The sequence below is a fragment of the Aquarana catesbeiana genome, linkage group LG03 (genome assembly GCF_042186555.1).
Source record: "Aquarana catesbeiana isolate 2022-GZ linkage group LG03, ASM4218655v1, whole genome shotgun sequence".
In the NCBI taxonomy this organism is placed as follows: Eukaryota; Metazoa; Chordata; class Amphibia; order Anura; family Ranidae; genus Aquarana; species Aquarana catesbeiana.
The window spans coordinates 606,270,885-606,342,973 of NC_133326.1; the positions used below are offsets into that span (position 1 = coordinate 606,270,885).

General features: G+C 44.4%; 1 protein-coding gene across 1 annotated transcript; it reads right to left on the minus strand.

The window, feature by feature from the left end:
* Window positions 1–10,144: 10,144 nt before the first annotated feature.
* UBE2D4 (ubiquitin conjugating enzyme E2 D4) lies at window positions 10,145–43,036 on the minus strand. Its single transcript, XM_073622197.1, has 7 exons — window positions 42,886–43,036; window positions 33,752–33,815; window positions 31,040–31,071; window positions 19,902–19,979; window positions 19,651–19,756; window positions 16,684–16,777; window positions 10,145–11,290 (listed from the first exon to the last, which is right to left on the minus strand). Exons 1-7 carry the CDS (start codon window positions 42,907–42,909, stop codon window positions 11,245–11,247), a joined length of 444 nt encoding a protein of 147 aa, XP_073478298.1. The 5' UTR covers window positions 42,910–43,036; the 3' UTR covers window positions 10,145–11,244.
* Between the last annotated feature and the right edge of the window lie 29,053 nt (window positions 43,037–72,089).

Sequence of the window (72,089 nt, forward strand, 5' to 3'; positions counted from 1 at the left end):
CAAGGCAAAACACGCTCTTTTTACCACACTCCAGGGTAAATAGTGTATACGAGGTTCACAACGATGGTTTTCAGTGGATCCACATAAAAGAAAATAAATGCTCCACTAGTGTAATTCAGCAACAACAATTTATTAAAATCACTGCAATCCTCACACATAGCACTCACATTAGTGTAAAAATAAAAGGCCCAGAACGTGTAGTCAACAGCAAGCCTCAACTTTATGGATATAACAATAAACAATGGTCACGGCGGACCCGAGGTGTGTAGCTGCTGGGTATACTCTCACCCCTCCCTCGGGATTCCTCCGTCCCTCCATGCACTCGTAATCCTATCCTCCTGTGTGGCTACCAGCATGTACGTCACAACTCACAGCCACGCTCCTACATGTTTCGTCATGGATAGACTTCTTCATGAGATTGCATGAAGAAGTCTATCCATGACGAAACACCCCGAGGGAGGGGTGAGAGTATACCCAGCAGCTACACACCTCGGGTCCGCCGTGACCATTGTTTGTTATATCCACAAAGTTGAGGCTTGCTGTTGACTACACGTTCTGGGCCTTTTATTTTTACACTAATGTGAGTGCTATGTGTGAGGATTGCAGTGATTTTAATAAATTGTTGTTGCTGAATTACACTATTGGAGCATTTATTTTCTTTTATGTGGATCCATTGAAAACCATCGTTGTGAACCTCGTATACACTATTTACCCTGGAGTGTGGTAAAAAGAGCGTGTTTTGCCTTGCATGAGAATGCTGGCATTTTATTTCGGTGAGTGTATGTCTGGAGAGTGTGATTCACTAGCACGGTGGTGAGGTGAAAGAAGCACGAAGTTACTCATCATTTGACATATATCACTGAGGAATCATCTGTGTGGGACATTTGATTTTCATTTTATCGTCACCATTTTCTATCACTTGCAGCTTGTTTGGAGGCTGCTTTCATTTATGGACTGTATATGGAGTCTCTAACTTTTGCAGCATGAATTGAAATACTTGCACGTGTTCATTTTTCTAGTTGCTGTCACATTTATATGTGTGTATTAATTTATATGGTCACATTATACATTTGTATGTTTATTTTATGTTTACAGGTTTATATATATATTTTTGTGGTTCACTGCTAATTCAGTGTGCTACACTTAGGTGATTGATCCACTAAAAGTAGGCATCACCACTATTGTATTTAGGTGATTGAATCACGAATAGAGGGTATTACCACTATTGTACACTGTAAAGTATACTGTTTCACTCAGGTAACTTATTGATTATTAAGAGGTTGTCACCATCATTGTACACTGCAAGGTATACATGTTTTGTTTGAGCGCCTTCCATTTGGCCTAGGTGTCGGTTTACCATCTTTTTGGTCTTTAACCGATATTTTGGATTAAATATACTATTGATCTCTACAGTAGCAATATATCTGACCAGTAGGCCCCATCACATGAGCAATTCTGCTGCTGACAACACACAGCCAGCAGTATAATCACAGAGAGGCTTACCCCAATAGAATCACTCCAAAATACTGCCGAATCTCACTGGCCTGGCTAATGAGGGAGCAACATCCTGCTGGTCCATATAGGGAGGGAGTGACTTAATAGCAAAAGCCGAGTGATCTGTTAGCGATTGTATTACTGGTAATTTATAGCCAGCAACAGGCTTGCTCATGTGACATGGGCCTTAGCAAATCCAACAGCCCGTTTCCACAAAGTGCATCTCTGGCCAAATGAGAAAGGGTTAGTGGTCTGTCATGTCTTTAAAGCTTGGTTCCCACTGGCGGATTCACCAAAAGTTGCGCAGATACAAAAAGAGAAAGCCATATTTTACAATTGTCACCAGACAGGAAGTGTAGAGAAATCTCCCCGATGGGATAAAAACCGTAAAAACCTGGCAGAGGTTAATACCCATTCCCTATGTTATCAAAAACATTTTGAAAAATTGGCTAGATGCACAATAGAAAGGATGTAGATATTGTGTTGTGATACATAAAAACTTGTTTTCTACAAGTCAGAGAAAGGCAAGCAACCATTGCTAACCTCTCCTTTCAAAGTGTTTGCCAGGCTGTCATGCAGGTCCTTTGGCTTAAAGTGGTTGTAAACTTTAACATAAACCCAGTGAAGTGACTGGCTAGGTGATGCACAGAGATGAAAAATCCTCCTACTTAAATTGTACCTGTATCTGCAGTCTTCTCTTTTCTACATGCTGAATTTTAAAGCTTGCCTGAGTTCAGAAAAAAGGGGGCAGAGAGCTGAAATTACACTTTGCAGAGCTCAGAGGGGACAGCTCAGAGCCGACTGCTGTGTGAAGGGGGGGCGTCTCCTTTTCCCACACAGGAACAGAGCTGAGGCTGTCAATCAGCTGGAGGTGCCTCCCCCGTCACCATTTTTCTCTTGGTGTCAGGAAAACCTGTCATAAAAGTTACTTATGTTGATAGCAGAGGAATGAAGCAGCAGACAAAATTGGGACTTGGTGATCTTAAAGCGGGGGTCCACCTATCGTTTTTTTTTTTTAGTTCATTCACAAACTTTTCTGCTCAGCATTACATACTCAAATATTGTGTGTAATATGTCCGCCTGTGTCAGATTTCGTCGGAAAGAATAACTTATATTATTCACTGCAGGCGGTTTCCATCTTCATTGTGGGCATTTGAAGCCCACAAGCATTTATTTCCTGGATGTGGTGAATGCTGTGCTCCCAGCATTCACCGCTTGTTCCTGGGAAGCCTGAGACTAGCTCCCAGGAGTCTGGGAGAGGCTAGAAACACACCTACTCCCACGGGAGGAGAACCAGGAAGTGCAAAGAAGAATAGAAAAATAAAAGGTAATTACGGCGATTTAAATTTTTTTAAACGGCATGTCAGCATCTAGGCAAGGAAGAGAATACATACAGATATTGTTCAAAATTTGGTTGGAACCCCGCTTTAATTGAGACAAGCACACATAATAGAGGGATATGCTTTGTTCATATTTCAGGTCTGAGGTTTACAACCACTTTAAAATTCTCTAATCGACTGAACAAGTAAAGAGAAGGGATTTCTCACTTATCTCCGATTTCCGTTAGCATAATTCTTATCTGACTAAAAGGATAGACTGACTAGGCATGGCAATTAGCACATTTTAGGAAGCCAGAAATCGCAACGCCTGTATTCCTCCATAACAGGTGTACTTTAAGTGATTTTGAAAGGCTGATTTCAGCCAAAGCAGCTCAGATGTAAGGTAGTTGCATCAGGATTCCCCAAAAGTTACCAATTTCTCCTGCTAAATTACACAAAACCATATCAAAGGCGACATTCTCTCATTGCAGAGATTGAGACTACCATTAATAAAGGCCAATGCCATCCACTTTCCATACAAAAAAGCCCTAATAAAAGTGTCAAGAGGTCAGGTTAGGACCTAATTACATAAATGGTCCATGAACAAAGAAACCTTATGCCCAAAAAGTCAGACAACCACAAACAGTTCTAAGTACACCCATCGCGACAATAATATGAAGGCCGTCAGAGATGTCAGAATTATTTTGATGTATGCTTAGTTCCAGGGGAACAATGCTGGAGGGCAACCAAATGCAAGTGCTAGTGAAAAATCACTTTTGGTGAAAATTTAGATTTAATAAAAAAACAAACTAAAATAAACAGTCCTAAATACTAAGCTAGCTCAAGAGTTAATATTCCATATTTAACAATTAGCAGCAGGCAGCGATCCCCATCAACATGCAGCTGCCTGTCCAGGGGTGCCACATTCAGCAGATATCTTCTGCAGGCTAGCTGTAAACTAAGGACATCAGTGAGGTCAACTGCAGTCCCAGCCAGCTAGGACAGTTGGTTTTTCATGAAGGTATCCCAAGTGTTGCATGTCACAGTTTGGGCATTCACACAGCGACTGCAGCCCCCTCATGGAGACCACATTTGCAGCATGGGCCCAAAGATAGACATCTTGTACTAGCAATAACCTCCAAATTTACATATGCTGCTGGATAGAACACTTGCCATTCTTGTAGAAGAAATGCGCCCCCCCCCCCAAAAAAAAAAAAAAAAAAAAAGAAAAAGATTTAAATTAGCAGGAAAACGAGTCTTTATAGAGTCCACTTAATACTGCCCTAAGAAAGGGTATGGGTAAATTCTAAATTTCCAATAAAGTACTGCCTAGACCAGCCTCTCAGCCATTTTACCCCAGAGGAACACTTAAAGTGGTATTAAACCCAAAAGCAAAATATATTCTACTGTATTGTAACTTACCAATTCTTTGATGTGGTAGCTGCATTTATTTTCTATTTTCAGGCTTTTTAAAAAGTATTTTCACTTGGTGATCTGGCCAGTTAATCTGCTACTTTTCACCTTCCCTTAACAAACCAAGCTTTTCAGAAAAAATGGCAGTTAGAGGGTTGAGACAAACCATTTAAAGGACTAGTGTACTTACATTGATGATCGCCTAGGAACTCAGAGCAGAACTGGGAGTGGGTACCTGTCAAAAATCGGGTAACAGCAACCCCCCACCGAGTGCATTTTTGAAAGAAGGAGGGGGTAGGAGGCCTTAGTCTAGGTTTCCACTATTGCGACCTAAAAGTCGCACGATTTTGATGTGACTTGAAGCAATGCCTGTGTATTTTTCAAGTTGTATAAAAGTCAGACCAAAGTAGTGCAGGGGCTACTTTGAAGTCACACAGATATGAACGGTACTTATTGAGAATCACAGGGTACCACTTGTCATGCGACTTTGCAGTGCCAAGTCGCATGAAAAATGGCACTAGTGGAAACCTAGCATTCAAGTGGAACTTCCCTTTTGGGTAGAGTTCCGCTTTAAGAGAGGAAGTGTGTTACTGACAGGTAAAAAAGGAATAAGACAACAAAATAAAAATAAAAATGCAGCCACCACACAGGGATTGGTAAGCTACAAATGCTTGCTTTGGGGTTTAATGCAGCTTTAAAACACATTTTTAGATCTTGAGGAACCCCAGCTAAAACCAATCATTGATGGTCAGTAGGAAAAATGCCCCACTAAAACCAATCATTGATGGTCAGTAGGGAAAAGCCCCACTAAAACCAATCATTGATGGTCAGTAGGAAAAATGCCCCACTAAAACCAATCATTGATGGTCAGTAGGAAAAATGCCCCACTAAAACCAATCATTGATGGTCAGTAAGAAAAATGCCCCACTAAAACTAATCATTGATGGTCAGTAGAAAAAATGCCCCACTTACAGTGGTGGTACAATCAACCACAGTTCAATGAACCCCCTAGAAACCTCTGGAGGAACCAGTTCTACAGAACCCTGGTTGAAAATGGCTGGCCTAGACACTGCATTTTCCAGTCACTAAGCACAAAGATACCATTCGTTAAAGGAGACAAAGTAAACAACATTCTGAAGGCAAAGTTTGGATGACCCAAAGAAGAACTGGCCCCCAGCAGCAGAGGTTTCATCTGAAGCTTTGCCTCTGTATAAAAGGGAACCAAAGCAAACTTACTTGGCCTCTTGCCATTTGCCCACCCCTGTACTACCGATCACTCTTTACTACATGAAGCTACACAGACTAATTTGGAGGATGAGAAACATTTAATGCAGATTCCGTAAAACAGAAAACTATGCGTGTTTAAATATAAACAGAATGATGAATAAATAAGTTACGAAAAGCGATCCTCAAATTCTAGGCAAGTTTTGGTTTTGCCGACTGTAATCCAAACACATTCTTAATAAATGCTATGCCATGGTGGTGAGTGACATCAACATCTGGGGTACATATAGACCAAGCAAATGCAATCAGCAAATTAACAATATCATGCTTGCAAACTGCAGAGGCAGCCTTTGTATGGTGAACAGATAATCCCAGGAATGCAGCCAAGGACATCTTTAGGAACTTGTGACATCACTGAGGCACTTCAGCATTATATAGATCAGGCCTGATGAAAGGGTCTCTCCAGCCAAAACAGATCATTCAGGTTTAGAAAATGCTGGAGAACTAAACCAACAGAAAGGATCTTTATGACTGTAGCGTTTAGATCACTATACACAAATTCCCAAAGCAGCAAACCTGCTGAGGGAGACCATTCGATTCTTAGTATAGTTTACATAGTGGAGGATGCCCAAAGAGGGTTATGGGAACATCCCGGATTTCAACGTTGGATAGCAACAAAGCCAGAATATATGGCAGAGAAATCTCCCCATGAGATAAGACTGGCTCCACCAAATTCTGATATAGAACATTTGAGTGGTATGACCCTTTAATGGAAACCTGTAATAAATATAGGGGGAGTCACTGCTCACTTCTGAAAATAATCGTTGTCTGGCATGCTTACATTGTGGCTTCAATAATCGGAGTCACTGACAGGTACATAGATCAGGTGTTCTGACCTCGCCTGCTACAGGATTGCCTTGGAACAGACTCAAGGTATTAAAGCCAGACAGACAACCAACATTTTTACAGGGATCAGTAGGGTTGCACCAATACCATTTTTTTTTTTTACCTACGAGTACCGATCGTTTCGGTCAAGTACTCGCACAATAAAGAGTACATCAGTACAAGAATGTGGTGCGATTCCTGTCCAAATCGCATGCAGTTATCAGCACCGCTCCTATGTGAACCCAGGCTGAAGTCACTAGGACAAGCCTGGGTTCACAGGAGCGGTGTGGAGAAACCAAATGCGATTCGGACAGAAATCACACCACATTCCTGTTGAAATTACATGCAATTTTTTGCGGTGCAATTTCAACCTATTTATTTTGTTTGGGCTCAAATTGCACCGCAAAAGGTATTGGTTTCAGGTATTGGAGAATTTGTATGTGCACGAATACTCATGCAAATGCTCAGTATCAGCACCGATATGGTTAATTGTGCTACCTTAATTTACAGTGATAGCAGCCCCTTATAGGTTTTCTTTAAAGATGGTCCTCCTAGATCAATTTAAAGCGAAACTTCAGCTTTGAGGCAATTCTGATAAGGCAGAGCCTATAACAGTGAGGGCAAACCTTGGCACCCCAGATGTTTTGGAACTACATTTCCCATGATGCTCATGCACTCTGCAGAGCAGTTGAGCATCATGGGAAATGTAGTTCCAAAACATCTGGGGTGCCAAGGTTCGCCATCACTGGCCTATAACATTGTTCCCTTTAAGAGACCCTGTCACCACCCCATATGCATTAAAACCAGCAATAGACTGTTCGAATCTGGCTGGTTCAGCAGGGACCTGCCAAGAGTTGAACCATGTATGGGCAGGCTGATCAACCGGTCAACTTGGGTACAACAAGCCTGTTGGATTTTGCATGTGATTATTGCCAGCAGCTATAGCCGCTAGCAATAATCACTGTGTTCTCACGACTGGGATGGCTCCCCACGCTGGGAGAACACAATAATTCCATGGAGGGATTCCCCCCCCACCATCAACACTGACTGTATTGATGGGGGAATGAAGCAATTTTCTTTCCCGCAAACCCGTGAAAGAAAATCACTCCATCTATTCACACACATAGATTGGACTTGATGGACTTGTGTCTTTTTTCAACCTCATCTACTATGCAACTATGTAAAAGTTATGGCTGTGTTCCTTAATCTATTTAACTGATGGTACAAAAGCAGCTCTGATCTTCTCCTTGAACACAGACTTTCAGAAGCTCTGCGTGCCAGTCTGGTTTTTGCAGCTACCCCTTCCAGGGCCCTGACAACAGCTGGTAAAACTTTGCTTGACCCACATAGGCAGTCTTTACCAATTAAGTGAGGCTATCCTGGTCACTTCCAGAAGAAGGGGTGACTTTAGGTTGTGGGAGCTGTGGCATCAGGCTGGAACATGGTGCCTTCAAAACTTCCAGGAGAAGAAATTTAGTTTCTCTATTTGGGGGACATAACCAGTCCAATTGAAGAAAAAGAAAGGCAGCCATAACTATAGAAATGTGAGTAGGTTTACATAATATCTTGAATGTAATATGCATGGGATAGGCACATGGCTTCTTTAAAACAAAGAAAATGTGAAATTTACAGGTTCTACACAATGAGCACTTCATGAACCTGTACAAGATGGCTAATTCATAAATTTTACAAAGTTGCTGCTTTGTATCATTTGTCCAGTAATTACATTAGGTGCAAAAACACTTTCAATGTGCCTTCTCCATCCCAGTGTTGCCTACTTTCAGTTGGTGGAAGACTTAAAAGTGAGATCCCCAAAAACGTATTTCTCATCAGCAGGCAGTGGAGATAAGAACTAGAACCAGTAGCCCTCGAGTGTACATGATTATAGGGCATTTCCAGGATGTTGAAGGAGTCCCCCAGCAAGGGTTCAACACTAGTTAACCTTAAAAACTGATTTACTATTAATACTACCGGAAGCCACCATCTCCTAAAGAACAGGCTGCATCCTCTTGATTATTGGTTCACTCAACAAAACATCCACTTCCACAGAAGGTAAGAGACATGCTCTCATAATAGATATCGTTTAATGAACACTGTCCGCTTTTAAATTACGCCGATACAGACCTTATAGTCGGTTACTGTCTGCTGGCAATAATTCAGTGCAGCACATTCACCAACATTGTATACAGGTACTCGGCAGCATTACACAGTGCATGTCTAAAGCAGATATAAAGCAAACCTCATACAAAGTAAAAGGAGTAGGTCGAGATTATCTGACTGTACAGTGCATCAGGTTTTCTTCTACAGGGACTTGGCAAAATAATGGAAACACCATCTGAAAAAAAAAAAAGGAAGTTTGCTACAACCAAGTCACAACTACAAAAATAGCTGCAATTGGAATTCACATTAAAACTGACTCGTTACCAGTAGGTGTCCATTATAAAAAAGAGGTGTGGCAGTTAGCTATTTGATTTTTCACAGCAATATATAGAAAAGGCCAAATTTGCAGTGCCCAAAATACATGAGCAACCAAAAAAAAAAGTGTCAAGAGGAACCGCCACATAAATGACATTATATACAAAACATGTGAAAAACTGCATTGGCAAAAAAGGACCAAGGGTGACAAATGAATGCTCATAGAAAAGAATAGATCGTCAACCAATGGGATAACTGCCAAGTGCTACAAAACTACATCCTCCATTGAATAAGCAGCTATTTCTCTACACAAGCCCTGCACATGAAGAGTCAGTTGCGACATGAATCCTTTTTAAATTTCAGGTAAATCCATTATTTTGCCAGTTGTTGCGTATATTGATACAATTTGTTTATGCATGTAGGACTGACGGCAGAAACTGCTTCTCCTGCCCAGTGTTTTGCTCTTGGGTACGTTACATTGCAGAGCCAACTCCACCTTTCTGTGAAGTGGAAGGGATTCTCTTGTCCCAGAATTCAGAGCATGAGGTAGGCTGGGAGCAAGGTAAATTCACAGTGCTGAAAAACATTCCCCTGCCTGTCGCACAATGAATGCCCCAAATGGGACCTTGTGTTCTTGAAGGGAGTGCCAGTCCAAAGCCAAAATATCCATTGCAGGTGGCAGTTGGTGGCTTAAATCATCCACTCCTTTCTTATATTAAAGCCTCCAGTGGCAAGACCTTCACACTGGAGTTCTCAGCACCAACAACCATTATTAGGCCAAAGTTGGGTCTCATTGTTCCTATAAAACTCTCCATAATTAAACAGAGATCTCCCCCATGTTATGACCATGTCAGATGGGAGGAGCTGAGAACTCGTGTACAGACAACACACTGACAGGGAACTCAATATTTAAAGTATGGTGGATAATTCAAATCACCAGTGCTTTGTCCCAAAATATCAGCTTCAGGTAGATTTACCAGTAGTCACTTACACAAGTGGAAGCAGTCATTTTGTATGAACCAATGATCAAATAGAACGTAGATTATTCAGTGACATCAGTTAAAGTGATCCCGCTGCAATGAAATTACAAACTAATGTCACTATCAATTTGTCAACAGGCTTCCCTGCCTTAGCGATGTCACAAGCTCCCTGTGACAGAGTTTCCCCAGTCAGCTGCAGATCACCTTCAGCAATTTTGTGTCTTGCCACAGATGCAAGTGATCCCTTGACAAGTTTCCATGGTGATCACCTTGCCTCCTTATTTTGCAAAGGGCTTGTTCAGATACTTACTGGATGTTTCCTATTTACCAGAATGCTGAATCACAATAACAGGAGTGAAGTTTGCATTGCACCCGTTTCAAGAGTCAACTTTAGCTGGAAGCAACACAAATCTGTAGCAGTATGGGGTAACCTTTATTTTGGTGAATAGTGGTCCAGTTTGCAGAAGGTTTGCCTCCACAACTATGGCCTGTGGGCTTCTGCTCCAACAGAAAGAGAGAGGGGAGTGCAATGGTTGACGCTAGATCTGGGGCTTAAGGTGGAGTGAGGAGCTGTTTGGCATCCGAGAATTGTGTAGCTAAATTTATCCTCTAAAGCACACAATGATATGAGTTAGTTTGATGGTAAAATGAACACAGATGGGTGTTAATGACACATTCTTATACAAGTAAACAGAAGGGAGGGGGGTCTACCCAGTTCTAGGAGATGCTAGGAAGATACAAAGTACCACCCATCATTGATGATACACACCCCCAAGGTACCATTAACTGTTATTGATGTGATAAGCACGCAGCTGTCACATGCATTAAAAATAGATTGGGTTCCAGCTTCCCCCATTCATCAAACATTCTGGGAGTACAGCCGTTGCAAAAAACAGTACCGCAACCCTGTGCGTAAAGAATTGCACACTGTTCCATAGATATCTCTACTCGTCTTCTCCATGCAGGTAACAGATAAAGGATGAGAGTGTCTATTTCAGGACGAGTCAAAGGCCTGAAGACAAAAGCAGCTCCTGATCTCCCTCCTCGTTCCACAAAGGCTTCTCTTGTTCCAGCAACAGCAGCTGTCGGCCATGCTTTTCTGGTCTGGGCAATAGGGAGGATCCCATGATCTATGTCCTGAGTTATTTTAAGAAGGGGGTAAGGTGATATGAGCATCTTGAAAGCAGATCCCAGGGCAGGGAAGTCTCAGTGCAAGGGGAGAGGGGCTCATCCCATGGGATTTCGGAGTACGAATAGAACAAGCTGAAGGGCTTTATAACAGCAGCAGATTTCAGAGCAAGAATGGGCAAATCTCTTCCTCAGCCAGGCTGCAGGGAATTGGATGTGAATGGGAAAGGGGAAGGGGATATCCTTGGAGTCGCTTGGTTATTTTTTGGTTGGTCGGTGTTGTATAAAAACATTGCGGGCATGTTGGCACAAGAAGATAAACAAGAGAAGTGGGAGGGTCTCTTCCCTCTCCAGTCTGTCAGTCTGGCTGTGCTAGTTAGAGTGTGTTACATTGCATATTTCTGTGTCCATTCTCGTGCTAGTCTGTTATACCTAGAAAGGAAGAAGAGACAAGTTTTATGTGAGAAGATCATAAGAAATCAGAAATACATCAAAAACATCATCACAGAAGGCCAAGTCTAATACAAACCACATACATTACAAATAGATTGTACAGAGATTTGTACAGTCTCCTTTAGAACCCCTTCAGGCAGAACTCTGTGCTAAAATTTTAAATTCAAATATTTTCCTCTATAGCCACAAAAGAATAGAAATTCACTTTGTGTGAATCAAATGCCTTTCCAAACCCAGATATCACCCTTACCCATCAGGCTCCACCCACTACAGGCTGCCTACAGAAAACTACAGGAGGGGGGAGGAGACAAGACCAGTCACTCTGCACAAGGAGAGAGAGCAGCTGTGAGCGGTCTTTATTACAGGAAGCTCCTGTCATACTGAATTACTGCACAGATCTGGAGGAATACACAAAACAAGAAAGCACATATAGGACTGTTGTATTTAGACAATTTTTGCCCATCGCTGTGCACTGCGGTAATGATCAGCGCAGTACCACTCTTTTAGAGAGACACCCCAACGTACAACTACAAAGCTGGACAATGCAGCAGCACAAAGCACAAGTCCATCTTAAATGTGTGTTAAGGCTGCCTTAATGCAGTGCATCTTAACACACCGTGTTAACGAATGTATGGTTTGATGGGCCTTAAAGTGTTATTAAAGGCTCATTAAAAAAAAAAAAAAAAAAAAAAAAAAAAAGCCCCCGATCACTCCTCATTGGCTTACTGGCTGTGATTGACAGTAGTGGAAGCCAATGGCTCCCACTGCTGTCTCAGCCAATGAGGAATATTGGGAGAAGCACAGCTATTGTGCACATCACTAGATCGAGAGGTAAGGTAAGTATTAGGGTGGCTGGGGGGCCTCGGTACACAGGTTTTTACCCTCATGCATGAATGCATAGACTGCATGAAGGTAAAAAACCTTGAGCCTTTAAAAGCACTTTAAGAAATCCTGTAATCCACGGTGTTACAGGATTATATCAGTTCAGTGTGTGTCTGTAAAATGAATGCGACAAATACCTCATTTACAGCACTGCTGGGCGCTCACGTGACCCACCTGTGCTCTCCTTCACCACTCCGAACACTGCAGAGGGAAGGGCCGAGATCCCCCACTGATGTCAGCTGAGAGGAGGAGACCAGCAGAAGGTAATGCGAGTGGCCCAGCGGCACTGTAAATAAGGTATTTATCGCAAGAATTTTACACAAAGACACACGGCACATGATATAATCCTGTAACACAGAGGATTACAGGATTTCTGTGGTTGTAAAGGCAGAAGGTTTTTCATCTTAATGCATTCTATGTATTAAGATAAAAAGCTGTGTACAGCAGCCCCCCCCAATACTTACCTGAGGTCCCTCTCTGTACAGCGATGTCCACGAGTGTCTCAGCCATCCGAGATTCTCTTTCCTGATTGGATAAGACACAGCAGCGGCGTCATTGGCTCCCGCTGCTGTCAAAGTCAGCTAGCCAATCAGGGGAGAGAGGGGGCGAGGCTGGGTCGGGGCTCCGAGTCTGAATGGACACAGGGAGGTGTGACTTCGCTCGGGTGCCCCCACAGCAAGCTGCCTGCTGAGGGGGCACTAAACAGGAGGGAGGGGCCAGGAGTACAGAAGAGGGACCCGAGAAGAGAAGGGCTGCTCTGTGCAAATCCACTGCAACAGAGCAGGCAAGTATAACATGTTTATTATTTTATCAGGCCCACTGACTTGTAGCGCAGCGATCTCCCGTTCTGAGCCCTGGTATAGCCGCCTCACGGTTCAGGGGCTTAGAAATCTCCAGAGCTTAATGTCCTAAACTTACCCCAAAGCATTCAATATAACCAACCAGCTCAGGCTCTCACATTACATAGCTTTTAGTAAATTATGCAATCTAAATGTAATATGTGGGGCCAGCTTCATTTTAAACAGTCATTATAAAGACAGTCCTATAAAAATGAAAATATCCAATATTTATATAGTACATGTTACGTTATCACATCTAAATGAGCTTGCTTGGATATTATACAGATCTAAACATTGTGCAAAGCACACAATGGGCTCAATTGATGAAGCGACAGATTGTTCACAGCCAGATCATCATTATTTTATCCAACAAAGGGTGGACAGCACACTGCTGAAAAGAATGATTTTGATGGCAAAAAAAAAAAAAAAAAAGTGTTTGTTATTGTTCAGTGAATGGAGCCCGATAAGCATATACATAGACAGAATACTGGTAACCGGAGCTCTAGGTAAAATGCTACATATACAGTAAAGATATATGTGGATCTTGTTACTGACCATAGGCCTTCAGCCACTCTTGATTCTGTTCAGCCAGATCTGACATTTACAAACATCTGGCACACTGTACAGTCTGGCCCGTTTAATGGTTTAGCTTTCTAGCTTCTAATGCAACCCTCTCTGCCTCCAACCTACACACTGAACAATGAACCATCACCACACTTCCAGATCTGTGTCCAGTAAGCAGGCAGACGACACTGAAATCTGGATGAGCAGAAGAAGTGACAAGAAAAACTGTAAAGATGAAATCACAATATAGTGGTGGCATCAACCGGTTTTTCAGTGTGGCAGGGGTGTAAAAAGCTCATATTTAGCTGAATGTTACAAATCCTTTGTTGGGTAAAATAGCTCATAAATGTACAACTGAGTTCAGGCATTTGCCTTGAATTAAAACTTTAAAGAGGAAGTAAACTTCCCTCTAATGTTTGTCTATAATAAGGCTTACCTAGAGGTACTGTAAATATCTCCTAAACCTGCACCATTTAAGAGATATTTACTGTATACTGCGCCGATGTCGTCATCGGTGAATGCGCACTGAAGGAGCGGCCTCTTGCGCCATTTCTTCAGAAGCCTGTGCCGTGACCGAGGGCTCCCGCGCGCATGCGCCGGAGTGACGTCACATGGCTCCAACCAATCACAGCGCCGGAGCCCGCAGACCCAGAAGGAAGATGGATGTGGCCTCGAGCGGGAACGATGAGGGCTTCATTAGCAGGGAAGTTTCACATAATGTGCTAGTGTGCGATGCATACTAGCACATAATGCCTTTACTTTGCAGGCAAGGAAAAAGCAAAAAAGGACTTTACTTCCTCTTTAATGCAGAAATGGTAGGTGGGTTTTGAATGGTTCTCTAAGATAGGTGCCATACATATTAACAAAATGTTTTACACATTCTAGGCCAGCCTTACATTTTTTTTACCTTACTGCAGGTAAAAAACATCTTCTGCATGCAGCTTCTCCCCCAGCCCCCCTAATTACATACCTGAGCCATATCTCAATCCAGCAAAGTGCATGAGAGCCAAGGCTCTCTCAGGTCTCTTGACCCATATTGGCTCATATACAGCAGCAGGAGTCATTGGCTCCCACTGCTTTCAATCAGAGCCAGTAAATAGAGACTGGGGGGGACCCCATGGAAAGTGACTTGCTATTGGAGGGGCACTCAGCAGGGAGGTGGAGCCAGAAGAGCTGGAAGGGGACCCGAGAAGAGGAGGATCTGGGCTGCTTTGTGCAAAACCATACAGAGCAGGTAAGCACAACTTTTTTTTAATAAACAAGGAAGGAACCTTTAAGGATTGGTACTAAGCTACTTGGACAATACAAACTCTTAACTTTCACAGTCACACATTTAGATATGTAAAATTGTTCCTTTTTAAAAGAAAAGATCAAGGTGGCACTGCCTGTAAGTGCCACACAGCAAAGTCAGTTGTAATATCAGATGCCGGGACGCGAATACTAACAGGTGCAATGGTAAAACCTGACCCCAAAAGGTCCACATTTGTGCAGTCTTATGATTTTTGTAGGAACAATCAGATGCTTAAGCGGTGAACAGGCATGTGTTTACATCAAAAAGGTTTCGCATTCCTATTTAAGTCCGTGGACATGCAAAATGCACTTGATCCAGGACACAATGTTAGGAGGAGGTCAAATGCAGCCATCAATGAATTCTGAATAATCTCGGAAGCATCTCAGCTGATGGTAAACGAATGTCATCAACACAAGCCCACTGACACAGGCCCAAAGTGCATCTATAGAAGTAGTGGATTTTATTTTGCAGAGTAGGAAATGGAAAAAAAAAAAAAAAAAGAGAAAAGAAAATAGTTTTTTTTTTCCTTTGTCTGAATCCCATTGAAGTGATCTCTTTATTTTCTGTGTCAAAAATGCAACAGGAAGTCTCTTTAACCACATTAATACTGGGCACTTTCGCCCCCTTCCTTCCCAGGCCAATTTTCAGCTTTCAGCGCTCTCGCATTTTCAATGACAATTGCGCATTTAAAACTCTATGGTGTATCCAAATGAAATTTTTATCATTTTGTTTGCACAAATAGAGCTTTCTTTTGGTGGTATTTATTCAAGACTGCATTTATTTTTTGCGATAATAGGGAAAAAAAAAAAAAAAAAAAAAAAAAAAGGAGATTTGGAAAACAATATTTTCTTTATTCTATTTTAAAATAAATCCAATAAAATCGAATTTTGTCAAATTTAAGCCAAAATGTATTCTGCTACATGTCTCTGGTAAAAAAAAATCCCGTTAAGTGTATAATTGGTTCGTGTGATCACGGACAGATGTACGCAAATGATCATGTACAGATGTGCGCAGGTGATCACGGTCATGTGTGCACAGATAATCATTGGGACATGTGATTTTGCGGGGACATGCGTTTTACACTATGTTACTATGCTGTTGATCAGTGTGTAAAAAGCTGTAAAAAACAGCTCATACACACTGATCACCAGCCGGCTGCAGCGATCCGCTCTCAACGAACAACTACTGTGCGAGGAGAGGAGAGCCGATCGCCTAGCAACCGGCTCTGTTTACATCACATGACAGCTGTGATTGGACATGGCCGTCATGTGATCAGGAGGGCCAATCACAGAGCCCTCCTGCCGATCTGAGATGCTCCATGTCCGGGCGACACGAGCGCATCGGGATCGCGCTGCTGTGCGGGCCCGCACATGATCCCCCTCCTTCTGAGGGACGTTCCTGAACGTCCACTCAGAAGGAGAGCGTGCCCACCCGGCCGTACATATGCAGTGGCCGGGTGGGAAGTGGTAAGAAGAAATCCAACCATCACAGGGAAAAAGGTGAATCACCCCTGAGAGTACACAAACAGCAACCTAATAGAGGTTCTAACCAATCTCTACACCATGAAAAAATAAAGAATAAAAGTTTTTTTTATAGATTCAGTTGACAAGACGCCCTTCACATCAATCCAATATTTAAAGTATGGCAGAATATTTACACATTTCTGACAATCTGTTGAAAACCTTTCATTTTCATATACTCAAAATCATTCATATGCAATAGTTTGACTTATTGGTAGGTGTAATCATGTTTTCTGCCAATGGATATGAAGAGAAATCCAGTTAAATTCTACGTACTTCTCCCGGTCTGCTTTATACGTGTGGGCGATCTCTGGCACCAGAGGGTCATCAGGATTGGGGTCACAGAGAAGTGAGCAGATAGAGAGCAGAACTGAGGGAGGAAAAATACAAGTCAGCACTTATCGGAACACAAGATTTTAAGCTTTGCAATTATAACTTCTAGGGGGGAAAAAAAAAAACACCACCACACAAACAGGAACTGGAGCTTAAATATATTCAGTGCACATTGCTGCCCTCATGTGCATATATGACAAATTATACATAAAAAAAAGGGGTTTTGGAGATGGTTTACAAAGAAACTCGTCCTGACAAAAAATATAGGGCTTCCGCTGCAAACCTTCTCATGAAAACATCTGGTTGCCTGGCTGATCCAATTTAACAACTTCTGGACTGCCGCGCGCCGATATACGTCCTTACTTTGAAGAGGAATATCATTGTTATGTCAACAGCTAGCTGCCATAACCCCGGTATACTCTTCTTCAGCCGGCAGTCCGGTTTCCGATAATAACGGTCTCTGCGGCGGATTCGTCGTAAGATCACTTATCAGCGTCAAAACGTCACTTCCGCCCATAGCTCTTAAAAGGGCTATTTTAAATGACAATTTTTTTTTTTATATTGCATTTTAATGTAAATATGAGATCTGAGGTCTTTTTGACCCCAGATCTCATATTTAAGGAGGTCCTGTCGTGCTTTTTTTCTATTACTAGGGATGTTTACATTCCTTGTAATAGGAATAAAAGTGACACGATTTGTTTTTTAAAAGAACAGTGTAAAAAAAATAAACTAAAAAGGTAAAATAAATAAGCAAAAAAACACTCTTTTAAATGAGCCCTGTCCCGCCGAGCTCGCATGCAGAAGCCCCCACATATGACAATGGTGTTCAAACCACACATCAGGTATTGCCGCGATTGGTAGAGCGAGAGCAATAATTCTAGCCCTAGACCTCCTCTAACTCAAAACATGCAACCTGTAGAATTTTTTTAAACGTCACATATGGAGATTAAGGGTAAAAGTTTAAAGCACGACATGTTAGGCATCTATTTACTCGGCGCAACATCTTTTATATGTTACCAAAAAAAATTGGGTTATATATTTTTTTGCATTAAAATTCAGTGTATTTTTCTAACAAAATGGTGTTTGAAAAGTCCCTGCGCAATTACTGTGTGACAAATTGCAACGGCCGCCATAAAAAAAAAATTATATATATATATATATATATATATATATATATATATATATATATATATATATATATATATATATATATATATAAAAACAATGATTTTTAAATATAGGGGAGAAATGTCAGAATTGGCCAGGAAGTGGTTAAATGAGATTGGCTATATGCATTTTCTATGCAGAACAAAGGAATCTGACAAGAACACCATAGAGTTTTAAATGCAAACCACTTTTTCCAGACCTGAGCATTGGGGGAGTGAACTCACTAAAAATACTGTATTACTGACCTTACCCCAATACTAGACTGGCATTACATGTCTCATTAACAATTTTACTGTAATGTTTTAAGAGCCAGGATTCCCTTTTCTCCAGATTAAATGTTAATTGCATATACCTTTTCCCCATTAATAATAAAAAAAAAAGGTTAAGCAATATTAAGGAGGAAATTGCAATTCAACCACCATAGGAGCAATTGTAATGACAATATCTTTTCAGAAAAGACTGCAGTGTTACAGAACGAGGGGGAGCGAGTGGGATAGCAGGGCAGCCTGAAAGAGTAAACCCCAAACCAGAAATATAATATTCGGCTTACTAGTCCTTGACTGTGGTGGATGCATTCATTTTTTTTCAGCCTAAAAACATTTTTATCAACTACAGAAAATAGCTGAAATTCAGAGTCCTTGTCACTTCCTGAGAGTTTAAAGTAGAAATTCACCAAAAACCCAAGTAACGCTAATATTACTTGCATCTAACCCTGTAAAGAAGAAATCGCTGTAGTTACCTTTTCTGAAGCCGATCCAGTGGAGGATGCTGTGTGGAGGAGAGAACAGACAACGGCTGGGAAGTGACATCTCCCATAGCGTTACTATGAGGCTTCCGTTGTCGGCTGCCACTTCTGCACACTGACAGATTAGAGCGGGACCAGACCGGAGCGGCTGCAGAAAAAGTATGAATAGCGATATCTTCTTTACAGGGCTAAATATATTTGTTTCAGTTCCAAGAGTTGCTCCATTCTCCCATCAACAGTGTTGATAGGGAAAGTCACTCCTGCAGCGCTATTGTGTTCTACCAGCAGGGAGCCTTCCCTACCATCAGAGCACAATGATCACGCTAGCAGCTATAGTCGCCGGCAGTGATTGCATGCAGAAAATCTGCCAGGTTGGCTGTACTGAAGTCGACTGATGAATTGATTTCAGCACAACCAGCCTGCCCATACATGGATAGAATCTCGTCCGTTCGCTGCTGAACTGGCCAAGATTTGATCCATCCATGGTCAGCTTTAGAGATTTTAATCCAATATTAACAATGTGTACTAGTTACAGTATTTTGGTCCAGACAGGTACATGCCTTTGTCATATCTTTTACACCCAAGGAGCATTCAAGTGTATTTAAACCCATAAACAAAAAATGTAATGTATTGACGCTTACCAGTCCTTAGAGGTGGCTGCATTTGTTTTCTTGTTCCAGGCTTTACCCCCCCCCCCCCCCCCCTTTGGTCTCACCTGACAATCCTGTGAATAACACACTTTCTATCACTGTGTGTCTACGCTCACTTCAACATTGCATCTTTAAAGGAAGCCATGGTTGCCTCCCAGACTGCACCTCTCATCTTCTCCATTACATTGGGGGATGGGGAGACTAGTAGTTAACAGAATATAGCATGCTTTGACCTGTAATTGTTGAAAAAGCCTGAAGAAGTTAAAAACTAATGTAGCCACCACATCTAAAGAATGGTAAGCTCCATAAAATGACATTTTTATTCTCCTTTCACACATGCTTACTGACCCTTGGAAACCGTCAGGGCTGGGGACCACTGGCTTCGCAGGATGTCCAAACAAATGCTGCCATTACTGTTTATGTTGGGGTGATAGATTTTGGTTGTAAATGCCACCTGTAAAGAAAGATATAGTAAAAGTCAAAGTCTCTGCTACTGAGAAACCACTATGATCAGTCCAAAGTGTTACGTGAACCACAATTGCTGGGCAGCAGGTTCAGGCCATCTCTTCCCTAGACAGCAAGCCTAACCTTCTCCTTACCTTGGGGGGTTTGAAGGGATAATCTGTGGGAAAGTGAATGGTGAGGAAGAAAACTCCACCTTGGAAAGGGCTGTCATTCTGAAAAATGGAGAAGCATGTCAGCAAATGGGCGAGGAGAGCGCCACACGAAAAAAAAAAAAAAAAAAAAAAAGGCCACAGATAGGAAACAAGAGAAAAAGGGAAGAAGAAGAAATGGCTACAAGTCTGGCACATGACCTAACCATTTCCTACTCTGGCTACTGTAATAATACAAGTCAGTCACATCTCCAGTCATGACTGTATTATTCTGCAGTGGTTCTTAACCCGTGGGTTTTACTAGAGATCTTTTTCCACACAATTCCTGAGAAGTATACAGGTATGGGATCCTCTATCAATTAACAGAAAGATAATCTGATCACTAAGTCCTACAGTCACAATGTGGGCCCTGCTGAACAGATTTAATTCTAAAAACTGGAATGACAAGAGTCAGGCCTCGGTCACATTGAATGCAGCTTTGAATCTTCATCTGAAGTCTTACATTTTCAAAGCCACATTTCAGTGCGACTTTGAAGACATTTGTGTGGCTTCACATGTCTATACAAAAATTGCACCCGAAATTGCCAAAAGTGGTGCAGGAACCAATCAAATCGATGCGGCACCACAAAGTTGGCGTTGCACAGATGTGAACAGTGCCATTGCTGGCAATAGGGTGTGAACCATCATGTGATTTGACCTGTCAAATCGCATGACAAGTCACTCCAATGTGAACCAGGGCTCAACCAACTTAATTTAGGTTTCAAGCGGTTGTATACCCTTTTTGTATTTTTACCTACAGGTAAGCCTATAATAAGGCTTACCTGTGAGTAAAATGAATATCTCCTAAACCTGAACGGTTTAGGAGATATTCAGTTTGCATGCAGCCGCTGACGTCAGCAGCGCATACGCTGTGAAGGTCCGGCTGATGTTGCCGGAAAGAAGTCTTCCGGAGTGATGACATTGCGGCTCCGGCCACTCACAGCGCCAGAGCCGCGAACCCGGAAGACACGCCGAGGGGAAAGGTCAGCTCCCTCTTGCTAAGACTTTATAGTGGATTTCCGTTCTCCTACTATCTAGTGACGTGTAGTGAGCTAAACTCAAAATTTTTTCTACCATATTCCTATTGCACTGTGTCCCCAGTTCCTGCTCCCACCTTTTAACATACGGAGGCCCTACCCCCTCCTGCTCTGCTTCCAAAATTCTATATATTTGGGCAATAACACCCCCTGTGTGTTCTTTCGTGCAGAGTTGCTCCAATGGCCTGAGCTCCTCCATACCTCTAAGAGGCTTCGGTAGGTTTCCGATGAAATGGGAAAGCTGGAGATACCTCCATCTGTCAATCACCCAGAGTTCTGACTCTCTGCTCAATTCCGTGAAAGTGCGTATTTTACCCTTATCAGTGAAATCTTTCAATTGAACGGAATCCTCCTTTAGCCAGTTCCCCCCCACCTCCCTCCTCCCTGGTTCAAAAAATAAATTATTTTTCATGTGTATCAACGGTGAATTATATGTCCATTTGTGCTGTGTATGTATTTTGTCCCAATATTTAAAAGTGTTTTGCGTTAGTATAGATGTGTTAGTGCTGAGTGCTCTAAACTTTGGAGGATTCCATAGTGACTGTGCTAGGTTATTATTACTTAAAGAGAACTCGATATCCACCCACCGTTTATCCGTCCCTTTCTTACTCCATTCCGTGATCCGTGAGAGCACTACTGCAATATAGTACCTGTTTATATCGGGAACTGCTATTCCCCCTTTTTTTTTCCCTCTACTCAGTGTTGAGAAAGCAATACGTGGTTTTTTGTCACCCCAGACAGCTTCGCTGATTAATTTCCTTAAAACCTTCAGATAGTATCTTGGCATAGGGATCGGCAGCAGTTGAAATTTGTACAAGATTTTCGGAGTGATCATCATTTTGACCATATTTGCTCGTCCGAACCATGAGAGAGGCCTAGACCGCAGTCTTCTAACCTCTTGCCTAATATCGTCTAGCAGTGGTATAAAATTTTTTTGGAATAACCCTTTAATGGTATTGACCAGCATAACTCCCAGGTACCCAATCTCTCTCTTCCAGGGAAAGGGAAATACTGTAGCTAGGTGGACTTCTTCCTGCTTGGGTAGACTGATGTTTAAAATTTCGGACTTGGCGGGGTTTATTTTGAAATTGGAGACTTCTCCATATGTTCTGAGGATACGGAGCACGTTAGGAAGTGTTATCCTAGGATTTGAGACATAAAATAGGACGTCGTCGGCGAACGCCGACAACTTGTGCTCCTCCGTTCCCACCCTTACTCCGCTGCAGTCCGTACTGTTCCGAATGGAGGCCAGGAGCGGTTCCAGGGACAGGACGAACAGGAGGGGGGAGAGCGGGCAGCCCTGCCTAGTACCATTTACCATCTCAAAAGGTTTGGAAATGGCACCGTTCACCCTTACTACTGCTGTTGGACTTCTATATAGGACCCTGATCCAGGAAATAAACCTGGGCCCGAACCCCATGGCTTCTAGGGTGTTCATCAAGAACCCCCAGTCTACCCTGTCGAATGCCTTTTCGGCGTCTATCGACAGGAATAGAGCTGGGGGTCCCCTAAGTCTACAGAATTCCGAGAGCAGGACTGCCCGAACCCCGTTGTCCCTGCACTGTCTTCCCGGGATGAAACCGGACTGGTCCGGGTGCACCAGCTCCGCCATGTAACTCTTTAGCCTATTAGCCATGACCTTGGCGTATAGTTTGACATCCGCGTTTAACAGGGAGATGGGCCGGTAGCTGGAACACAGCCCGGCATCCTTCCCTTCTTTCAGTATCAGAGTTATCGTAGCAGACAGTGCCTCGCCTTCCATCTCATACTTAGTGCCCAATTCGTTCCAGTATTGGCACAGCCTAGGGGCTAGTATATGTTTCATTTTCTCTAGGTAGATGGTAGGGAAACCATCGGGGCCTGGGCTCTTACCCTTCGGGGAATCTCTTAGGGCTGATATGATTTCCTCTTCTTTGATAGGTTTGTCCAGGAGATCCCTGTCCTCTATAGGCAACACCTTTAAACCTGCTTCTTTTAGGAAAGCCTTACTCCTAGCTGCCCGGGCCCTGACTTCCTCCTTCCCTCGCCCTAGTGAGTAGAGGTCAGCGTAAAATTTTCTAAACTCCTCTGCCATACCTCTGCTGGTCGCTATCTCTTTCCCTCCTGAGCTTTTTATTTTATCTATAAAATTCCGCCTCCTTTTTTTTCTTATTAATCTGGCTAAGTGTTTATTTAATTTGTTTGCCCAGAGGTATTTATCCCTTGCTATTAAATTGAAGGTTCTACTGGCATCCTGCTCCATCCTGTCCCTCAGCTCCTCTCTCCTGGCGACCAATAAACGGTAACAGTCCTGGTCCTGCCCCTTTTTATGTGCTTGTTCCAGATTGAATATTGCCTCGACCAATTTTTCCATTTCTTCCTTCCTTTTTTTTTTCCGACCTGCACCTATGGCTATAAGAGTCCCTCGGATGTAGGCCTTGTGTGCCTCCCATAAAATGGGAGGAGATACTTCTCCGGTATCATTTGTCTTAAAGAAAAAATCCACCTCATTCTGGATCTGCTCTATCACTGCGGGGTCCCTGAACAAGTCCTCATTCAGCTTCCACGAGAAAGGATTTGCCACCACTTCTGGTAGTTTTAGCCTCATCGTAACTGGGGAGTGGTCTGAGAGGGACATTATCTCAATTTTGGTTTCCACGACCCTCTCCAATAAATTGTGGTCTACAAAAATGTAGTCTAGTCTGGAGTACGTCCCGTGCACAGGGGAGAAGAAGGTGTAATCCCTTTCTTTGGCGTGCTGCACTCTCCACACATCCATTAACTGGTTGTGGAATAGTTTTCGTCTTATTGCCCTTAGTGACACCTTCCTTATCTCCTGAGCACGGGACGTACTATCCAGGGCAGGGTCTAGACAAAAATTTAAATCTCCTGCTAAGACCATTTCCCCTTCCCCAAATGTCAGCAACTTCTCCAGTACTTGTCCCAGAAAGTTGGTTGGACTTTTATTAGGGCAGTAGACATTGGCCAACGTAAACGGTCTAGGTCCAATTGAACCCTTTAGGAAAATATAACGACCATCGGGGTCTATCTGTCTATCCCTCACCGAAAAATTAGACGCCTTGGAGAGCCCTATAGCGACTCCCCTAGACCCCTTGGTAGGGGAATCCCCGTATACCCATTGAGGGATCCTAGAGGAGAACAGCCTGACCCCTGTCTCATGGGTCAGGTGGGTCTCCTGCAGGAAGACTATGTCCCCGCGCATGAGACTCAGCTCCCCCATTATTTTGTGTCTTTTCCTTGGTGAGTTTAACCCTTTTACATTGTAGGATATAAATTTAATCTCGGACATAGTCAATAGAGCAACCGTTAACCTCTGTCCTCTGCTCCTCTCGCACCCGTCTTGCTGACTCCTCCACCCACTTCTGATCCCACCCTCTACCTAAACCCCTCCCCCCCCCGACACCACCGCCCTCCCCCACCCCCCAATTTCCTCCTCCCCCCTCCCCCCCCCTCGGTCCCGCCCGCCTCTCCTTCCCTCCCGTCCCCCCCCACCACCCCATGGCGCTCATTTCGCCGAAAGCCCGCCCGTATGGAAATTTTTCCCATTCCACACTGCATGACTTCTCCTCCAGGGGTTGGCTCCAGACACCGGCCTCCGTCACCCCCCCCTCCGAGAGGGAAAGGGCGAGGGAGGTAGGAGCACCAAGCGCCCCCCCCCCACAGATGTATCCCAGCTCCCACCGCCCCCCCTCCCGCCAGGACCATGCGTATGTTCTTCTATCCTCTTTAGCCTCCCATCCCCTCTCTCTCTCGCTTCTCCTCCTACGTTCTGTCTATTCACGGCTGTCCGGCAGCTTGCCCGTCCCAAGACTCCCTCCACCTCTCGGTGTCGGCCACTGTCCCAAAGTACGTTAGTCTCGTGACCCTGAGAAATAAACATCCCTTTAATAGTGGCGAGGAGAGGCGGAGAAGGAGGAAGGAGAGAGGGGGGGGGGGCGGGAACAGTGACACAAAAAAAAAAAAAAAAAAAAAAAAAAGAAGGGGTCCCCTCCCCGCTCCCCCCCCGCCCGCCTCCCCCCCTCCTCCCACGCCTCCACCCCATTGCCTCTTCTATCTCTGTAACAGGTCAGGGATGGGAATGCCCAGACTGCCACAGAAGTCCTGCATTTCTTCCATGAATCTCATTCTGTATGATCTTCCGTCCTTGGTTACGATCAGGGATGTTGGGAACCCCCAGCTGTATTTTAGGTTTGCCTTCCTAAGTTGGTCGAGTATTGGTCTCATCCGTCTTCTCCTCTCCAGTGTACCTGCTGAGAGGTCCGTAAAGATCTGCAGCTCTCTGTTTTCGAAATTTATTGGGGGGGCCCCCTTTAATTTTTTCCAGATTATTTCTTTGTCCTCGTATTGATGAAATTTTACAATGACGTCCCTGGGGGAATCTTGCTTTATATGGGGGGGCTTCCTTACTCTGTGGACCCTATCGATTCTTAATATTTCGTCTTCTCGCCTGCCCAGCAAAGGATTGAATATCTTCCTCATCTTCTCTTCCAAGTTTTCGTTGCGTTGTTCCGGGATGGATCTAATACGGAGATTTTGTCGTCGGCTCTGGTTCTCCTGTTCTTCCAGTCTGTACGTCAGCAGGCGATTTTCGTTTTGTACAATCCTAATTTGTTCTTTTAAATCTGAAATGTCCTTGGCTTGGAGCACTGAGGCCTCTTCGGCTTCCTCCAGCCTGCGGAGGAGGTGGCCCATATCGGAGCGGACATTTGAGATTTCTGCTTTAATCACACTTTCTAGTTTATTTTCCAGTTTTGTGAACATTTCACTCATGTCTAATTTACTCGGGGCTAGGGCCATCATTCGCTGCTCTTCGGTCATGTAGCTTGCGGGTACCCCCTCCGGGGCCGACTCTTCATGGGTCTTGTCCCCCTGTCCCCCCTTTTGTTTCTGTTGCTCCTTCTTCTTTGTACCCGTATGTTTCGCCTCCATTCCTGGGCTCTTTAAACTAGCTTCTTTTAAATATTTTTGTATGGAGCTAGTATTTAAGCTTTCTCTTGAACTATGGGGTTCTGTTGTTCTGGATGAACGGCCTCGCATTCTTCCGGTCTCGATCCTGATTTGCCTCTGCTGGTGATTGAGTTCTAACAGATGTCACCGTCGTCCCGCTTGTCGCTTCACTCTTTTGGGATCTCCCTCCCTCTGTGGGCCATATGGAGGAGGATCCGCCGTACCGCTGGGATCTATAAACTGTATTAAGTATCTACAGTGTCTGTGCCGTTTCTTTCTCCTTCCGGGCCACACAATACCTTTACCCCTATCGAGGAGAGGAAATGAGAAAACCAAGAGGGGGACCGGTGGGGGGGAAGAGTTGGACACTCTCAAGGCGTCTCAGCACCTCAGCTCAAATGTCCTCTCTAATTTATATGGCTGGGGGGTGGGATCAGGGGCTCCCAGTAATCTAGTCCTTTTAAATTTGGGCTGATAGTAAAGGAAACAGACGCCCCAGTTAATCCAGTTATACTGGTCTCCCAGACTCACTTCAGGTTTTCTCAATTAGACCCGTACAGTTCATACAGTTCATACCCGCTTGTGTCCACTGTCATTCAGTTATGTCAGGGAAGCTTCTCCTACCTTGCTTCTTCTTGAGCAGCCTAGCGACACCCTGAGTTCTTGGATCTGTAGATCTTGCTCTCAGATGCCCACGAGTTTAGTGGTCAGCTGCAACTCCGTCCTGTAACCCTCCTGTGGGAGGCTCATGGTTCGCTGGGGCTATCAGCTGCTCGTCACGTAGAGCTGGGGAAGGGGGATGGCATACCCGTCAGCCCTGCTTGTTTCCCGTGGCGGATATGTACTACCGCCGTTGCTTCGGTAATCCTGGCTGGGGGGGGGGAGCGGTATGAGAGCGGTGTGAGAGGGGAGCCGGGCGCTCAGTCGAATGCCGGCACCTCGCCGTCTCTCATCCCGCACGGCATCTCAGAGCTCCTGGACGCCTCGTCTCCTTCCTCCCGTAGGGCCGGTGCTGGGCCCCTCCCCTGTGCCGACGTCAGACGCACATCACGTGCCGACGTCCGCCCCACCGACAGTGATCTTCCAGATGCCAGCTTCAGGTCAGCTCCCTCTAAACGTTTGTTTAGTGTGCTGCTCAGGCTTGATCATCAATATGGGGAATAGTGTGAGTGATGCTACAACCACTGCAGGAATGTCAGCAAGGGATGCAGCTCGTCCCAGCTCCTGTAGTCACCGGACGAGAGGAAAGATCCCTGGTGCCGCACATCCACGGAGTCCTATGATAGTATGAGAAAGACAACCTCAGCCAGGGCTCCCACCAGGCCACGCTCCCACTCCACTCCACTCCACTCCACTCCACTCCCACCCCGAGCTTAGTCCAGGGGCCAGCAGGATTTTTTTTCAGGAGCTCCATAGACAAAGTACTGGAGAAACCTCAGAAGTTAGGTGACATCTGGAAGGAGCATTGACCACCTGGCTCCAGAGATTTGTCCAGCCCTGGGCATACCCATTATGCAGATCAGCGAGCCAGGTTCATCAACAATGATGTGTTCATGGAAACGTCTTTTCCTTTTCAAATTTGGAACTCAAAGAAGCAAACAAACAAACAAGCTGAAAATAAGATCCCATACCTGTATTTTAAGATTTGAAAAAAAGGTCAGATTTGGAAAATGACGACATTTAAAGAAAACAGAATCAAGCCAAAATCCAAGCCCATCATACAGCCCTGAGGTGGACAAGGTTAAGAACCTCTGCTCTAGAGTGCAATTAGTCTGTACTAAAACCAAATCATCTTCCAGGTCCCATGCCGTACCTACTTCCTAGGCCAGAGAGCTCTCAATTTCACTCTATGGCATCACTGCTGTACACAATATATAGATCGTGCAGCAGCAGCTCATTGTGCATTATGCATACACAGCTGGCATATACAAAAGGCTTTTTTCCTTACACATTATAAATATTTGGCAATCCACTGACATACCAGCGAGAGCCAGCACATGCACCCCGTTACTGCCTGCACTTCGGATCTAGTCACAGCCTAATAAAGAACCCCATCACCACTGAGCATCGCTTAGCCTTTGACACTGAATATTAACTAGAATCAGCCACCAGTAGCTTTAAATGTCCCTCATGCAGGGGCACATCACCCGTGTTTATTGCATGTTGTCTGTACGGCTCTCTACCTGCTTTTCCAGAATTAAAATATTGGCTTGGTGTTTATGTAATAGGAGTCTGCCTTATAACAAAATTGCCAGCAATGGAATCTTGTGATGGAAGCTACCATGACTTGAGGGCCCCATGCTAAATTCAGGGCAGCCATTAAAATCACAGTAAAGCCAAAAGCATTGTGAAACTGGTGCTCAGAAGCTTCAGAGACAGGCACGTCATTTTGGGAACAATCCCATTTAAAGGAGAAGCATAGCCAAAGCTCATTTGGCTGTACCTCTCCTATGGATCACAGGAATGCAATTGGTTTTGTACTCCCGTGACCCGTTTTTAGCAGAGAGTGGGCTGAAGTTCGCTCTCTGCTGACGTCACAGAAGTCAGTCCAGGCACCGCGTCATCCCGACAATAGAAGTCGGGATCCGCCAGGTGCCTGGACTGACACCCGGCTCAAACTCTCAGCCGGCCGTTCCCACCCCCTCCACAGTGAAGGTGGAGGATCAGAACAGAGCGCTGTCACAGTCTTTAGCTCTCTGCTCATGGAGCTGTCAGAACCAAGCGATTGTCGGTTCTCAGTGCAGAGATGCCGGGGGACCGATGCTGCATCCACCCAGGTATAAAACTGCAAAAATCTCGGCATACAAAACCCAATTCCAACTCTTAGGCCCCTTCCACAGGGGGTGGGCTCCGCTTGCTCAGCAAGAGATCTGTCCATTGATCCCTGATGAACAAGCTGATGGCTGGTCCGTGTCCACTCTGCTTATGCAGAGCAGACACAGACCGATCTCCCCTATAGGCGGTCGGATGGAAACAGACCGCATGTCTGCCTAGATCCGCTCAACGGATGAGGAACGGCCCTCCATCTGTCTGTTCTTAGCAGATTGCATGTCGACAGGTGTACACACCCACCGCTCCTCAGAGGAGAATGAAGGGTTCAATCTAGTCTGCCTGAAAAACTGACAGGTGGACCCGATCGGTCTGCTTCTGTGAAAGGGACCTTACAGTCTACATTGACAGCTATATGTAGCCATTTGTATTCTGAGAAACATTCCTCCCTCACTTCCCCAAAGCAATGGATGCCACTGCTCAGCTACTGGAACTGGTGCTAGTCCTTGGATGGAGACATCATTGAAGCCGGACCTCCAGATCTGTCCAGAATTCTCCGTAGGCTGATCGAGTGACTTAAACTATAAGTTATAATTTTCAGTTGAAAAAAAATAGACTGCCACTGCTCAAAAAAAACACTCCATGTACATTTACTCCTTTTCCCTCTCACCCCCTGTGTATGATCTATACCGGTGTTTCTCAACTCCAGTCCTCAAGGCGCCCTAACAGGTCATGTTTTTGGGATTTCCCTTAGATGAAACGAATGTGGTAATTACTAAGGCAGTAATACTGATGAAATCACCTGTGCAAAATAATAGAGAGCCTGAAAACGTGACCTGTTGGGGCGCCTTGAGGACTGGAGTTGAAAAACACTGATCTATACATTATACCAATATGCTGTATCTAGTGCACTACTAGATCTTGTTCACACAAGGTGTACTACAGCGTATGCTCATGCTTACCTGCACAAGAATGTACAGGTGTCCCGTGCATCCACGTGCAGGCAGTCCCATTGAAGTCAATTGGGACACAACAGCTGCACAGACACAGCTACTGCTCCCAATCTTACATTGAAGCGGGTGCATGACCCAGACACAAGCAGTGCGAGTTTGGGGACACCAGAACGGATGATGAATTGGGAGCAGCAGCTGTGTCCGTGCAGCCACAACTGACATTAATGGCACAGAACATGCATTCCCATTCAGGTTAACATGGTCTCGCATGGGCATACGCTGAAATACACCCCATGTGAATGAGGACTTAACAAGTTTTAATCGCCTCAAAACCAGCAGGTTTTTTAGTTTCCAAAAGTATTGTAGCAAAATATTATAGCTGTCCTGAAAGACGATTGGGGGGGGGGGGGGGGGAGATCACATTAGGGGGTCTACTTACCAAAAAAAGGCAATTTATATTTGCAGTGATGATTTAGAACAAAGTAGGGCACACCAAGTGTAATTTTTAAACATTTTGGCTTTTTCACCTTTGCATAAATCTATATTTGTGGAGGTTAATACTGCCTGAAATTTTTTTATAAAAATCATTTCCGCACAGTGTTGCATAAAGGAGCAATGGTCAAACTATCAGAGCAATGAAAAGTGACCTGGTAATAATCAAGTATTACAGGCTGGTTCTCAAGTGGTTAAAAGACCAGGAGGACAGCTCAGAAACTAGCACTTTCAGAAGGGGGCCAGCAACAACATCCTCAGTATTTCTTCCAGTGCTACAGGTTTCTTTGCAGAGAAAACCCTTAGCTTTGTACTCTAGTGGTCAGTACACTCCCTTAGTTTAGAGAGCAGGCGGTGGAGGGGTCTCGCCAATGAGAGAGAAGGGCATTCCCACTTCCTCGCTCAAATTAGAACACTATTCGACCTCACCAGATATTTGCCTCCTCCACACTTGTCACGGGACTGTGAGTGTTATCTATTTGTGTCTAGTCCCGTACCCTAATGAGTTTCCAAACAAAATCTATCTCCCCACTACGGTTGCCACCCGATCCCTTTAAAACTGATTAAGGTGGTAATTAAACTCACTTGGTGCCTTATCTGCATTAAATTAGCCTCAGAATCTGTGTAATTCAAAGGTGTTCGGGTTTAAAGGGGTGACGTGGCAACTCTACTCCCCACACAGCCTGCCCATCTAGACAAGGGTTAACCGGGGTCCATACGTTTCTGGGAGACTAGAACATAATGCCTGACACTGCTCACTGGATTGCACTAAACTTCATCTGCCAGGGTTTCCAGAAGTGCTGAACACCCCGTTAAAGGATGTGACAAATATGAATCCACACACAAACAGAGGAGTGGTGCACACAGTGCAGTACAAGATACTTACGGGGCCCATGATAGTCGCCTGCCAGTGAAACACTGAAATACAGAGAGACACAACTTGGGGGATATTTCATGGACGAGAGGATGCCCTACTGCTAGTGAGAATATATATATTTATATTAGCGAGTGATGTGTCCTTACTGGTTCGTATTATTGTAAACTATGTGTTAACAGGAAAACATATTTCAAAAACAGACACTTGCACCATTTACAATTGCTGAACAAGGTTTTCAATCTCCATTTAAAATGTATATTTCGTTGTACAGGGATGGACAAAATAAAGGAAACACTTCAATGAAAAAGGAGTTAAACCCAACAGTAATTGATCACCATCACAGCTGCAAAGGTTAGTTATACAAGGTTGACTGCCAGTTAGCAGTATATGTCAGCTATAAAAAGGTGTGAAAATTAGCACTTCAAATTTGAGTTATCAGAGTCACATGACATCAGCAACAACTTCAAAGATGCCAGATAGCCGATTCCCATGTGGATCTGTCACAGACTATTCAGTGAGTTAAAAGGAACAGTAGAGAAATATAACATATACAACAAAAATGGCATTTTTCTGAGATACTCCCAAAGAGTTAATGACTCTGGGGATGCCGCAACTTTCCTCATTAGAAAACCAAGTGCATCAGCTGAAAGAAAAAAAAAAATCCATCTATCCTGTAATGCCAAAAGTATTGGGACGCCTGCCTTTACACGCACATGAGCTTTAATGGCATCCCAGTCTTAATCCATGGGGTTCAATAACAAGTTGGCCCACCCTTTGCAGCTATAACAGCTTCAACTCTTCTGGAAAGGCTGTCCACAAGGTTTAGGCATGTGTCTATGGGAATGTTTGTCCATTCTTCCAGAAGAGTGAGATCAGGCACTGATGTTGGAAGAGAAGGCCTGGCTTGCAGTCTCCGCTCCAATTCATCCCAAAGGTGTTCTATCGGGTTGAGGTCTAGGACTCTGTGTAGGCCAGTCAAGTTCCTCCACCCCAAACTCGCTCATCCATGTCTTTATGGACCTTGTTTGTACATTGGTCCATATCATTTGGTAGAGGTGATTATGGTGTGGGTTGTTTTTCAGGAGTTGGGCCTGGCCACCAAAGATCCAGGTGTCAGCACACCAAGACATTTTGGACAATTTCATGCACCCAACTTTGTGGGAACAGTTTGGGGATGGCCCCTTCCTGTTCCAACATGACTGCACATCAGTGCACATTGCAAGGTCCATAAAGACATGGATGAGAGAGTTTGGGGTGGAGGGGACTTGACTGGCCTGCACAGAGTCTTGACCTCAACCCAATAGAACACCTTTGGGATGAATTAGAGCGGAGACTGTGAGCCTTCTTGTCCACATCAGTGCCTGACCTCACAAAACACACTTCTGGAAGAATGGTCAAACATTCCCATAGACACACTCCTAAACCTTGTGGACAGCCTTCCCAGAAGAGTTGAAGCTGTTATAGCTGCAAAGGATGGGCCAACTCAATATTGAATCCTATGAATTAGACTGGGATGCCATTAAAGTTCATGCGTGTGTAAAGGCAGGAGACCTAATACTTTTGGTAATACAGTAATTACACACACACACATATATATTTTATATATTTTTTTAATCAAAACTTATTTATCCATTGCTCATATGGTACATACAATCATATCCGTAGATGAAATTGAACATTACAGGCATAGACCATACCATAACAGGAGTCCATATTATTTGAGCAATAACAGGATACAATGCGTATATAAAATTTCTCTACCCCCCTAACACTAACCAGCACTTATGACCCATAATAATATATCTGAATTAGTCACTTCTTCAAACGGATCCTCCTGGGTCCAGCGCATAACTGTAAACATAACCGAATCAGTGTTTCCCATCCCCCCTCCCCCCATATTATTTATATTTACTATAGACAGATTTTTTTTTTCAGCTGATGCACTTAGTGGTTTAATGAGGAAAGTTGCAACATCAGCATCCCCAGAGTGATTAACTCTTTTTGGTATATCTCAGCAAAATGCCATTTTTGTTGCAGAGGATGCCTGAAATCTGACTTGTATCTTAGTGCAGACTTCCATACAATGTGTACAGAAGGCCTCCAGTTTGTCACATTGCATACAATTTTACAAAAAATTTCAGAGCTGCACACTGAAAAGGAAAAATTATTTTTAATAAACGATCAATTAAAGTATGACTTGTGTAGCAGTTGTATACGCTATTTTTTTTACCATTTGCTTTTTATTTTTTCCAACGAAAGTGGAGTTACCCTTTAATAAGGAATGCTGGAGACAAGCTAAGCAGATTTCCACCTCCTTTATCTCTCAGACAACTGGAGACTCTTCTTTTGAAGAATAGAGCGGAATCCCACAACACACCGTTCACTACTTGTCTGACAGCATTCCAAGAAGGTATGAAGCAGCTCTGAGGACAAATCAAAGCAAAATTCTTTACTAGAACATTCATTTTAATAGATTGTTAGAAGATTCCATTATTCTGTCCACCTCCTATAACTGTAAAATCTATCATTTGTATTGCAGAGACAATGAGGAGTGATATGTGTATGAGAACTGCATGGACTAGTCTCAGGTACACAAGTGGCAATAGTATAATAGTGACGATTTAAACATATTAAATATTACTCAAGTCTGGTGTGTTTATTTGTAAAAAGAACAAATTTGCCTACTAATGTACAATGTAATGTACAGGATGCAATACATACAGTCCTCTCCCACAGGACCAGCGGAACACTGTGCTGGGGGGTCCCTCTGCAAATCCATAAGTTCCTGCAGATGAAAGAAGACAATCTGACTTTAGAAAAAAAAAACATATTGCAGAATAAACATCCAATAAAACATTGTTTTTGTATATTATCTGATCATTTTATTTTTAATGCCATGACATGCATTAGAGGCTTTAAAGAGCAAATATCGCTAGGACTGCCACAAACATCTACACACCAAAAATCTGCCAAGGTGTAGAAACCCAGGGCTGACCAGAACGAGATGACCATGGTCTGCATGGTCTTAACTCCCCTAAAGTTCACCTTTAACCACTTGAAGACCAGGCCTTTTCTGGCACTTTTTGTTTACAAGTTTCAGGTAGGGTTCACACAGTGCAGACGCGGCTAACAGGGGTCCGGTGCGTCCCTGTTCTCAGTTTCGGCGACGAATCAGGTCCGAATCTTTGCCTGAATTCGGACCTGAAACGGCGCCAAAGACGCACAGGACCTCTGTGCAATCCGCTCCGCAGCCGCCACGGAGATGTGTAAGCCGCCTCCAATGAGAGCCGGGCATACTCTCCTGTAATGCGAATTGGATGCAGGGAAACCCACATACAATTCGCACTAGTGTGAGCCCAGACTAAATCAGTATTTTTTGCTAGAAAATGACTTATAACCCTCAAACAATATAAAGTTTTCTTTTAGCAGAGACCCTAGGCAATAAAATGGAGATTGCTTCAATTTTTATGTCATATGGTATTTACGCAGCGGTTTCTCAAAACACAATTTTTTGGGGAAAAATACATTTTAATGAATGAAAGAAAAAATTAAATATAAAACAATACATACCCAAATTTTTTTTGTTTATGAAAGATGTTACACTGAGTAAAGGGATACACAACATGTCATGCTTTAAAACTGCGCACGCTCGTGGAATTGCAAGTACTTTACGCTAGAATTATTGCTCTCGCTCTAACGTTCACGCCGATACCTCACATTTTTGGTGTGAATAGATACTTAGGCGTTCGTGAGCACAAAGGGATGTGGGCACGTTAAATATTTTTTTTTCTTATTTTATTTTTTACTTTTACACTGTCCCTTTTTTTTTTTTTTTATCACTTTTATTCCCATTACAAGGAATGTTAACATCCCTTGTATTAGAAATAAGGATGACAGGTTTATGAAGAGATTTGGGGTAAAAAAAAAAAAAAAAAATACAAAAATTGTTTACTTCTACCCTGGACCGGAAGAGACGTCATAACGTCGCTCCGGTCCACCAAGGCCATAAAGGCGACCATAGCGTACCTACTCTTATTGCCTGCGTGACCAGCCGGTACAGTACCGTCTGATCGTTTCTCGGGTGAGACAGCGGAAACCGTAAGCCCGAGAGACAACGCCGAGCAGTGGGAGGGGGGACGCCCCTTCCCGCCGATTCTAAAAGCCTTCCAGTGGCTCATGAGCTGCTCGGAATGCTTTCAAGAGAAAGGCAGATGCCAGCTGAAAAAAAATATTTTGGGTGTGTGTGTGTGTGTGTGTGTGTGTGTGTGTGTGTGTATCTGCAAGTGGTTAAAAAATTAACTAGTAAATGCGCATATTTTTTACAGGAGCCTGCAAAGCTTTCCACCCACACTCAGTGGATCACAGGTGCAATGCCAAGCTCCTGCAGACTCTCCCCCACATCTGTACTGATGAGCTTTCATTTAGAGAGCTGGAGGATCGTCAATGGACTACAGGTGCAGTGATCACTGCACTTGTTTTCCATTGAAAACTACAAGTCTGTCAGCCATTTTGGCAGATGGCCCTTGTAGTTCATTCATTCACAGATCTCTGGGAATGAATGATGAGGCTTTGTGGGTGAAACCCCGCACAGCCATGCCAATCTCAAAAGTGACAGCTGCTGCAGGGTGGAAGAACCCCAGCTTGCTGTCGGGGGATTAAAGCAGATTGGGGGGATGGGGGAGGGTGGGTGGGCTCCATGACACAAAAGATTTAGGTAGCCTTTTAAAAAAATAAATAAATAATAAATAGATGTCTCACTCAATAAATTTCACTTATTATTCACTAAGGGGACCAAGTGCATAAAAGACCTGCTACTGTTCAAATCCACCCCTTAGACCCCTCTCACACTGGGGTGCTTTGCAGGCGCTACAGAGCTAAAAATAGCACCTGCAAAGAGCCCTGAAAGAGCCGCTCCTCACACTCCAATGTGAAAGCCCTCGGGCTTTCACACTGGATCAGTGCGCTGGCAGGACGGTAAAAAAAAATCCTGCTAGCAGCATCTTTGGAGCGGTGCACTGCTCCTGCCCATTGAAATGAATGGGGCAGCGCGGCTATACTGCCGGCAAAGCACCGCTGCAGCAGCGTTTTGCAATGGTTTTAACCCTTTCTCGGCCGCTAGCAAAACCCCCCCTGCTAGCAGCCGAATACCGTCCCTAAAACTAGCGCTGTTTAACCGCCGGTGCCCGCACCGCCCCAGTGTGAAAGGAGCCCAAGTTGCTAAGTGGCATAATCAGTCCCGTCCCCCCCTGCTGTCTGATTGCCATGCTAGAACAGAGACATCTGTGAGCGACAGCTCTGGTCTCTGGCAGTAGGAGACATTCTAGAGAGCAGCCTTGCCATTCTCAAAGATCACACAGCCTGAAGAGATGTAGGTCTATCAGCAGCTGCTTGCAAGAAGCATACAAAGCACCGGCCAATGGATCACACAGCCCCGTAGGGCCAATTGATCTTTCACTTATGTAAGAACAGGCCCATGCCAGAGCATTTACTGCACCAGTCTGATTGTCCATTCATATAAGTGAAAGATTACACAGCACTACTGCATTGCGAGATTCATCAAGTGAGTCTTTGGATGTTTAGAAGCAGCCACAGATAGACCACACAGCCCCAGAGCTCTTTCACTTTTATAAATGAACGTTCAGCAATGCTTGTTCATTCATATTAGTAAAAGATCACTAACAGCTACAGCTCTCCTAAATCAATCTTCGGCTGCTCGTGTACATACAGAGCACTGCCAGATTACACAGAGCTATTACTATTTATGAAAGAATGGACAAGGCTAATTGTTCATTCAAAATAGTGAAAGATCACACAGCTTAGAGAAGGGGTGGGGGCTCTGTTCTAGCTGTAACCCCCCCACCCCCTTGCAAGACCCATAATTTGGGCTTCAGAATGGGGTGGAGCTACAGCCAGTAAGCAAGTATAAAGAGGTATGTTTAGGAAACAATGGGGCCACTAACTGTAATAGGAACAAATGTTATATGCATTTTAAGCCTAGTACACACGGGCCAAATGTCGGGAGACATCGGCCAGTTATAAAAAAAAAAAAAAAGCGCCAATAATCGCGTGTATGTCTGGTTGGCCGACAGAAGCCAGCCAAACCAGCAGCCGACCAACCCCCGATCAGAGCTCTCAGCCAATGGCAGAGAGCGCTGATCGGAAGTGTTCTGGCAGGGGGCAGTCCCCCTGTCAGAACACAATAGCTCAGAGGTGGAGATTGCTGTACTTACTTCAGATAGTGAGTACAGCGGCTCTGACCTGAGCTGTCAGGTTTTTTTTTTTTTTTTCAATCGTGTACCAGGCTCAAGTCTCCTGGGGAATTAAAAATAAACACTTACACAATAGGGCCACAACTGTTATACCACCTAGAAAAAGTATAGAAACAGCAAAAAATATATAACTTACAAACTCAAATCTTCACTGTCCAATTCTTTTTTAACTATAAAATGGTACATGACTATTGTACAATGGCCAAGCCTTCCATATCTGCACAGTGCTAACTATCATCTGTGCTTTCACGTTTTAATTAGCGATGCACCGAAATTTCGGACAAAAATGGTGTTACTGGCAATTGGCCGATAAAAAAAAAAGGTGCAGATAATGGCACCGAAAATGCAACACGATTTTACAGCGAATTCACTGCGATTTTGCCATTATTTTACCACGTTTTGGGGCTGATTTTATTGCTTATGGTGGTTTTCATAGGTCACGTGGCTCAAAAACCGCATCAAAAACATAAAACGGGTGCGTTAATGATGCATTCTTGCTGCATTTTCAATACATCTGAACTGAGAGGCGCGTTTTTTTAAACTGACCAAAATACACCAAGCTGGATGCCCAACGGACCAATGTGCAGACATACATAGAATTTAAAGTGGTACATTTTTCTTGAGCTTTTCCAATAATGGCCAACAATAAATTAATTTAAAGTGATATTAAAGCGGAGTTCCACTGGTTTTTGAGTTTATTAAAAGTCAGCAGCTACAAAAAGTATAGCTGCTGACTTTTAATAAACAGCCACTCACCTGTCCCACGGTCCAGCGATGCGGCTGCCTGAAGCCTCCGTTCTCTCCCCCTCCTCTTCGTGGCACCGACATTGTGAGTCTAGGCACCCGGCTGTGACGGTTTATGGCTTCACAGCCGGACGCGCACTGCGCTGCCCTTCGTCAATGGCCAAGCAATGCTCTGGGACCTGTCACATGTCCCAGAACATTGCCGGGAGGGAGGGGCCGCCTAGGAATCGCCTAGGCGGTCAGAAGGAGCAAGTGGGACAGGAAGTCCCACTCCAAAACAGGTACCCAGCCCCCCCCCCCCCTCCCAAAAAAAATGACATTCCAATTGTGGCATGACAGGGGGCGAGGAGTACTTAAAGCGGTTGTTCCACTTTTGGGTGGAGCTCCGCTTTAATTAAAAAGTCGAATATAAGACAATTATATATAAAAATGACCATTTTAAAAAAAAATACATCTGTGGTTTTCAGCCAAGTGCTCCCTGCATTTTTGGTTTTGGCACACCTCTAGTTTTAATATCAAGTCCTTGTGTACAGAAAGAAATCATCAATAGTAATGTGTTTAAAAAGTGCTTCTAAACCAACACTTAGGACTCATGCGCACGGGGGCATCTGAAAAAGCCCCTCTGAAAGCGAGAACTACCGGCAGGAAAAAGCAATATAAAAATTTGCTATAAGCCACGTATAAAACATACAATTGAGCATAAATGCATTCTACTGGCCAGAATATTAATTTATTCTGCCTAATTGAATGCATGTACGTGCATAGCGTAGAAGCACATTTAGATGCGTTCGTGCTCCTTTCGAGAACGTGCCTTTGGTGGGGTTTTTTTCTGTCTGTAAACACTCTCCTAATATTCTTGTAAATGTATGGACATATAGGCTTACATAGTGGTGCTCTTAGACTGGAAAAATAAAAAATTGCCTTGCAGAAGTGTTTTTTTTTAAGCTCTGTATGCATGAGGCCTTAGACCAAATAGGTTATTGAACATGATTACATTGAATGAAACAAGCATTTAATTCAATGGAATCATACAAGCAAACACAGGCACTTCCCTTCCCAGACAACAATGAGTCATTCCAGCAGAAGTGTTGTCACCCTTGTACACTCCCAATGAGCAGTCCCACCAACAACGTGCTTGAACATTCTGCTGGGGTCACCAATTTAAAATGAATATTTTAGTCACTCCTGGAGTGCACACGTGTCTGCAGGAAGATCTTACAAATAGTCTACAGGATGTGCACAGCAAAGGGATAGAAAGCATGAACAATGTCTAAGGACTAACAAATACTGTATTTAAGCATATAAGCTCCGTTTTGTGTTGAAAATAACTTAAATCTAAAACTCCGGTGGGTGTAACAAGATGTCCGCTTGCCCCCTTCTCACTCTATCATTACTGTGCAGGAGTGTGGGGTGTAGCAAGATGGCGGCGACGAAACGTCACTTCCTGAAGAGACAGCGGCCGCCAAGTGTACCAAGATGGCCACCGCTCCGGAGCTAGGCCAAAGCTGGTGGGTGTGTGCATACGGATTTTTTTTTTTTTTTGGGTGGGGGGGGGGGGAGAGATAAGGATTTCATTTTACTTCAGTTTAACATTCCAAGAAACCCATTGCTTGCCAGATCTAATCATTGGTGGTGAGTCACACAATTTAAAAAAAAAAAAAAAAAAGAAAAAAGAGCAAGCGATTGCATGTATACACAATTGTGAATTGATTTTTACAAAAATATGCAAAAGGTCAAAGCGAATGTATCCCATTCCTGCTCTAAGACATTTTGTATTGCTGTGCTGCTGTTTACAAGTTCAGATTTTACTGCCACTGAACAGTATTTTCTACATTTTTTTAACAGGATACCCATCAACTGTGATCTTAATATGAACATAGAAAGATAAAAAAGTAGTAAGCATTGTTTCAATGGCAAAGCTTGTGCACGGTCTAAGCTTTCCTGAGATAAGTGTTACTATTTTTACTGTCTTTGTGCTCTGCAAAGCCAAAAAAAAAAAAAAAAAAAAAGAAAAAGGAAATTACTTGATTATGCTACCAATTAGGATTAACCACTTCTGCCTTTTTGACATCAATAAGCTAAAATTAAAAAAAAAAAAAAAAAAAAAACTGCGGCAAATTCTTGTTTACTTCTACTGCCTCTCATGTGTTCAGTTGGTTGTGTGACTGGATTCCAACCATTTCTGTAGCAATAAGGGATCGCTGACACCAATGTGCACTGATCTCAAATAAAGCCTGAAAATAAGCCTGAAATCTTGTTAGAATCTCTGACAATAGACCCTCATCCACAAACTGGCTCAGACAGGTGCAAAAATCCCTGTAGGTGGTGTGCAATCTCAGTGCAGATCTTCCACTGTCTATGGATCTAATGAGCAAAACCCCCATGTTCCATGGTTTTGGTGAGAGGCTCATGGTTCTAGTGAGCAGGTCTGTGGGTTTAGCGAGCATTCTCCTATGCCCCATGGTTCTAGTAAGTGGGTCAACAGGTTCTAATAAACGAAACTCCTATTAGTAGGTGGATCTCCCATGCTTCTAGAGAGCGGCACATGGTATTAATGAGCAAGTTTCCCATGCTCCACGGTACTAGGGAACAGGTCCATATGTCTGATGTGCAGATCTTTCATATTCCATGGTTCTAGTAAGTGGGTCCCAGAGGAGTACCTGCATGGGATCTCTCAGGGGAAGAGGCCGGTAAATGTGTCATTTATCAGCCCCTTCCTCATCTGAATGAATAGAGTTAGTGATCCATACCAATCACTGACTCTGTCCATTCATAACTGAAACATAGTAAACCGTGTTTACTATGCTTCAGTTTCTGAATGAATGGGAAGCTCTGTAAAGAGCTATTCCTGTCCATTTGTTCTGGGCAGATGAGGATGCAGAGATGAAGATTGAGGGCTGTGTCCTCAATGTCTCAAAGGTGGAACATCAGAGGTCTGTTTGGATCCCTGATATCTCACCAAAGACCCCCAACAGGAACCTAAAAAAAATTGTAAAAAAAAAAAAAAATTAATAAAAAAATAGTGTTAAAAAAAACAAAAACAAAAAATTACTGACACCAGTGATAGAATTACCAGGGTCACAAAGGTTGCACTTGCCACTGGGCTCGGAGGCCCTTCATGTTTTTTTTGCACTGGGCCCCTAAAGGTTCTATTTACGCCACTGGAAGGTCCATGGTTCTGTGGTGCAGACCTCGCATACTCCATGGTTCTAGTGAGTGGCCCATGGTTCTGAGGTGCAGACCTCACATACTCCATGGTTCTAGTGAGTGGCCCATGGTCCTGAGGTGCAGACCTCGCATACTCCATGGTTCTAGTGAGTGGCCCATGGTTCTGAGGTGCAGACCTCACATACTCCATGGTTCTAGTGAGTGGCCCATGGTTCTGAGGTGCAGACCTCACATACTCCATGGTTCTAGTGAGTGGCCCATGGTCCTGAGGTGCAGACGTCGCATACTCCATGGTTCTAGTGAGTGGCCCATGGTCCTGAGATGCAGACCTCACATACTCCATGGTTCTAGTGAGTGGCCCATGGTCCTGAGGTGCAGACGTCGCATACTCCATGGTTCTAGTGAGTGGCCCATGGTCCTGAGGTGCAGACCTCGCATACTCCATGGTTCTAGTGAGGGGCCCATGGTTCTGAGGTGCAGACCTCACATACTCCATGGTTCTGAGGTGCAGACCTCACATACTCCATGGTTCTAGTGAGTGGCCCATGGTTCTGAGGTGCAGACCTTGCATACTCCATGGTTCTAGTGAGGGGCCCATGGTTCTGAGGTGCAGACCTCACATACTCCATGGTTCTAGTGAGGGGCCCATGCTTCTAAAGTACAGACCTTGCATACTCCATGCCCCCCCACCATCTCTCTAGATAATGGGTCTATGGTTCTAGGAAGCAGATCTCCCATGGCCCGTGGTTCAAGAGAGCGTTCTGCTCATGTGTAGACAACCTGTACTAGTCACTTAAATTAACCAGCTATCCATCTACCACAATGTGTGCCCACATACAGAACAATGACTGCCTAGTTTTATAGAACACCATCTCAGCGCCAACATTATACAGGATTTCACACTTTAACCCCTCCCCCACTATATTGTGAGGTTTGCCCAGAGAAGCTCCCCTGAGGATCCCCCCCATTCGTATACCATATTTATTGCCCCTGGTACAATGTTGCACTGGAAGCTCTGGTCTCCCAGGCTGGCCTTGCCTGCAATGTATAGAAGTGTTATGTAGGAAGGGCCCTGGTGACAATGCTGGTCTATGGTCATCCTCCATTGGAAGAGGTATGGATATGTCCTGAGCAGTGCTCCCCGGGCTCCCTCACCCCCTCTTCCCATGTAAGGTCTGTCCCCAGCAGCTGGCCTAACGATCACTATTTGGCAAACGGTTCCAGGGAGAAAGGGGGGGGGGGGGAGGAGGTGTGGGAGCAGCTGTCACCGCCGGCGCACGCGCACTACAAAAGCGCCTCAGTCACTCTCCCGGCGCATGCGCCCTCACCGTTCCTGGGCCCGTTCTGCACCAGTGCGCATGCGCGGCTCTCGTTCTCTGGGGGGGCGAGGCCTCGGTGACAGCCGGAGCGCACGCGCAGACCTATCGTCTCTTGGATCAGTATCTGGCAAGCGGCTCCGCGCCGTCCTTGGCTCCACCGGGAGCGCCCGTGTGATTCGGCCCCTCACACTCCTCCTGCCCCCACCCTCCCGGCACCCTGCCAGCGCTTCGTCGTTCCTGGTCACCCTCCGCCCAATGACGGCGCTCCCCTAGGCGGAAGAAGAGGCCCGGGAATTCCTCCGTGCGGGGTGAGGACCCGGGCCCGCTACGGTCGGGCGGCTCTTGCTCGTCTCACCTTCTGAATCCTTTTCAGCGCCATGTTGTCCCAGAGCCAGCGGAGCGAGCTGTGCTGGGGGCAGCAGGAGCCCGACACTGACACGTAGCCCCGCCCTCAGCGAGCACTGCGCACGTCTACGCGGTGGCTTCTGGGAGGTGTAGTCCTTGTCGACTCTTGGGGCATGGTGGAGCGGTGCATGCTGGGAGATGTGGGCTTCTCGCAGCTGTTACGCATGCGCGGGAGTACCTCCTCACGCTGGAGAGTGCGCCCAGTGTGTGAGGTCACGTGGTGATGATCCGGGGGAATGAAGAGAGTTCTTCGCACTCTACATGAGGTGTGAAAGACTCGGACATCTGTGTACCTGCCTGGGCTCCAGAGGACCATTCCTTCCTTCACAGACAACTATACACTTTCCTACACCCCGCAGGCTGGAAACCAACACCCTCCAATGTTTATCAACGCTGCTTCCCCCCTCTACACTTCACAATATACAGTGTCATCCATTATAGTGAAAAAACAAATACACAAAATCAGTGAAAAAAATTATTTAAAACATTGAAAAAAATATACAAAATCAGTGGAAAAATATAACATCGGTGAAAAAAAGTTTTAAAAAAGTCAGTTAAAAAAATATGAAACCATTTAAAAATAGTGGAAACCTTATATGAAATCAGTGGGAAAAATTGAAATACAAAGTCAGTAAAAATATACAAGATCAGTGAGAAAATGTTCAAAATCAGTGAAATAAAAAAAAAAATCTGTAAAAAAAATATGAAACCATTGAAAAAAGTGGAAACTTTATATGAAATCAGTGAAAAAAAAATCAGTGAAAAATGATGAAATCAGTGAAAAAAAGACAGTAAAAATATACAAATTCAGTGAAAAATTATGAAATTAGTGAAAAAGACAGTAAAAATATACAAAATCAGCGGGGAAACTCTGAAGATCAGTGAAAACATATTCAAAATCAGTGAAATAAAAAAATCTGTGAAAAATATGTTAACATCCATGAAAAAAGTTTAAAATTGGGTCTCCCTGGAGAAATACATGGCAGGTAGAAATCTATCCTATGCCCTGTGGGGCTGTTTTGGGAACACGGGGTTGTCGGCTACGACCACCCCATTGACGACCCATGCTCTTGCAGTCTGGTATCGCATTAATTGGGTACTGGACTTGACACCCTCTGTGTCCTCATTGGCTGGGAGGGTTCCTGCGATTTCCTCCTGGAGAACAAATGACCTTCTTTGAGTCTTGGGTAAAGGATGGTAATGCCAGTTGTGTTAGGCTCTTGAGGAACGGTAAGCTGCTGACTTTTGAAACCCTGAAAGCCCGACATGGAGGTTCCCATATGGATTTCTGGAGGTATAGGCAACTCCACCACTTTTTTGAGGTTAATGGCCGCTTCATAAGGGGTATTTCCTCTCTCGCGCCATTTGCGCGCCTCATTATAGCAGAACAACAGGTGCTGCATATGGTCTCCGAAGTTTAATAACTGCTAGGTTCTGCCACGTCTGAAGCTAAGCCCACATATATACGGTTCTGGGAAAAGGGACTTTGGGCTTGAATTTTCCTCAGCTCAGCTAATCCACCTATATCAGCTTACTCACTCAAGTTCTATTGATTCCAAAACACAGGAAACAAACTATAAGATTTTGTCATGCTGGTACAGAGTGCCAGCTGATCTGGCACAAATTTACCCCTCTACCTCTGAGCAATGCTTCAGGGGCTGTGGTCATCGCGGTACGCTTTTACATCTGTGGTGGGAATGCCCTGTAATAGGGCCCTTTTGGGCAGACATCAAGTCCCAGATAGAGGACATCCTTTGCCTAGATGTCCCTCTCTTCCCGATTCACTTCCTCTTGCACATTCCTCCCATGCCAGTTAGCCAGTATAAGAAAAGCGCACTGCCTCAATACTGAACGCAGCAAAGCGTTTGCTCCCAATTTACTGGAAGCGAGCACAAGTTCTTTACAGAAGGGAGTGGATCCGCAGGGTGAATGAAATAAGGGAAGCTGAGGACTGGATAGCGACTTGTAAAGGTACCCCTGATCGCTTCACCAGCATTTGGTCATCTTGGATAGACCACATTGCAGACCCAGAGCAAGTGTCCTCCAGTTTAGAACTGGCATTGCTGGAATTGGCAGAACCATCTCTTAGGCAACGTATTCAGCGTCGGCAGCAATGAGGCGGGGCCCACTTTAGGTGGGGGATGCGATTCTTTCCATATCCATACAAGTTTCCCTACTATAGGAATACAGAATTGGTGTGGGCGAAGGTACTAACTGCGAGAATCAAGGAATGTTTCTTGATTCAAGGTATGTTCCGTGATTGGGGCAAGGCGCAGACACCATGGCTCTTTCCTGAGTGGCTCTGTCATGAGTAATGCGCAGTTTCACCACCGCAGTTATCAATTCTGATCATATCTTCTCTGCTTTTTTACAGGTAAATGTCTTCTATCCATCTGTACACTCTACTCTACTGAACTATCTGACATTGCTGTATCATTTTTGGTAAATGTCTTCTGCTGCCATATCTTTAAACGTCTATGTTTAATGCTAGCTCTATAACAAACACACTGCAATAGCAACATTACTGGTGATTGATTCTCAACCCCATTTGGCTTGAGTGATGAAGAGAGGTAATTAGCTTTACGACCCTAGCCTGTGTCTGTAGCTGGTTTGGTATTGGCCATCTCATCTCCCATATTCAGGTGTCTCAAATCAGACCCTATAATGACCAATTGAGAAATGCATGCCTGCTCAGTCTCCCTATAAATTTAAAGCAGCCTATGAGGAGGTACAGACACCATGGCTCTTTCTTGAGTGGCTCTGTCACGAGTGATGTGCAGTTTCACCGCCGCAGTTTGACGAGCGCAGGATAACTAAATCTGGATGAAGATACAACAAGAACTCTGCTCCACTCTGAAAGTTGACAAGCAAACCAGCATTTGACATTTATTTTATATGAAGTCAGATTCCCACTCTCTATCCACTAACATGCTCCTTCTTCTCTTCCTTCTCACATCGGTGTCTTCTGTCCTCAAATTATCCTTACTCTACCCCTCCTCTCTACCCTGCAGCATGCACATATCACCCTCACTCCTACCCTCTCCCTACTACTGCACCCATCATCTCCTGCATTTGCTGCACCCACATGCTGACATAAACACCAGGGCCATTAGACACATGCGCTCATGCACATCCCACTCCCATCTTGCCTTCCTCGCCCTCCTCCTAGTCTCAGGTGACATTTCTCCTAATCCTGGTCCGCCATTTTCCAACTGCAAGACACATATCCAATACCCCTCCTCCTCTGGCAACCACCGCAATCCACTCAGTTTAATTTCTTTCCCCCTGCTTCCTCAAAACAGCCCACCAATCTCATGCACCCTTTGGAATGCCCGCTCCATCTGTAACAAGCTAATATCTGTGCATGACCTCTTCACCTCTCATGGCTTTCACATACTTGCCTTAACAGAAACCTGGCTTCAAAATTTTGACTCAGCTTCTTCTGCTGCCCTCTCCCATGTTGGCCTCCATTGGACTCACTCCCCCAGACCTAACGGACAGAAAGGAGGTGTAATTGGATTCCTTCTATCCCCACAAAACACCTTCCAAGTCCTTCCTATCCCTCCCTCTCTATCACTCTCTTCTTTCGAGATGCACTGTATTCATCTGTTTTCTCCCATTTCTTTGAGGATTGCAGCAATTTATCGGCCTCCTGGACCAGCATCGTGATTTGATGACTTTGCTGCCTGGCTACCCTACTTTTTCTCCTCTGAAATGCCCACTATTGTTCTTGGTGACTTCGACATTCCTGTCAATGTTAACAGCTCAGCTTCTCAACTTAACCTCATCTTTTGACCTAACCCAATGGACACATACTTCCACACACTCGAATGGAAATACCCTTGAACTTGTATTCTCCCATCTCTGCAATCCTGGCAACCTCACCAACACCCCCTTTCCTCTCTCTGATCACAACCTCATCAGTTTCACTGTATCCTTGCCTCCAACCACCCATCCCTCGAAGCAGCAAACAATTGTAGGAACCTTCGCCACTTTTACCCTTCTCTTCTCTATTCTGCTACTGACCACCTATATGACATAATCTCTCCCCTGTCCTGTCCTGACCTGGCCATCTCTGTCTACAACAGTTCACTCTCATCATCACTAGATGCACTTGCTCCTCTAACCACATGCAGAATCAGGCCCCAACCGTTACAACCCTGGCAAACTGACAACACTAGAAATCTCAAGCGACATTGCCGTGCTCTTGAACGACTGTGACGTAAAACCAAATGCCTGCAGGACTTCACCCTATATAAATCTGCCCTTCTAAAATACACTTTCTGCCTCCATGCTGCCAAACAAGCCTACTTTGTCTCTCTTATTAATACCTTGTCATCCAGTCACCATCGACTCTTCTCAACCTTTAACTCTCTGCTTCATCCCCCACCCCCTCTACCCCCTAACTCACTCACTGCCCAAGAGATTGCCAATCACTTCAAAGACAAGATTGATGCAATCCGTGAGGACACCTCCACTGCCAAACTGCCTTACTAAAACTTATTAACGATTTACTAACTGCTAAAACCAACAGCCAGTACACCATACTCCTACTACTTGACCTCTCTGTGGCCTCTGATACTGTTTACCACCCGCTCTTTTTCAATAAACTACATTCCCTTGGCCTTCAAGATTCTGCTTTATCCTGGTTTTCTGCCCTTCTATCACAGTACTCCTTCAGTGTTACCTACAATTCTGTCTCCTCCTCTCCATTGCCCCTTTCTGTGGGGGTCCCCCAAGGCGCTATTCTTGGACCCCTTCTCTTCTCTATCTAAACCGCCTCCCTTGGTAACTTGATAACCGCCCCCGGCTTCAATACCACTTATATGCAGATGACACCCAAATCTATCTGTCTCCTCCTCACCTCACTCCTTCAGTCTCCTCTCGCATTACTAACTTACTAACTGACATATCAGCATGGATGTTGCACCACTTCCTTAAGCTAAATGTCTCTAAAACTGAGCTATTAATATCCCCTCCCCCCGCCCGTGCCCCTCTCCATGACTTTTCCATCAAAATCAACAAAGCAACCATCAGTCCCTCCCCTCACGCCAGGGTACTAGGTGTAATCCTAGATTCTGACTTGTCATTTCAGCCTCAAGTCCAGTCGTTGTCAAAAGTTTGTAGAATTCACCTCCGTAACATCTCTAAAATTCGCCCCTTTTTAACAAATGAAACTACTAAGCTCCTCATTTACTCCCTTGTTATCTATTGCAACTCCCTTCTCATTGGCCTGCCTCAATATAGGCTATCCGCTCTTCAGTCTATTATGAATGCTGCTGCCAGACTTATCCACCTTACCAACCACTCGGTATCTGCCAACCCTCTACTCCAATCCCTACACTGGCTCCCAATCACCCAGCGAATTAAATTCAAAATACTAACCACAACATACAAAACCATTCACAATTCTGCCCCGAGCTACATCACCAATCTTGTCTCCAAATATCACCCAAATCGACCTCTCCGCTCTTCTTAATACCTCCTACTCTCAAGGTCTCTCGTCTCATCCTCCCATGCTTGTCTCCAGGATTTCTCCAGAGCCTCTCCCATCCTCTGGAACTTGCTACCTCAACCTGTCTGGCTATTCCCTACTCTTGCTACCTTTAGGCGATCCCTGAAAACTCATCTCTTCAGGGAAGCATATCATATCTACAACTAATCTTTTACCCCTTCCATCAGCTCATTCCCCACAGTTACAACCTTTTGTACCACCTGCCCCACCCTATTAAATTGTAAGCTCTTTTGAGCAGGGCCCTCTTAATCCTCTTGTACTTTATTGTATTATAACTGTATTGTCTCCCTTTTATATTGTAAGTTTATGTATTGCATAAACTGTTGGCACTATATAAATCCTGTATAATAATAATAATGTTCCTGTTTCCTCTTTCCATTCCCTTTTCCTTTTTTTCTTGGACAATGTCTAAGTTTTCTTACAGTATATATGGAATTTGGTTTATGTACTACTTAATAATGTGCTAGCCTGACATGCAGTTCTAGTGGTTTGCCACTGTGAGGAAAGCCACCTCTCCTGAGGCTGGCACTGTTTCTTCCCATTTGTTGTGCATAATATGCCTCAGGGTGGTCCTGGTGTCAGTGGCGTGCTGGGGGGGGGGGGGGGTTAGTTGGAGGCCACTGACATTTCGGCCGGTCGGGCTACCCCATAGTTATTTTAGCATTTCATTGGTAATTGCTGCCCTAGTGCTAGCTACTGGGCTTTCTTGTCAAGATTATTCCCCTTGTTATATATACAAATCGGTGACGGTGACGTAGAGTCTACCACCACTTCTTCTATTACACAGCTGTTGTTCCTATATTATTTGATTGTTTATTATTTGTATTTAAAACGTTTTCACATTTTTATACATGTCCTTTCAAGCTTCTGGTTTTATGCTACTGGAAATGTATGCTGAGATGTATTATTTTGTCTTAAATATAGATTATACAAAAAAAAGTTAAAACATACAGTAAAAATAAAAAATGGAACCAGTGAAAAAAGTGGAAACATTATATGAAATCAGTGAAAAAGTCAGTAAAAATATACAAAATCAGTGGGAAAAATATCTGAAAATCAGTGAAAAAATATTCAAAATCAGTGAAATTATACAAAAAAATCAGCAAAAAAAATATGAAACCAGTGAAAAAAAGTGGAAACGTTATATGAAATCCGTGAAAAAAAAGTAAAAAAAAAAATCAGTGAAAAATGATGAAATCAGTGAAAAAGACAGTAAAAATATACAAAATCAGTGAAAAAGGTGAAAAGAATCATTGAAAAAAGTGAGAAATACATATCAGTGAAAAAAATTATACAAAATCAGTGAAAAGTGAAAAAGTATATGAAATCCACAAAAGAAAAGTAAAGGATATGAAATCAGTAAAAAAAAGACAAAAAACTATTTGTAAAAAAAATGAAGTCAGTGAAAAAAATACAATATCAGTGAAAAAAATATATGAAATCAGTAAAAAAAAGTGAACAAATCAGTAAAAAAAAATTACAAAATCTGTGAAATAGGAGGATAAAAGGTGAAAAAACATATGAAATTCACTGAAAAAAGTTTTTGCCCGATCCTCTTTCTCTTGGGTCCCCCACAGGTGCTCCTGGCCTCTCCCTCCTGCCAAGTGGCCTGTTTGCACTGGGGCATGCAAGCAGGCTTGCTCCCGAGCTGCTGCTCTGTGTGTCCCTTTACAACCCTCAGCCTCACCCCTTCTCTCTCCTCATTGGTTCATTGCCTGTGATTGACAGCAGCGGGAACCAAAGACTCCCACTGCTGTTTCAGCCAATGAGGAGGTAGAGTCCCCAGAGAGCCGAGGCTCTCGTGCACATCGCTGGATCACTATGGAGCTCAGGTAAGTATTGGGGGGGCTGCTACACACAGAAGGTTTTTTACCTTTATGCATATTATTATACAGAATTTTTATAGTGTCAACAGTTTGCGCAGTGCTTTACAAAATGAAGGCAGATAGTACAATTACAATACAATTTGGTACAAGAGGAATAAGAGGGCCCTTGCTTGTTAGAGCTTATAATCTAAGAGTAGAATGCATGAAGGTTAAAAAACCTTGAGCCTTTAGAACCACTTTAGGAAAGGCTGTGAAATCAGACCAAGCTCCAGCTCCTCCGCCAAACATCAGCACTGCAGGAGCTCGATCAGGACATTACCAGGGCAATAGGGAAACAGAGATTAGCGTACACAGGGGACCTGAGGGCCACACAGTAAGTGCCAAAGAGCTGCAAGAGGCCCGCAGGTTGGGCACCAGGGCTCCAGATCATAATGCATTGTTAGCCCATAAATATAATAAGTAGTCTTGCGAGCAACTAAAATACAATCTGAATTATGTATGCAGGCAGCAAGTAACACACTCCCAAAATAAATGTGCAAATAAACTCAAAACAAATAATGCTGCGCTAGTGATAATAAATGTATCCAAACACTAAGGCCACTTTCACACTGAGGCGCTTTACAGGCATTTTAGCGCTAAAAATAGCACCTGTAAAGCGCCTTTCCTGTCACTCCAGTGTGAAAGCCCGAGTACTTTCATACCGGGGCGTTGCGCTTGTGGGACGTTAAAAAAGTCCTGCACGTAGCATATGTGGGGTGCTTTTGGAGCGGTGTCCTAAAGCGCCCCTGCCCATTGAAATCAATGGGCAGTGCCGCCGAAGCACCTGCAAAGTGCTTCGGCAGCAGGGCTATTAACCCCTTAATCGGGCGTTATCAGGGGTTAAAAGCGCCCCACTAGCGCCCGCAAAGCACCGCTAAAACGATGGTGAAGCGCTGCTAAAAATAGCGTCGCTTTACCGCCGACGCCCCCCACCGCCTCAGTGTGAAAGTGCCCTTATGCCGTGTACACACGGGTGGACTTTTCGACCAGACTGGCCCGACAGAACAATCCTGCTTCATCTGACCTTCAGCTGACTTTTTCTGTCGAAAATCAGTTGGACTTTAGATTTGGAACATGTTTCAAATCTTTCCGACGGACTCGAGTCTGGTCGAAAAATCCATTCGTCTGTATCCAACGGACAAAAAAGGACGCAAGGGCAGCTATTGGCTACTGGCTATGAACTTCCTTATTCCAGTCCCTTCGTACGTCATCACGTTCAAAGGAACGGACTTGTGTGGGCAAGTCCGGTCGTTCGAAAGTCCGTCGTAACTCCGTCGAAAGACCGTCTGACATTTGATGCTGAAAAGTCCGCCCGTGTGTACACGGCTTTAGCGTATAAATTCTCCTGTGCAAATATGAGTGCCAACATAATAACGTGAATATACAATAATATGATACCTGCATGTGTATTTCTTCTTGTAATAATATTAAACCGTGCTTGAGTGCAGTCAAATATTTAATTAATGAAAACGTCAGAAAAAAGTTGTAACTTGTCGAGTCTTCACAAATTCTCAAAAATGTGTACTTTGTATCTATTTACCTCAGTGCTCCTCCATAGAAATGCGCTCACTTCACAGAGTGTGATCTCACACTTAAGTTTGGTCAAATAAAGCTTTTTAGTCACCCCGGACTAACAGATCATGCTTTCCTCCACTGATGTGCCTCCATTATGTCTCTATAAATATATGAGAGAAAAAGAGCTCCAAATATTGCTTATATTGTTTTTAACCACTTGCCAACCGCCCGCCATAGTTTGACGCGGCAGAATGGCTCCCCTGCGCAAATCGCTGTAGCTGTACGGCACATGTTTTAAGGGGTATAGGGGGCACGAGCGCGCGCCGCGTCACTGAGGAGCTGATGCGCGTGGCCGGCGGCCGCGATGTCCACCGGGCACCCGTGATCGCTCCTGACAGAGCAGGAATGTGGATCTGTGTGTGTAAACACACAAATCCATGTTCTGTCAGGGGAAAGGAGACAGATCGTGTGTTTCTAGTGTATAGGAACACCGATCGGTCTCCTCCCCCAGTCAGTCCCATCCCCCCACAGTTAGAACACAGAGTGAGGGAAGACATTTAACCCCTTGATCCCCCCCCTAGTGTTAACCCCTTCCCTGCTAGTGACATTTATACTGTAATCAGTGGCTATTTATAGCACTGATCACTGTATAAATGTCAATGGTTTAAAAAAAGTGTCCGATCTGTTCGCCACAATGTCGCAGTCCCGATAAAAATCGCAGATTGCCGCCATTACTAGTAAAAAAAAAAAAATAATAATAATAAAAATGCCATAAATCAATAACCTATTTTGTAGGCGCTATAACTTTTGCGCAAAGCAATCAATATATGCTTATTGCGATTTTTTTTACCAAAAATATGTAGAAGAATACATATCGGCTAAACTGAGGAAAAATTTATTTATTTTTTTTAAATTGGGGATATTTATTTTAGCAAAAATTTTCAATTTATTAAAAGTTGTGCATAGAACTCACATTTAAAAGGTGCTCCAGTGCAGCATCTGTATATAACGTATATCATATAAAACCACGATGCTGCAGCTACTTCGTGCCACTCCGTGAGAGATGCAAAAGCGTCCTGCCAAACCAATCTGCCTCTGGGCAACAGGCTTTTGCATTTGCTTTTTTAATAAAATAAATAAAAGAATATAAAAAAAAAAAATTAAGCGCCCCCGTCTCACTGTGCGTACACGCTAATGCGAACGCATACGTTACTCTCGCACGCATATGTAAACGATGATGGCACCACACGTGAGGTATTGTCGCGCACGTCAGAGCAAGAGCAATAATTCTAGCACCACACCTCCTCTGTAACTCTAAACTGGTAGCCTTTAAAGGCGTTTAAAGCGTCGCCTATAGAGAATTTTAAGCACCGTAGTTTGCCACCATTGCACGGGCAGACACAATTTTAAAGCGTGACATGTTAGGTATCTATTTACTCAGCGTAACATTATCTTTCACATTATACAAAAAATTTGGGTTTACTTTAGTGGGTTTTTTTTTAATTCATGAAAGTGTTTTTTTGCCAAAAAACCTGCATTTGAAAAACCGCTGCGCAAATACCATGTGACATAAAAAATAGCAACGCCCACCATTTTATTCAATAGGACCTCTGTAAAAAAAAAAAAAATATATAATGTTTGGGGGTTCTAAGTAATTTTCTAGCAAAAAAACTGATTTTTACATGTAGGAGCAAAGTGTCAGAATTGGCCCGGATGGGAAGTGGTTAAGAGCGTTAATTCGATTTTTAGATTGCTAGGTTGGTCAAACTGATGTTGTTTTTTTTTGGTTTTTGGTTTTCAAGACAGAGATGAAAAAACTGAAAGGAGCAGGATGGAAAATATTTCTTAAAACAAACAGATTCCTAGCCGTGAGTGTGTTTTTTTTTGTTCAGGAAAGTCTATTCACTCCAAAATCAAATGTTAAACACAAATGTTTTTCAAAGTACTTGCGAAGAATGTTTGGCTAAGAATGGAGAGTGAGAGAGAGAGAGAGAGAGAGAGAGAGAGAGAGAGAGAGAGAGAGAAAGAGCGCTCTCTGCAGCTGCTGCCCTGTGGTGCTGAACTGGTTAACAGATCTGCAATAGGAGTGAGCTACTGTGCAGGAAGAGTGCAATAGACTGAGTTAGGCAGCACTGCACTGAGGGAACTGTAGTCCAGAGGAGAGAGACTCTCCTGTAGCCAAGAGCTTTTGATCTGCATTTCCCAGAGAGAGATTGCCAGGAGGAGGGGAAATAGCTGCATTTTCTCAGGTTGTATAGGACACAGCTTTCTCTTGCCATGAGGAAGCCAAGAGAGTGCACATATCTTTCCAGTGTGTACCACCACAGCTGCAAAATGGCAACCTGAACAGGATTCAGAGTTGAGGTGTTTCAACAGCCAGAGTCACCTGGGTGCAGTGTAGAGTGTACTAATCTCTGTGTGTGACTAGCTGGTGGGTTACAATATTCCTGGGTCTGGTGAGCTGGTGGTGTGGGCATTTACTATCTTCTGCTAGAGAGACTAAGCCCTTTAGGAACTCACCATACAGTCATCTAGTAGTCATAATGCTGCCTGCAGGCTTGACTGGGACTATTCTCATGTGCACCAATGGTACAACTGGGCCCCGACGCTAGCTAGCTGAAGAGTTAGGACTAAAGACTGTCCCTTTGCAGAGAAGAGATGGTGACCTTCACTTATTGCTAATGCCAAGATGTACCTCTCAGGGGACATTGCATCATATCCTAGCCATTTTCCTAGAGTGCACTCTAGACTAGTTATAGTATTACTATTCACATTACAGTTAATGTTTATATGCACTGTTTATTGTTGAATTTGCTGATTCATGAGTTAATCCTAGTCTAACGGTACAGAACTCTATTCTAAGTTACCTTAGCATAGTAATTATACCATCTAGCTGACTGTGTCTGAATCTATTTTATCTGTGTTCATTTATGCTCAAACCATCATTTATTCAACCCTGTACCAATACACTGAATTGATTTATCACTAAACTGTCTTGTGTCTATTTCCTGATACTAATTCACAGCCGAGTTAAAGGTATCTATACTCGTGTTCTTAGTGCTTGCAGTAACTTTCACTTAACCAGGTGTATCAGAGGGGCTGAAGTTGTTCTTGGAGTCAAGGCACAGAACCCAAATTACCAAGTAGATCCTTCAGGGGTAGTGCTACAAACATTTTTTTAAGTTGCTGGATGTACACAAGGATGTTATCTAATAGATAACTAATCTCTTAAAGAGATATTCATGAATGTTAGAGCCCTCATAGCCTAAATTCAAAATAGAGAGAGAAAGGCAGATAAGCCCTTAAGCTGAAAAAAAGGTGAGGGTGGGGTGATCAGCACCCGTATAAAAGTCATTCTCCATTCCATGTTTTCAATGACAGCTCTGAACCCGGAGGTAAGATAATGCACGTTGCTTCCATGTTCATTTACCAGAGGGGAGATCAACAAATGGATGTTTGATGATATCCCTTTGTCCATCCGCTGAAACCTACCACACTGGTCACAGGCCCATAGGTGGGACAGTGAGGGTAGTCGGACGAAGGGGTGGTACCTGGAAGGGCTGTGGAAGTGATCAGGAGGCTTTACAGCTTCCACCAGAAAGTTGACAGTCTGCTTAATATATTATTATTATTATTACTATTCAGGATTATAGATGTTGCTCTTGCGGCCAGGAGTATGTTTAAGAATCCACTGGTAGACAAGTGGTTAAATAGCAAGTAAATTAGATGGTCCTTGTGCACATCCTCAATGTCCCAGGCAAGTAGCTCTACTCATATGAACAGACATGGCCCCCATGCAAGACACAAGCTTGGATGCTTGTAAGAGGCCATCACTGTGGGACGGGTAATGGAACTGTGTACAGTCTGAAGTAAGAGGAGCACTGTTCTGAGAGGAGGGGAGAGCACAGCATACCTCTTCCCGGCTTTGTAGTGGTGCGGGGATTGTGTGTGTGTGTGTGTGTGGGGGGGGTTGGGCTAAGAGAGGGGACGGGGGGGTGGATTGGTGCTACCAGCAGAGATTTGGGTACGGAGGTAGGATTTGTGCTGGGGCTGGTAATTTGGAGGGGGTAGGAGGAGAGATTTGGGGGAGAGGATTTGTGCTAGGAAGGGAAATTTGAGGGGACGAAGGATGTGTGTTAGGAGGGGTGATTTTTTTTTGGGTGAGGGAGATTTGTGCTGGAGGGGGATTGGGGTGGATTTGAGCTTAGAGGCGGGATTTGGGGACAAAGATTGGTGCTGGGAGGGGGATTTGAACTGGGAGGAGGGGGAATTTTTGTTTGGGTGGAATTTTGGCTTGCAGACATAACTTATGCTTAGGGGTGTGTGTGCCGATTGGTGCTGTTTCTTTTTTTAGGGGGAGGGATTTATGCCGAAGCATGATGCGCACACATAGGGAGGGGGGCAGTTTGTCATTTTCACTATTGGCGCAGGAACACCTTGTCCTGACACTGCCCGCACTACACGAGGGCACTTAGTAGATTTCCTCTTCCCCACACAGCACATAGCTGAGTTTAATTCCCTTGCACATACAGCCTCAATCTGCACAGTGTATAGCTGGCTGCTGTGTTGCAGTTCTGACTTTCGCAGACATTCCCAGATCAGAATAGCAGTGCAGCTGCAGTAGCATGCTACACACCGAACATGATCAAGGCACTGTCTGTAAGGCAATCCGATCTCAGCTATGCTATGTGTGGTGGTGTGAGTACCCAGGCTGTGTGCAGTGCAGGGATGGGAGGAGAAGCTCAGCTGAGTGCTTTGCCAGCAGTGCCCTGTCCTCTTCTCTACTGACCACTGTCTTTTGCCCTGCTGACCCCTGTACACTGCCCTTCTGACCCCTGTCCTCTACCCTGCTGACCCCTGTACACTGCCCTGCTGACCCCTGTCCTCTCTCCAGATGACCCCTGTACACTGCCCTTCTGACAACTGTCCTCTTCTATGCTGACCCCCTTTCCTCTGCCCTACTGCCCCTGTCTTTTGCCCTGAAAATCACTGTTTACAGCCTGCTGATCCCTGTCATCTGCTCTGCTGACCCCATCCTCTGCCCTATTGACTCTTGTACACTTCCCTACTGACCTCCCATCCTCTGCCCTGCTGACCCCTATCCTTTGCCCTACTGACTGCCTGTACACTGCCCTACTGACTCTTGTACACTTCCCTGCTGACCTCTAATCCTCTGCCTTGCTGATCCCCTGCACATTGTCCTTCTGCCCCCCTGTCCTCTGCCCTGCTAACCCCTGTACACTGCCTTGATAACCCACTGTACTCTGCCCTACAAATGAATGGCCTCTGTACTCTGTTTTACAACTGCTGATACTATTCTCTGCCCTGCTGACCCCCTGTACACTGTAGATCTGGCCCTGCACTCAGGTCTCAGCCTGGCCTGTACTTCTCCAAACAGGTTACCACAAGTAAGAAGGACAAATATAAAACTCCTAACTCATCTTGGGATCATCAGCATTTGATCTGCTGCCCATTCATACAGTATATTTTGTTTTCAAGTAACACTAATGACATTTAGTACCAGTCTTTTGAAATACCTATTTATGTGTTGTGCGTTTATTTGTAGGGATACATTGTAGGGAGCAACTACTGTTTACATCAGTAGAGAAGTTTTTATGAGCACAAACCCCACAGGTTATTACTGGCACCACATCCCAGAATAGAATAGTAGCAAACAAAGAAATTGGGACTTTTTAGGTGCAAATCAATTGGAGAAATATCAAATATAATGTATAAAAAATTCCTTTATTTCCTTTATTTTGAGGAGCAAAATAAGAATTTACACAGTAAAAGATCAAGAAAGGGGGTAGATACAGAAATGGCAAGTACAGTTAATTACAGTCACAGTAACACAGCAATGAAGATGGACTTCCCAACATGTTTCGCCCATGTATCAGGCTTCCTCAGGGGATGCTGGTCACATACAGAGTACAGTGCCTTCTATATCTCCTAAAAGGGGGGAATGTTAAAACTTCCGGGATGACTAGATGTTTCTGCTGTGTCAAAGAAAATACGCGCTGAAGGTGACCATAGATGGTAAAAAAGACCAAAAGGGCAGGTTCAGCAGCTGGCTTAATGCCAGGGGCCACACACCTCCAGAGATTCAGATCACTTTCAAAAAGTATCTGAATAAACAAAGCAATGTGCATGGGTCCCTTGGTTCCCGCAGCGTTTACATCAGGCTTTAGGAATGGCAGTAATTAGTATGGCGCTGGTTTCTTTGCATTTGTCTGATGATCTATTTCCTCCTCAGTATGTAGATACTGTATATGGATCCAGTTGATTTTGACATTTACCAGTGTACCTGATGAAGGATGGGGAAACCCAAAACTGTTGTATGTATGAACCATTGTACCTATTCTGAATAAAAGTAGTGTGTGTGTGCGTGTGTATTCTGACTATTTGTTTCTATTACCCAGAATTGTGTTTTGTTGTAGTAGATTTGAAATAACCTGATCACCACTATTACTATAATTAGGTTTATTCAATAAATAGTGCAAGGAGCAAAATTGTAACCGCAGTAACACAACGGGAACAATCCAAATTCAGTTTAATAAAGCCAGAGCAGATGGGCTATGATTGCTTTTGTTAGCTACTACAGTTTGCCCTTAGGACTTTGCTCCATGCACTATTTTATAGGGAGACTGAATGTTTTCTAACTTTATGATATCTCCATCGGGTTCTATCATTATGTTTCCAATTTGTTCTATCTTTATTATGTTTCCAATGTTTTCTATCTTATATTATGTGTTCTTTTAACCTCTTGCTGACAATGTAGCACATCTATGCGGTGGCAAGAAAAGAGGGCTTTAACACCCAGTTTGCACACATATGCTTTCACAGGGGCCTGAGGTTGTGTGCTGAAAGCGTGCATACTACACGCTCCCAGCACACTGAAAGAGCGGTCATTGACAGCTCTTGGTCAAGGCTATTGTTAAGCCAGCATCTTTATTTTATCCAGTAAAAACATCTTCAATAAAAACATATCTTTCCTGTGTGCTTTTGCACATGAATACCCTCTATTATCATCTGCAACATGAATAAGGACCATTGTGGTTTGGTTGAGATAGGAAACAATTGGGGTCGACGCGTTTTGCAGGATTACAGCTTTTTCAGGGCCCCCTATCTCTTACATAAACATGAAGGGATCAATTAATTCTTTCCATAAGGTGTAAGTCTGCATCATATGTTATCCACCCATTCAAATTATCAAAGAAAATAAAATGTTGCAGTAAGGAGAGCTCGTGTGAACCTGGTCTTACCGGCCTATTGGAGAGTGACCAATCTCGCAAAGCTTGGACATCGTGTTGCCAGCTCAGTATGTTTGCTCAGCTTTGTACAGCTTTGCACCAGGTTCACACAAGCTCTCCTTACTGCAACATTTTATTTTCTTTGATGATTTACTTGGGTGGGTAACATATCATGCAGACTTACAGATATTACATGCATGCCTGTTTGCAGTCTTTAAAATGAAGACTCCACCCCAAACTCGCTCATCCATGTCTTTATGGACCTTGCTTTGTGCACTGGTGTGCAGTCATGTTGGAACAGGTAGGGGCCATCCCCAAACTGTTCCCACAAAGTTGGGAGCATGAAATTCTCCAAAATGTCTTGGTATGCTGACACCTTAAGAGTTCCCTTCACTGAAACTAAGGGGCCAAGCCCAACCCCTGACAAACAATCCCACACCATAATCCCCCCTCCACCTAATGATTTGGACTAGTGCACAAAGCAAGGTCCGTAAAGACATGGATGAGCGAGTTTGTGGTGGAGGAACTGGACTGGCCTACACAGAGTCCTGACCTCAACCCGATAGAACACTTTGGGATAAATTAGAGTGGAGGCTCCAAGCCAGGCCTTCTCATCCAACATCAGTGCCTGGCCTCACAAATGCGCTTCTGGAAGAATGGTCAAACTATTCCATAGACACACTCCTAAAACTTGTGGACAGGCTTCCCAGAAGAGTTGACGCTATTATAGCTGCAAAGGGTGGGCCAACCATGGACTAAGACTGGGATGCCATTAAAGTTCATGTGCATGTAAAGGCAGGCTTCCCAATACTTTAGCAATACTGGCAAGATAGTGTATATCCATACAAATATACAAATATGCAGCTCCTCTCTAAATATGTGTCATTTTTTTCCAGGCAATCCATTATAAATAACGTACAACATTTAATTACGTCATTTTTATTTTATATTTTGCCAAAATTTCCATTCTCTCACAATGAATTTATTGTAAAAAGCAAACACAATCTCTAGAGTACATTTACCTCTGGCTGAGAAGCTGCTCTAAATGTATATAAGTGCTGTATATGCAATCCAAAATAGCGGTTCTCACTTGCATTATGATCTAATATTAATGTCACACTAGAATGCTGACTTTGATTTGACTGATCAGAACCACTACACTAATGAGGCACTAGATGGCACAATCACAGCATGTTATCTATGGAAGCTGCAATTCTGTATTTCTGTGCTGCAATTGCTTCATTATTTTTGCATAGTTGGGACCAATTCTAACATTACAAAACACGATTGGAAACATATGAATAGGGCACCCTATAAAAGCTGGAGAAATTAAAAAAAAAAATCTGATTTACATTTTTTTCATACTATGCTTTTCAATTCTACAGCTTGATGTATTTAAAAGCATGATTGAAACAACACATGATAATAAAGAGTTTTAGACAAAATGTGACTTGATCCAATTTGATTAATTCAGGGTTAACTTTTTGACTAAGGTATAGTTTACACTTGTGGTCAGGGGAAGGGGTTAATAACAGGTGACTGAGCCTCAGGTTTACTGCCCCCCACGCCCCTCTTGTGAGGGTCCTTGTTAGTAACTATCCTTATCCCATCCAGTCAACAAGAACTGGTGAAGAAAAGCCAATCAGTGTAATCTGTAACTGGAAGAACTTTAGAGAGAGGTTGATGGAAAAAGGAAACTTGTAGAATACTGCTTTGGAAAGTTATAGTCCAAGTGAGGAATGCCATTTGGGGTAAGCCCTGCATAGGACCCATCAGAGAGTCTAAGGGCAACAGTCAGCAACCTTTTACCACTTAAGGGCCCAGGTTCAATGTACAGTATGCATGGAGGGCTGCATTCACCCGCTAATAAATGAAGATAACATTACACAGCCCCCACACCTCTGGCCTCCTTTACATTACACAGCCCCCTGCACATCACACAGTCCCCCCCTACCCAGCCCCCCCTGCGTATTACACAGCCCCCCTGCATATTACACAGCCCTCCCACCAGCTGTGTAAGTGTCAGAGAATTCCTGTGAAACGTCTGGCACATAGATATGCGCATGTTATATCTATAAGAATGGCTAACAGGCATGCGGGAATTCGCAAACGCGCACACGCGATCCCTCTTGGCGCCAGATGGACTATTTAAAGGGAGCTCATTCCCATTTGCTTTGCTTACTGATCTTAAGCTGTATCTTGTGTCCTGATTGAACCTGCATGTTCTTCCATTGCTGACCTGGCGTGTTCTTGACCTGACCTTGCATTCCGTTCCTGTCTTGCTGTTTCCCCTTGACCCGGCTCCGTTCCTGAATTTAGCTCCGCACATGATTTGGTACCTTACTGCCCTCCTGTTGACAACCCTGGCTATTCCTGAGATTCTGCTTCTGCCTCTGATCCTGGCTCCCGGTACCACCCGAGTGTTTGCCTGGCTGTCTACTGCACCAGCTCTGCACACCGCTCCAGAGTCCAGCCTCCAGAGTCCTGACAAGCCACCTATCCAAAACCATCAACATACGTGGAGTGCCCCTTTAGTCTGGACCAGTTCTCCGAACACTACCACTGTTCCTGCTCCTCTGGTTCCACAGTCTCCTTGGAGTCGCATGCCCTGCTGGAGTCATATTCCCTGTTGCAGGTTCTGCAATCAACATCCACAGGCACTCGTGTCCCTCCTGTCCCTCGGCACCCTGTCTTATCCTCAGTGGGGCAGGGCGGGATATATAAGAGAGGCCGACCTCGTCAATTCAGTCTCCTATCAGGTACGTGACAGTATCACTCAGCCATTTATGGAGTCTGAAAGGGAGGCCTCTCCGCTGGAGGAAGTTTGCCGATCGATCTCTGCACTATCCTGCATTGTGCAAAGCCTGCAAGGAAAACTTGATCGCATGGAAGATCGATTTCCGGCCTGTACAGATGATTAATCACTTTCGAGTCCTGTTGTCACAGATGAAGTCACTCAGACGAAGTCCAGCGTTCTCTGTGGGGCCACGTTTCCACTGGAACCCTGGGTGCCCATCCCTGAACGCTTCTCTGGAGAATGCAGGAAATTTCGGACTTTTCGTAATTCTTGTGAACTTTACTTCTCCCTCCTGCCCAGAACCTTCTCTTCATAAGATACTAGAGTGTGATTCATCACCTTGTGTTTCAGGATGAGCCTCAATCCTGAGCTTACCACCTCCGAGAGCAACATGATCCAGCCCTGACAACTATGGACTCTTTCTTTTCTGCCATGTCTCAGCTATACGTGGAACCCTTCTGTCACCAGACTGCAGAATCAATGCTTAGCAAGTTACAGCAAGGCAGGAGGCCTGTGGAAGATTACGTGACTAAACAGAAACACACTCACAAGGGGTGTAGCTCCTCTAATGGGACTTTGGAAAGGTGGAAGATTACGTGACTGACTTCCGTTTTGTGGAGTGCCGATACTCAGTGGAACGTTTCAGCCCTCCATTATCATTTTCGCCTTGGTTTATCTGATCCTCTGAAGGATGAACATGCCAACAGCCTTAGAGGATCTGGTGAATTTCGTTATCCAGATCAATCAATGGCCACGAGAATGACAATCCGAGAGTACCAGCAGAAGTACTTTGGTCCACCCAGGGTCTGAAGTTACTGTTCTGCCCTGTACACACGATAGGATTTTCTGACAACAAAATCAATGTTTTTTTTACCGACGGATGTTGGTCAAACTTGTCTTGCATACTCACAGTCACACAAATCTTCGAACATCAAGAACAACACATACGACGAGCCGAGAAAAATTACGTTCGATAGCCAGTGCGGCTCTTCTGCTTGATTCCGAGCATGCGTGGAAGTTTGTGCGTCGGAATTGTGTACACACAATCGGAATTTACGACAACGGATTTTGTTGTCGGAAAATTTGAGAACCAGCTCTCAAATTTTGTGTGACAGAAATTACGATGGAAAACGTCTGATGGAGCCTACACACGGTTGGAATTTCCGACAACAAGCTCCCATAGAACATTTTCCGTCACAAAATCCTATCGTGTGTACGGGGCATAACTCTCATTACTGATAGCACGCCAGATGCGCCTCATGGCTTCTGGCAAAAGAGTTTCTGGAGACCCCCTCTGTTCGCTGTTGAACGCCTTCGGCAATATCGTTAAAAAAACCTCTGCTTCTACAGTGGTGATGCTGGCCACTATATACAGACCTGTCTAGTAAAACCTTGCAAGTCCTCCACTAACTGGATCCATACAATGCATCCACCCAGGACTAGTCAAACGCACCAACCTTCTTATGTCACCTGAGACTTGCTGAAAAGACTGTTTCTGTATCCGCAAACATAGACTCTGGTGCCTGCAGCTGCTTTGTGGACTCTACTTTTGCAACCCAACACTATCTTCCCCTCCGCATCAAGAAACAAGGGTTTGCTGTTCACCTGGCTGATGGTTGTGGTATCAAATCTGGCCCAGTGACACAGGAGACTGCTCCAATCCTCTGTCATTCCCCCTCTGGGCATCAAGAATTCCTACACCTAGACGTCATAACATCACCCATGTTCCCCTTCATTCTTGGTATGCCCTGGCTGAAGGCACATAACCCCAGCATTAATTGGCTTACTGGCAAAATTTTCTTTTCTTATCCATAATGTCAAGCACACTCTGTTCTGAAGGAATCTCATAGTCACTCCTCTCTCTGGTTTCCATCCTGAATCCAAAGTGTTGAAACTAATCCCCACAGTTTACCATGAATATTTGGATGTATTTAACAAGAAGAGCGCTGATACTCTTCCTCCCCATCGGACTTATAATTGCCCCACAGAACTGCTGCCGGGGGCTGAGATACCTTTTGGCCGAATCTACCCTCTCTCTGAACTAGAACTAGAAACCCCCCGTAACTACATTAATGAAAGCCTGGAAAAAGGATTCATCTGACCCTCCACATCACCTGCAGGAGCTGGCATTTTCTTCGTTGTGTAGCAAGGTCCCAGGCCTCCTTTGGTCTGATGAAAACCTCTGGGGCCAGAAATGGCTGACATCCTTCTGTATGTAGTGGGTTGTGAGGCATGGTGGGTTCAGAGTAGTTAAGTTATTGGGTGCCAGACACTTCTTGAATGCAAAAGAAAGTTTATTTCTCTTAACAATCTTTTTGCGGGGGAGAGAGGGTTAGGGCCAGGACACCCTTAGGTAGTTGCAAGATTGATTGGTAGACTCTGAGACTTCAATAGGAAGACAGCCATGCAGGGAAAGGCATCCAGCAAGATGCCACAGCTGTATGTGCAGGAATGCTGTCTCCTATGGCAACCGTCTTTAACAGTTCCAAACACAAGGCTTAAAAGTTTCTTCACTTTCACTACAATCTCTCCTTGTAGTTCTTCAATACACTGAGCTCCCAGTCTCTCACTAGACCCACTGATTCACTGTCAATGAATCCTTTGAGCTCCTTCAATTTTCACTGTGATATCTTCCGCAAGCGTCACCCCCCCTTATCTGCTGGGTCCCTAGTTTGGCACTCTAGATACCTCTTCAACTTCACCCACGCTGGCCTGCTCGGTCCCTAGCTTGACACACAAGGCTGCTCTGCAAGCGTCACCTTCGCTGGCTGGGTCCCTGGCTTGATTCCCACTGAAGTTTCCCGATTCTTTACCGTCCCCAGTTCGTGAGAATACTGCTCTGGTACTTGCTTCAGTTACTCACTGTGGTCCCTGGTAATAAGGTGCATAGTCCCTTACTGGCGACAGCTTCCCCCTACTTCCGACCACGTCAGATTCTCCAGCCGACAGAACCATCAGTTTTGGTTGTACTGCAAGCTGCAATCCCAACCCTGTGCTGCTCTCTTGCTTCTGGATAGACCCTCAGACAGCCTATCAGCCAGATGTGCCCGGGATAGGCCTAATCTCTGGCCTAGCAGCCCGGGCAGTACAACACACGTCCACCCAGACAGCCGTCCAGGTGGCACAGAACACAGATCACCTGACTTCACTCGAATATATAGGCTCTCCCAGCAGACCAAGGGATTCAAGAAAACCCCTGCCCATTGGCTGAGATACCCCATATACCCATAACCTGACCTTGCGTTGCCCTTTTTGTATCTAGTACCAAAAGTACCCGGCCACCTAGTGGTAGAAGAGAGAAGTGCAACAAGGCCAAGCTTAGGGAGAAATCAATAGATCTCTAGCAATCAACCAGGATAACTACTCCTGGCAAGTAAATTTGTGAGGAGCAACCCTGCCTAAACTCCAGGGTGATACATCCTCCCCCTGCCCACAAAACTATGTCTCAGAGTTTGCAGAAAAATAATTTCTTTTAAAGCTCTCGAGCCTGAGAGCGAGTGTCCTGGCAAAAACTGGAATGGGTAGGGAAACAGGGAAGGGTTAACAATATAGAATTATAAACATATGTGTGGCGTACCACATGAATAAACATAGGTATCAAATAATCATATAAAAAAAACTATGATGAGTCATATAAGATGATAAAGTATCAAAATATCTTTGTACAATTTTAAAGGCAGGCCTAAGCAACAACCTTAATTCCTCGCTATCTATCTAAAATATATGTATAATGATAATTTGGAAATAGATTAGCGTTGACGGCAGGTTAGATCACTCCATGTATCTGCTGGCAGCATTCAGTCCAGCATAGTCCGGGCAGAACAGCTCTCTTTAATGTTCTCCACTAGCAACACTTTAAATGTGTGTGTGAAGTGGCTATCAGCATAGCCTCCTTGACATCACACAACACATATTTGTAATCCATAAGCTAATGATACCATTTCAGGGATGTTTCACCAGTAGTACCCGGGTCAGGCAGAATTACAAACTCTCCCTTTGTATTCACCGTAGTGACAAAGTGATTGAGGATCCTTTGGTAGAACTGACATTATTTGCATTCGCTCAACAAATGAACGTGAAAACAGGTAACAAGGGGGCCTTTAATCCCCGATTCTTTGCTGTATTTCAATGGTAACAACTTACTCAAAAGATTCTTAAGGCGGTGCGGTTTTAACTGCTCCGCCAACAGTAGAAACTCTTCTTCCCTTAAGGTTGAGAAGTGAACAAGATGAGGTACAGATTTTAGAGGCTCGATGCATGACAGCTACTTTGCATAACAGTCACTTTATTCATCTCGTACATTCTCCCTTGCCTCTTCTTCCGAGATCATTGACCTTGCTTCATCAGTGATGAGTGAATATACGGTGCCAGACGAGTAATTACCGTAGGGCCACCTCCTTCTGCAACCATGTAGTAGCCGAGATAGATGCTTGAGTCTAGCAGGGAGAGAGGTTACTAGTACCACCTGTTCCGGACTATCGGTCACTGTGGGTGTCTCGGAAGGAATGATGGCAGCGGAAACTAACACTTCCACTGCAGTGTCTGCAAGCTCACCAGACACATCTGGTTCCTCAGAGAAAGAGTTAGTCTGTGCCGAAGTAGGACTTCCCAAATCAGCGGCTTTGGTACTGGATATAGGTTCCTCCACTGCCCACGAGCTCAATCCGCCCTCATCAACAGTAGTGGTGGACTAGCAGCTATCAGCAGCAATTCTCCGCATTGACAGCACCGGCTCCATGGATGCATAAACAGGGAAAACCTAGAACACCGCCGGCAGACGATCCCCATGGCCGCAGAGCTTTGAGAAATATACAGGGCAATTTCAGTGCCATCTGAATACCTGTATGAGTAATCGTGGTTCCAGAGGCGAAGAAACGGGCGATACCCCGTGGGTCATATTCGGCCGACATGGGTTGGGGGAATGGGGAGCAGAGAGGGGATTATTGCGGTGCCCCAATACAAGATATTTAGAATAAAAAATAGTAAATTTTATTACAATTGGTTAAAAATCCATAATGCAGTATATTCAATCACAAATAATAAGGGAGCACATTCCAGTGTACTATTGCCCCGAAAGATGATGGTAAGTTACAACAGCGGGTCAATTCATCCCTACTAGTTTCGCCAAAACATTGGCTTCATCAGGGGAATAGAATATGATATAAAACAGTTGTTGCTCTAAGAAGAAAAAAACACATAAAGAACATTAATTTTTTGGAGAATGAAAAAACAAACAACAACAATGTGCGCATCACTAGACGATCAAAAATAGTTTAACTCCAATAGTGGTTCCATGTAGAGGACAAAATAAGGAAACTGTCAGGATGGGGGTGCAGAAAAACACCAGCCCAAGATCAGTATAAATTTAAGACACTCGAGTCCCACTCTGTTTGATAATAGATAGGAGGCAGCTGCTGGGTTCCAAAAATGGAACACGGACAATATGTGTTATGCCGAAGAACAGGACAGGAGTTAGCTGAAAGCCTTCAGTGAAGCTCCAAAATCAATGGATAACGCCCAATATACCCTGTCTTCATATATGCGCCAAATGTCTAAGATGGTGTGGATCTGAGCGGCGACTTTCTTCTCTCTCTGCACCCCCATACTGACAGTTGCCTCATTTTGTCCTCTACATGGAACACCTATTGGAGTTAAACTATTTTTGACGGTACTTAGTCCTACTCTCTACCCCTGACAAAGGTGCTAAACTGGAAACGCGTCAAGTACCAGGGATTACTATTCACTGGAGAGTACCAATGTTATTGTCATATGTACTGTCAGTTTTTTTCATGTTTTCTGTTATGTTGGTTACATGCATACAGTATTAAATGCTAGACATCTTTTAATGTTTGATCATCTGTAGTGATCTGGTATCATTCTTTTTATGTAGTAAAATTCTTTTTCTACACACATCAGTGTCTGTGGCCTTCAAAGTCCCAAACATAGGGGGTAAATTCTTTTGTTCTATCTGTTACAGGAGGATGGTGGGAGGGGCCATCAGCCACCATGACAGTTGCTGGAGGCGAATCAGGGCCCTGTTAACACTCCCATCCATATTCTATAGCAACGTACTTATTGACATAGTCCCGCAGGCATGATAACAGTGGAAGGTCCACCCTAACTGCTCTCCCTGGATGCAAATAGGAATTAGCTGACTGCCTGATTCGGCCATTGCTCCAACCCTGTGCCATGAACCTGTATACTGGCATCCCTGGAGCATCAGGCCCTTCTGTTGCAACTGCATCCTGTTGCAGATCCACTGGGACCTCCAAATCTCAGTCTGTCTGCACCTACCCATCCAGGCTGGGATCCTGTTCTGGTGGTTCCTCATGCAGTGGAGCAGCTGCCCCTTCTGGCTGTGCAAGTGACAATTCTGGCAGGGACAGGGTGAGCAACTTGTTAGGCAAATGGTGGCTTCAAATCACGCAACCTGGCAGTCGTGCTACACTGACTCCCAGGCAATGAAGGTGTCAGTCTCATGTTTCCTGTGATGCTGCAGGTCTAACTCCATTCTGAGGACTCTGAGGAACACAATCTGCTGTAACTGTCCCTAGATGGTGGGAGCCTGTGGGGAATCTTGACCCCAGTGACAAATCACAGGGACGGTCAGAGTACTACCGCCCTGACCTGTGTCTTCTCTGAAATTTGGTACGACCCCAACAAAATACAACTACAGGACCCCTGGCACAACACCCAGCCTGGCCTAACCAGCAGCCCTATTGCTATAGATTTTATACCCTGCATAGGTCCTGAGCAACAGACACCATAGCAGCTCACTACACACCAGTCCATTCCCAGAAGTTGTTTCCATCTGTGGTCAAAATAACTAAGTGTCCCCATGATAGATGCCTTACCTTTACTATATAAAGCATCATAACATTTACAAGCAGTTCATGGCTGCAATGCCTATGCAGTGACGACATCCATAGACTTACTATAGGGGATCCATTGTCCACTGTCCCTCCTCTACCCTGAAGCTGGCGCTGGGAACTGATCACATGACCGGACTGGAGCACCTAGGGAAAAGGTACGTATATGCATCGTTCCTCTACAGGGTAGTTAGTATAGGGCTTAGAATGTGGGTGGGAGCAGGTTTAAGAGATCTATGGTCACCACATACACCTTCATTTTATAACTTCAGGACTGTATTAGCAATACAAACAATAGTTATATTTGACAATCCAATGTAGCTTGGACTACAGTAACATAGAAAAGTAGACATTTCCCTCTTTACAATCAGTTTTTCTTGACTGTCTGGTGTTATGCTGAATGTTGTGTTGCACTCCTCCAGTCAGCAGAGGGAGAACTATAGCCAGAAATGCCTTTGGATTTCTATACAGAATGAGAAGGATCATGGGATTTGAAGTCCAGGAAGTAAGCCATATTGTGGAGCTTATGGACCCTTTGCACCATAATTCCTAGGAGACACTCTGGCAAGGAGCAGCAGTGGAGCTGCTTTTATGAAACTGGTCAGCTAAGCTCTGTCACTTGGCACTAAGGGAACTGAAAAGAGCACATTTGCTAAATACTGACTAGAATGCTGAGAGGCCAGACCAGCGGAATCACCTGAGGGAGCTCAGCACAGACAGCAGCAATCGCATCCGCACAATTGCCACAGGGAGACCAGAGCATCCTCTCACCATCTACTACCTACTGCTGAATCTCTGGTGGCATTCTGTGGAGAAACTGATGGGGCCCTCCTTTCCAAAACAAGAGTTCACAGGGACTGGTGGGAGGGCACTGCCCATTGTTCGCGCCGCTAGCAGGAGTTACTGGAGGCAGGACATTAAAGCCGCTGTAAACTGCAGCTGGTAAAAAAAGAAAAAAAAACACCTGTAAGGCAATTGTATTATGTGCTAGTATGCATCACATACTAGCACTTTATGGAATACTTACCTTAGAACACGTGTCAAACACAAGGCCCACAGGCCGAATCCTGCCCTCCAGGCCATTTCATGCGGCCCTTGCACCTCTCTTGCAGCTGCAGGAGAGCTCCAGTCCTTCTTTGGTCCTCCTCCAAACCCTGCACTTTCTGCTTCACAGAAATGCCCCAGCTTCTCCCCAGCAGCAGCACAAGGTAAGGGGGTGTACTGTGATGTAAGAGAGGGTGGGGGAATCTTGACTTCTGATGGTGGGGGGCACTTGGCATAGGATGTAAGGGGGGGGGGTGCTCTGGACATGTAGTATTACAGATACAACTGGCCCTTTGAGGGCAATCATAATGCTAATGTGGCCCGCAATGAAATTGAGTTTGACACCCCTGCCTTAGAATGAAGCCCTCTCGCAGCACGCTGTCACTGCTGAGAGGACTGGCATCTTCTACCAGTCTTTCTTGCAGGTTTGCGCGTGTGATTGGCTAGAGCCACGATGACGTTACTCCTGCTCATGCGCACATGGGTCCGGCACAAAGCTCTGAAGTTCCGGCAAGGTATGCCGGACCCACCCATTTCCTCCTCTATACGCGACATACGTGATGATCAAACGCTCAAGTACATGAGTGGAGGTGCCGTTGCCGGCAATAGGCTACAATTTGGCATGCGATTTGACATGTCAAATCTCCCTGATGTGAATGGGGGCTTAGGCTGGGTTCACACTTGTACGATAAACGCTCCGACATTGGGAGCTCATGTCCAATGACATGTGAAAATTAATGCTTCCCTATGGGAGCCGTCTTAGCGACACAAGTCGGTCCAACTTTGAAAATGCTCCCTAAACTACTTTGGTCCAACTTTGATCCTACTTCAGCCCATTGAATATCACCGAAGTCGGATCAAAGTAAGATCGCCGTCTTGACTGATCCGACTTTGGCATACGACTTGTGCTCTGATGATCTTGAAGGGGAACTCCACGCCAAATTAAAAAAAAAAAAACGGCATGGGTTCCCCCTCCAAGAGCATACCAGGCTCTTCGGTCTGGTATGGATTTTTTTGGCGCACAGCCTGGCAGGTCAGGAAAGGGGGTGGGGACGAGCGAGCGACCCCCCCCCCGAACCGTATAAGACCACATGTCCTCAACATAGGGGGGGTGAGTGTTTTGGGGCAGGGGGGCCCTGCACCCACCCAAAGCACCTTGTCCCCATGTTGATGAGGACAAGGGCCTCTTCCCGACAACCCTGGCTGTTGGTTGTCAGGGTCTGCAGGTGGGGGGCTTATCTGAATCTGGAAGCCCCCCACCCTATGTGAATGAGTATGGGGTGCATTGTACCCCTACCCATTCACCTAAAAAAGTGTCAAAAATAAAACACAGTACGCATGTTTTTAAAATAATTTATTAAGCAGCTCCGCCATCTCTTCCGATTTCTTCTCCCCTCATCGGCTCTTCTGCCTCCTCCGCTGACATCTTCTGCCTCTGCTTGTTCTTCTCCCCTCTCCGTGTCTTCTCCACTGATGTCTTCTAGCCCTCTCTGGTTCTTCTCCCTCTGTCCACTGTCTTCTGCCTCTGCTGGGTCTTCTCCGCTATCTTGTGTATAGAAAAAACTCTCGCGCTGTCTGCATAAAAAAATAAAAACTAAAGGGGCACTGCTGCAAACACCTGTGACTCTGATCCTAGCAGAAACAAAAAAAGTGTGAATGGTAATGGTTTTTGCGCTGTGAGGGGAAAAGGAAAGAGAGGGGTGTAGACCAAAAGCGTACTAATAAAATATTAAGGAAATAATAATAAATGGCACATGGAATAAATGTACATCCAATAGGAAATAGTGACTCATGCAGTAAAATTATGTAAACCAGACCAGAGTGAGCTGATATAAACATACAAATGGTAAAAGTCCATGGGCTGGTGAAGAAATATATAGTATATGAATCTAGATAAAATAAAAAAGTCCAGAACAAACAATATATAAGAAAAAAGGACACTTCCACCACCAAAGAGACGCGTGTAACAGATGCAATCTTGAGTGATATCACCTCTGTGTCTGCAAGCAGCTCACCTCACAGCTGTAAGGTGTACAGCATGATCACAGATCACAGGTGAAGATAATGGGTTGGAAGGACCAATATGGCGATGTCCCATGTGTAAAATTATGTAAACCAGACCAGAGTGAGCTGATATAAACATACAAATGGTAAAAGTCCATGGGCTGGGATCCCCTGATGAAGTCACGTGATGTGACGATACGCGTCGGGATTGGAGCACTGGGTATACACACAGCCTGATGGCAGGAGACGAGCTTGGCGCTCGTGGATGATTTTACCTATTAGATCTTTTAAATGT

Excerpts from the sequence above, each read along its gene's own strand:
- UBE2D4 (XM_073622197.1), bottom strand. The coding sequence starts at position 42,909 with ATGGCGCTGAAAAGGATTCAGAAG. Across the intron at positions 19,757-19,901 it reads ATCCCTTCAAACCCCCCAAG|GTGGCATTTACAACCAAAAT; the intron begins GTAAGGAGAAGG and ends CTTTCTTTACAG. Across the intron at positions 16,778-19,650 it reads AGCCCTGACGGTTTCCAAGG|TTCTGCTCTCTATCTGCTCA; the intron begins GTCAGTAAGCAT and ends TTCCTCCCTCAG.